This window comes from Entelurus aequoreus, linkage group LG04 (assembly GCF_033978785.1).
Source record: "Entelurus aequoreus isolate RoL-2023_Sb linkage group LG04, RoL_Eaeq_v1.1, whole genome shotgun sequence".
In the NCBI taxonomy this organism is placed as follows: Eukaryota; Metazoa; Chordata; class Actinopteri; order Syngnathiformes; family Syngnathidae; genus Entelurus; species Entelurus aequoreus.
The window spans coordinates 58,390,122-58,462,210 of NC_084734.1; the positions used below are offsets into that span (position 1 = coordinate 58,390,122).

General features: G+C 40.2%; 1 long non-coding RNA gene across 1 annotated transcript; it reads right to left on the minus strand.

Moving 5' to 3' along the window:
- Positions 1–8,336: 8,336 nt before the first annotated feature.
- LOC133647928 (uncharacterized) lies at positions 8,337–36,698 on the minus strand. Its single transcript, XR_009825806.1, has 3 exons — positions 36,560–36,698; positions 9,083–9,302; positions 8,337–8,448 (listed from the first exon to the last, which is right to left on the minus strand). It is a non-coding gene; the product is annotated as an uncharacterized LOC133647928 (long non-coding RNA).
- Between the last annotated feature and the right edge of the window lie 35,391 nt (positions 36,699–72,089).

Consider the following 72,089-nt stretch of genomic DNA (forward strand, 5'->3'; position numbering starts at 1 on the left):
ATCAAACCACTTTTAAAAATATATATATTTAGTTCCGTTCCCACAGTATCCAAAAGCTGCTTTAGAACAGTATATATTGGTGTTGTCAGCAAAAATAATGCATTGTGACTCTTTTAAAATGTCACATAAATCATTTATGTACAAAATAAACAGTTTTGGTCCTAGGATAGAACTCTGTGGAACTCCAAGGGTTTTATTTGCCAAATTTGAATATATATTATTATTGTGTACATTATGTTCTCTGCCACTGAGTTAACTTTTGAGTCAAGCCTGTACAGTGCCTCTGACACCATATCTTTCCATATTCCTTAAAAGCAATGTGTGGTATCAAAGGCCTTGCTTAGGTCAACAAAAACTCTGACGGTGGATTTTTTTCCCCCGATATATGTAGATATCTCTTCCACAAGCTCCATTACTGCCATTGATGTTGGCGTATTAGACCCAAACCAATGTTGATGTTAATTTAAAGGGGAACTGCACTTTTTTTTGGAATTTTGCCCATCATTCACAATCCTTATGTAGGAGAAAAACACACATTTTCTTTTTTTATGCACTCTAAATAGTAAATAAATGCGATCAAAAGTCAGTTTACAATGGAGCCTTTGGGAGTCCCTCTATTCTGCCTATAAAGCCCTTAAAAAACATCCAATCACCTCCATTAAGGTTCTATATACATGATGTAAGTATATATGTCATGTAGTAACAGGCACATTTATAATTACGTTTAATATTTAAGTGGTAGTTTGCTCATTTTAAGCATATGTGCCGCATTAATTTAAAAAACGCATTACGTTGGCTTATTTTTTTCACAACATCACTGATTACTGCTCACTGCAGACTTCATGAGAGCCAATTAACATAATAAAACATCACTTACTGTACACTGTCTGCTGTCATTAGGATGCCGACTGCTAGAATCTTGTTATATTCCCTGGGTGGAACAAAGTGTCTTTTTGTGTTGTTTTCGCCATTACTGAGTCTAAACTGGCTGTAAAAGTGTACCAACTTGTTGGAGTACGTCCTCATCCTTCTACTATCCTGGTGAGAGGCATGATATACTTTCACAAGCAAGGAAGCTAGGAAGCAGCTTACCACTCGATGATATCAATATAGGCACATAAGTTTGTAATCACAGCGCCATTATAGATAGTTCATCTGCATTAGCTCTTAAAATCACAATATTACTAATACTTTGTTAATATTCAAGTCACAAAAAACAAATGGAGTATCGTTGGCGGTTTTGGGATGGTAATGTATTGGGTTTAAAGGGCTTAATAGATGACCTCTCATTGGCTCCGTCGTAAGTGGACTTTTATTTACGTTCATTTACGAGTTAGAATGCATAATTTTTCATTTTTTTAAACATCCGTCATCATGACTTTTATAATGATTGTTAACAATACGCAAAATTCCTAAAGAAAAAAAAAGTGCAGTTCCCCTTTTAGAGCTTATACTTGGAACCATCCAGTCTATTTTTCAATAAATGTTTAATATATTTGAAAATTGTGGGGGAATGTGTATTGGTCTATTGTTTGTTAGCTGATCTTTGGCACCACTTTTGAAAATTGGTAAGACTTTTGCAGTTTTAATTTTTCTCTGAAAAATACCGGCAAGAAAAGACTGATTACAAATGTATACAAGTGGTGTGATGATGTTGTTTAGAATGTCTTTCACCAGGACCATATATATATAATCTGTTGAGCTCTTGTTCTTAAAGGAACTTAAGATTTCAATGATTTCATTTGTATTTACACTTCTCATAAAAATTGAACAGGAATTGTTTTTCTATAAATCAGTAACACCATTTGTTTGGACCATAATTTTTGGCTAAGTCAGACCCCACACTGACAAATAATTTGTTAAATGTATTTGTTATCACATTGGTTTGGCTGATGATTTTGTAAAAAATATTTTGGATATTCATTCTTTTTTCCCCATTCCTCATTACTCTTTTTACTACTTTCCAGGTACCTTGGATGTTACTTTTATTTTGTTTTAATAATTTATGATAATAAGCTCTTATTAAATTTCATTAATTGTGTGAACTTGTTTGCTTGGTCCTATGTTTTAAATATGATCTATAAAGTTGTTGTTTATTTTTACAGGCCTTGGCTAGACTCTTTGTGGTCCATGGCTTGTCCTGATATTTTTTTATCTTTATAATATAATTTTAAGCGGGCAGTGCTCATTATGTAGTTTTGTAAGAGTACCGGTAAGTAGGAAAGCGTTATAGGCTTTATCAGGGTCAGAAGTCGCATACGCTTCCTCCCAGTTCTGGGAAAATAAGTCAGCCTGTAATAGCTTCCGGGGTTCGATGTCTAATACATTTGAAGTTATCTGTTTTGGGTCTGCTGCACTGTAATTGACAAAGGATGCTAAAGATAAGGAAATGGTCACTGATGTCACCAATGAGTAATCCTGCAGTAATTTGACTTTCTAAGTTATTTGTGAACATTTTTATCAATTAATGAAGATGATTCGGTTGAAATTCAAGTTGGTTTAAGAATAAGTGGAAAGAGTATTGCAACATTAAAAAATACATATTTAGAGGATTTTTCAGAGGATTTAGAAGATTAATATTGAAGTCAACACACACAACATAGACTTTGTTCAAGTTACAAAACAGACTATATATTTTTTATTAAATCTCTCCAGGCATGACATTGGTGTTCTGTACAAACAAATTACAATAATATTTTTGGACTTCTCTATTAAAAAAGTCAACTGTTAAGCACTCCAACATTCCAGCAGTGGTGGTTGACATACTATTAATCATATCTCATCTAAATTCAGTATGTACATACAATGCAACACCCCCACCTCTTTTGTTAATCCTGTTAGTAGTGAACAGTTCATATCTATCCGACTCAAAACACCTGCATCAAGCCACCTCTATGACATTGCAATGACACAAAATTTGCTGAATTGACGAAAATATTCTTTAATATTGTTATAATTTTTACAGAGACTCCTCCTATTAAAGTGTATTACACTCAAGGTTCCATTCATATTAATACATTTAAATTGCTCACTAGTACAATATTTAGATTTCTTAATTGTAGAATTGAACGAATGTAGTAAATCAGGCTCTCTATCATAGCCAAACTTATTTTTTTGACATTTATAGAATCAGAAATACTTACAGTAAATGTTTCTGTATTTCTTATTTCATTGTACACTTAATAGTTCCTTCTTTGTCAGACATTATAATGTACACTATTTTTGTCACACACACACACACACACACACACACACACACACACACACACACACACACACACACACACACACACACACACACACACACACACACACACACACACACATTTCCAACAGAACATATATAGAAAGACAAAACACATTTGTCAGCAGGTGCACTACACACAAGCTACAGTCATTATTAGGACGTTTAGGATTGTTTTTAGTCCTAGACCAGTGGTTCTTAACCTGGGTTTGATCGAACCCTGGGGGTTCGGTGAGTCGGCCTCAGGGGTTCGGCAGAGCCTCCGCCGCGGAGGTCAAGACACGCCCGACTCATCGTGTAAATAAAATCTTCTCCCTGTCAGCGTATTATGGATACCTCAAAACAATGTTCCCTCTAATTTTCCATATGTGGGAGCAAACGCAAAAACTCCTTGAGCATTCAGTGGAGCACATGTGAGCGACGTCCGACGTGCACATGCACTGTGGTGACACCTGCAGCACACCTGTCATAAACCTGACTAAATAACAAGTTAAATGTTTAATTATTATAATCAAATGACAGCAGTCATTTCCATGAGATTATTTTCTAATCATCGGCAGTCACTCGAACGAGTACGACGATCCTTCTGGTAGGGGTGTATCCCTTTATGGAGGATGCCTGTGCGTGACTTTGTTTTACGTGGGGAGACTGGTGCACAGACAGTCACCACACGATCCTTGACAGACTCGGGTCAGGGTCCAGTGGCATGGAGTCCAAGACGACTGGGGACCCTTTTCAGCTGCAGCCTTCTTCCGCCATCGCAGCCGTTGTGGTAGTTCTTAAATCTACACCGTATCCCTGGCTAGGGGGCAGTCAGGTACTAGGCCTTTGCCATGGGTCACCTGGGGTAACAGTAGTTAAAGGGGTTAACCTCCTAGTGCCCCAAGACCCCATAGAGGAGCCTCCACTGCCGAATGCACTTTAACGTCATGCCCAGGACACTATCTTCTAATATAAGTGTTTTGGCCCACTTCCAATGATTATAACATATTGTTTTTCATGAGCTGTGTACTAGTATTATATATCTGGGTGGGGGTCCTGCTTTGGAAATAATGTGTACCCCTTTCAGATATCGCATTTAGTTCCCACTAAAACATTAACATGTTGCACAATGAGATATAAACATGTGATCATGTGTACATTCCTGTAACTTTCTGTTTGTAAAATATACCTTTATTAGTATTTCTTTAATATAATAACATCATTTTATGATTACGGTTCGGGTTCGGTGAATGTGCATATGAAACTGGTGGGGTTCGGTACCTCCAACAAGGTTAAGAACCACTGTCCTAGACATAGTCCTGTATGAGTTCCCTAAAGCCCATAGCCCAGAAGTACTGTATCTACTTTATATTCTCTTGTAGATTCCTCTACTGGATATTTTTTACACAACTAACAAAGAAAAGTAGCCTCTGCCATAGTCTTATTTAAATTAAATGTCCCCAAACTTAGTTCCAGCATCCAATATGGGACAGGTTTTTTACTCGTTTCTTTTGCAGAGTTATAAATATCTATGGTCAGTCTTTGATGGATTGATTGAAACTTTTATTAATAGATTGCACAGTACAGTACATATTCCGTACAATTGACCACTAAATGGTAACACCCGAATATGTTTTTCAACTTGTTTAAGTCGGGGTCCAGGTTAATCAATTCATGGTACTATTATATAGTATCAGCATAATAGAGTCATCATACAAGTTACTCATCAGAGTATATACATTGAGTTATTTACAATCCGGGGGTTGGGATGTGGAGGGGGTTGGGGGTGGGTAGGTTATCAGCATATTTCAGTCATCCTACAAGTTTATCATCTGAGAAATAGACATTGCGACAGTGTAAGTCTCACTTCGTAGGATATGTACAGCAAGCAGTGAACATAGTGAGCTCAGAAAGCATAAGAACAAGTATATACATTTGATTATTTACAATCCAGGGAGGTGGGATGTGGTGGGGGGAGTGGGTTAGGCTAGGGTTGTAACTGCCCGGAGGTGTTCTTTTAGTGCGGTTTTGAAGGAGGATAGAGGTGCACTTTCTCGTTCACCTGTTGGGGGAGGAGAATGAGTTAAGACCTTTTTTAGATCGGAATCTGGGTTTGACGTGGTTTGTGGAGTTACCCCTGGTGTTGTGGTTATAGCGGTCATTTACGTCTAACAGAAAGTATTTAATTATTCAATCCTTTAGGTCTCATTAAATTAGTCCTCCATGCCATGTCTAATAGTCAAGTGTAAACTCCCATTTGTCCTAAGTTTCAAGTTGTATCAAGAAAGCTCAGTGGAATGAGCCATGTTATCTAAACTGGTCAAGGTCTTTTATTTACCTCACCAGTATGACTTTGGTTAGTTCACGAGTGTGTCCATTTAGCTGAACAAAATACCTTACAGTTCCGGGTCCATCTTGCTTTGATCTTCCCATTACTCCTCAGGATGCAAGCTTCTCTGGCGATCCCTGCAGTTGCTTTCGTCAGAAAGGTAGAGTGTTCAAGATTTTCAATCCTTTTCTCAAGTTTGTTTATGGATGTATCTCTCTCTCACTTATCATGTCTTCCAGTCGTTTTACTTCTTCAAAGAGCTGCGTTAGCATAGTTAGCTGTTGTTACTTTGGTTAGCTCCCTGCACGTGTAGCTGTGGCACTTAAGGATTTCTTCTAGTTTGTTCTCCATCTTTGCATCAACAGCTGCTTGCTTTAAGGGCATCACAAACTTCCCAGTGTTTTTTTTATGTTTGTTTCTTGAGATGTCAGCAAAAATACTGTTTTTTTGAGACTTAGGACTGCTAGCTCTTTAGTTGTTGCTGTCTTATCAGCATGAGTGTGTATTTTACCTCTGTTTTAAATGTTATATTTTAGTCTGTCCTTTGCCTGTATTTCTTTGTGGTGCACAGCCCTTTGTTTTTCAACTGCGGTTGTTTTTAAAGGGCTTTGTAAATAAAGTTGGTATGGTATTGTATGGTATGGTATGGTATGAACGGTACAAATCCAAGCCAGGCCTCTTTCCTGTGTGGATACAAATCTGATCTGCAGTCTGAACAATCAAGTCTTGTTTTGTCATCAAAAATAGATCATATGTCATAATTATTTGCAAAAAAATATACAGTCATGAAAAGAAGATGTTCCAGAAGTCACACCAAGGTTCAACCACTCCTGGCTCAATCTGAATTCTCCCTCTTCCTCTTCCTCCTTGTCCTAACCCTTAACACTTGCTTTTGCATGTTCACATCAATCAAGGGGTGTCCATTTTTTTTCATCAAGTAATCCGGACGGACTGAATGTTAGGGCCACACAGCCCTTGAAACGAAGTGAGCCCAGAGATCTCCCTTGATATCAAGAGTGAAGAGAAATTTCCAACAATACACTGCGCCTGCTACAAAGAGAAGCCTACAATTGTAAGCAATAAGCTTAATTATTAGGGGTGTAATGATTCGATTCCATTCAGATTTTGTAGTTGCCGATATGATTCAGGGATTTTTTTTTTTTTTTAGAACGATACAATCCGCAACGATTGAGCAGTGTGACTGGGAAATAAATACTGCATACTGGACACTGCAGGTGAAGTTTCCTATATTCTTGTTATTTCTTGTAAGGAAATTAAGTACAAATAAATTATGGATGTTTTTTTGATTGATTGATTGATTGATTGAAACTTTTATTACTAGATTGCACAGTGAAGTACATATTCCGTACAATTGACCACTAAATGGTAACACCCGAATACGTTTTTCAACTTGTTTATGTCGGGGTCCACTTAAATTGATTCATGATACAGATATATACTATTTTCATAATACAGTCATCACACAAGATAATCATCAGAATATATACAATGAATTATTTACATTATTTACAATCCGGGGTGTGGGATATGGAGGGGGGCAGGGGGGGGTTAGGATTGGTTGGTATCAACACTTCAGTCATCAACAATTGCATCATCAGAGAACTGGAAATTGGAACAGTGTAGGACTGACTTGGTAGGATATGTACAGCAGGTAGTGGACGCAGAGAGAGAGATCAGAAAGTATAAGAAAAAGTGTCTACATTTGATTATTTACATTTGATTATTTACAATCCGAAGAGGTATGATGTGGAAGGGAGGGTGTTAGTTTAGAGTTGAAGTTGCCTGGAGGTGTTGTTTTAGTGCGGTTTTGAAGGCGATAGAGATGCCCTTTCTTTTACACCTGTTGGGAACGCATTCCACATTGATGTGGCATAGAAAGAGAATGAGTTAAGACCTTTGTTAGATCGGAATTTGGGTTTAACGTGGTTAGTGGAGCTCCCTCTGGTATTATGGTTATGGCGGTCATTTACGTTAAGGAAGTAGTTTGACATGTACTTCGGTATCAGGGAGGTGTAGCGGATTTTATAGACTAGGCTCAGTGCAACTTGTTTTACTCTGTCCTCCACCCTGAGCCAGCCCACTTTGGAGAAGTGGGTTGGGGTGAGGTGTGATCTGGGGTGGAGGTCTAAAAGTAACCTGACTAGCTTGTTCTGGGATGTTTGGAGTCTAGATTTGAGGGTTTTGAAGGTGCTAGGGTACCAGGAGGTGCATGCGTAATCGAAAAAAGGTTGAACGAGAGTTCCTGCCAGAATCTTCATGGTTCTTTTGTTGACCAGAGAGGAGATTCTATAGAGAAATCTAGTCTGTTGGTTGACCTTTTTGATTACCTTGGTTGCCATTTTATCACAGGAAAGATTAGCCTCTAGAATGGCACCTAGGTAGGTGACCTCATCTTTCCTGGTGATAACAATGTCACCCACTTTTATAGTGAAGTCATTGACTTTCTGAAGGTTGATTTGGGACCCAAATAGGATGGATTCCGTTTTACCCAAGTATATAGATAGCTTGTTATCAGCGAGCCAGGTGCAAATTCTACAGAGTTCAGCACTGAGGATTTTCTCCACCTGTGACTTGTCCTTGCCGGGTACCAGCAGGGCAGAGTCATCCGCAAACAAAAACAATTCACAGTCACATGCTGATGACATGTCGTTTATGTATATTAGGAACAATAAAGGCCCTAATATGTAAACAAGCAAGTAAACAACAATTAATGGCCAATGCATTCACATCTTATTTGTGACAGCTTGGTTTTCGTTTGTTGTCGTGTTGGTTGGCTTGTCGGGTGTCGACCCGGGCCTGCCCTCACCCTCTGCTGCACCATCCTTCACGCCAAGTGGTGTGCCGTCGTCTGGGTGCGGGCTTGCGGCCAGACCTGTGGGAGGGGTGAAGTGATAGGTTGGTTCTCGGTCGATGGTGGGTTCTGGATCGCTGCCCCACCGGTCTGTGTATTGATTTTTTTTTATATATGTGTGTATGTTTGTAATTATTATTGTTAAATATACATATATATGTGTGTGTGGATGTATGTAGGTATGTATATGTGTATGTATGCATGTATGTATATGTGTATGTGTTTATAGAGTATGTGTAAATGTGTGTATATATATATATATATATATATATATATATATATATATATATATATATATATATATATATATATATATATATATATATATATATATATATATATATATATATATATATAGTATGTGTGTGTACGTACAGTACAGGCCAAAAGTTTGGACACACCTCATTCAATGCGTTTTTTTAATGTTTTTTATTTTCATGACTATTTTCATAGTCATGAAATTTTCATTTTAGATTGTCACTGAAGGCATCAAAACTATGAATGAACACATGTGGAGTAATGTACTTAACAAAAAAAGGTGAAATAATTGAAAACATGTTTTATATTGTAGTTTCTTCAAAATAGCCACACTTTGCTCTGATTACTTTTTCGCACACTTTTGGCATTCTCTCGATGAGCTTCAAAAGGTAGTCACCTGGAATGGTTTTCACTTCACATGTGTCCCGTCTTAGTGCACGCGTGGGGTGTGGTCTCTCGCTGGCTTAGGGGTTGGCTGTCACCTGCTTCTCTGGGGTTCTTGCCGCTAGCTGGCCTGACAGCTGGGGCCTGTGGTCCCTTCTTCCCTGGGCACCACAACTGCTTTTTTGGGTTGGGCTCTCTGGATGGCTGGGGCCGTACTTTGGCTCCTGCACACACTGAGAGACAAATATACTGTACATACAATTTCACATACACACAATTATTTGTGCATTATTACACATACCAGTACGTACATTTATTCATTTATACATACATACATGCACACATTGGTACTTACCCACTTACATAGGTACATCTGCTCCCACATACATACACAAATACAGTACCTACATCCACATGCATATTCACTGTACAAACACACATACTGTACACATACAATCGCATATGCATGCATACGCTCTTGCATATAATCACATTTCATCAACCATATATTAACGTTGTTTCCCTAGCGGACACTGGGTAAAACACGGCACACTGAAAGCTTAACCTATTGTTACTATAACAATCTACAAGGTTAACACAGTTTGCTTCTTTTTCTTCCCCTCCATTTATCTGGTTTCTTTTGTAATTTAAGTAATTGTTACATCTATGTATTGTTACATTTGAACAACTGTATTGTTGATAATAAAGGTAATTATTATTCATTATCAATAGTGCTATTTCTATCGGTATTTGTATTGCTCCATTTGTAGTGCAATATTGTTCACTGTCATTTTTGTGTTATTAATATTTATTTCATTAACTGCTTCTTTGCTATCACTTTTCGTATCATATTTGTACATATCGTATTTGCTGATGCTGGTTTGTTGTTGTTGTCTCTCTGTCTTATCCTCCTCTTGTCCCCGCAATTTCCCCCTCTGTCTTCCTTTTTGGTCTCTTTCTATCCCCTCCTGCTCTGGTCCGGTTGTGCCAAATATGAATAAAGATCAGTTTAATAAAGTCAAATACAAATAGGCAACAAGAGAAGTATCCCACATTTCTCTTTGGTAAAGTACATACACTACCGTTCAAAAGTTTGGGGTCACCCAAACAATTTTGTGGAATAGCCTTCATTTCTAAGAACAAGAATAGACTGTCGAGTTTCAGATGAAAGTTCTCTTTTTTTGGCCATTTTGAGTGTTTAATTGACCCCACAAATGTGATGCTCCAGAAACTCAATCTGCTCAAAGGAAGGTCAGTTTTGTAGCTTCTGTAACGAGCTAAACTGTTTTCAGAAGTGTGAACATGATTGCACAAGGGTTTTCTAATCATCAATTAGCCTTCTGAGCCAATGAGCAAACACATTGTACCATTAGAACACTGGAGTGATAGTTGCTGGAAATGGGCCTCTATACACCTATGTAGATATTGCACCAAAAACCAGACATTTGCAGCTAGAATAGTCATTTACCACATTAGCAATGTATAGAGTGTATTTCTTTAAAGTTAAGACTAGTTTAAAGTTATCTTCATTGAAAAGTACAGTGCTTTTCCTTCAAAAATAAGGACATTTCAATGTGACCCCAAACTTTTGAACGGTAGTGTATATTCAGCAAATATGGGCATCTATATCAACAATATGATTTGCCTGAGTGGCTGGACAGGAAAAAAGCACTTAATTACCATGTAAGTCAGGGACACGGGTCTGTAGGGGCTGCATTTAATCCTGTGATAGTAGCTTTCTTTGGGACTGGGATGATGGCGGAGCTTTTGAAGAAAGAGGGCACTTCGCACAGCTCCAGTAAGGAGTTAAAGATCTGCCTGAAGATGTTGGCCAGTTTCTCAGCACTGACTCTCAGGCAGGAGGGGGACACAGCGTCCGGTCCTGGAGCCTTTCTGATCATCTGTTTCTGAAAGAGCTGGCGGACATCCTTTTCTAAAATCGTCTGGGCACAAGGAGGTTTGGGGGTAAGGGAGATGGGACTGTAGGGGGAGCAGATAGGACAGAGTCTGAGTGTTGGGGTGAGGTTTGTGAGTTGGATGATGGTTGTTAAAACCTGCCGTAGAAGCTGTTCAGGTGGGGACAGTGTGGCGCAGTTGGTAGAGTGGCCGTGCCAGCAACCAGAGGGTTCCTGGTTCAATCCCCAGCTTCTACCACCCTAGTCACGTCCGTTGTGTCCTTGAGCAAGACACTTCACCTTTGCTCCTGATGGGTCGTGGTTAGTGCCTTGCATGGCAGCTCCCGCCATCAGTGTGTGAATGTGTGTTTGAATGGGTGAATGTGGAAATAGTGTCAAAGCGCTTTCAGTACTTTGAAGGTAGAAAAGCGCTATACAAGTATAACCCATTTACCATTCAGGTCCTCAGCCAGTCTATTGTCAGCTGCAGGGTGGGATGTGAGTTACCTGCAGTTGATGACCTCTCGCAGGCCTTTCCAAACTGCTGAGGGGTCGTTAGCTGAAAAGCGTTGTTCTAGCTTCTCAATGTGGCTCCTCTAAGCTCCCCTTATCTGCTTCATCAGTTTGTTCCTGGCCTGCTTGAACAAGACCCAGTCCCCACTCCTGTAGGCATCCTTCTTGGCCTTACACAGCTAGACACGTAAACAATGTGATAAAGAACATTCAACATTAATCAATCTAGAGCTCTGGTCAGGACACTCCTCACTCTTTTGCCTTCACCTTCATTGGCCATTCGTTTTTGGTGACTTTATATACTCTGGACCTAGACGTTCAGTCCGCAACGCACATGGCAGACAACAACTGATACAGTCTGCTTTGCCAGTTCAAATGCATTCGCCGTTTTCCTGGACGGTCAGGTAATACAAAGCACACGCTCCCTTTTTTATCACATCCACGGGAGCTCGCTTTCACGCTGTCTCTCCTTCGACAAATGGACAAAGTTTTTCGGTAAGTAAAATCACAGCTGACCTGGACATTCGAAAGTTCTCTTGCCATCTGAAGAGTGTTGTATCTGAAATAGCTGCAATTGCTTTCTCTTAAGGTATTCATGTGTGATTTCCACAAGCGTCTGAACATGTAGAGGAAGGAGAAACACGGCATGTCTGAATGACTCGCCTCCATTTTTCCAGTGTTTACCGCCAAGTGGAAACAGGTTGTTATGAAGCTGGCTGTGGCGCGTTCTTTCTGACGTCACTTCCTGTGTGGGGCGCGGTCTTTCTGGCGTCACTTCCTCTCCGAACTCAGTTTGTAAACGATCGATGAGTCAATACAAAGCTAAGAGCCGGAGATTCAAGAAATACACGGCGCACTTACCCGTGTAAAAAATTATCCAAGGAGGGCGACCTTAAACGATGGTTTAGTGTGGCTGAAACGGGGCTTAGGCTAAACAATTATTCGTTTAAGGAGTGTTGGAAGCATATCCATATTTAAGTGTTACTTCTTTCTAAAAACTCCTATAGTCATATTTACATCACCTAATGTCTCGTGTGGTACAAAGTGCTTGGATTCGAGTGTCCTTGGTTAGAGTCAGAGCGCTGTCTTTGTTGAGACTGCCATTACATTCCTAAGATAAGGAGCACAGCTAGACTGGGGAAACAGCAGGTGGGGGGGACAGGAGAAGGATGAAGTAGACAGGAGTTCCGGGGTTTTGGTAGACCGATCTGGACCGGGCTAGGGAACGCTTGGGTACTGGGTTGGTCTCAGGTTTGTCCTCTAAGCTTTGAGAATAAACTACAAAATACCAACTATTGCCTGGAGATTGAATATAAACATCAGCGTATTGCCATAAAAAGAATCTGGGAGAGACTAGCAATTTGAATTCCCCATTGGAGGAATGCTGGTCAACGCAACAGGAGTTATCCGGCTTAATGTAGACAGGGCCTCAGAATAGTCGACGATTCGATTTGGACAAGTCTGATTCCATTATCAACCTCTCAGTCGAATCGCCAGCCATCTCTCTGTGGTAGGTAGGCGAGATGAGAATGTAGATTCATCACTTGGCCCAAGGAAAAACTGTTTAGCCTGTCTGATGTGGTAAATAACCAACCAATAATCATTGACACATTGATTAGCCGATGCATGGTGACCGTACAACAAACCATTTGGCAGTGTTTACAGTCAAACTATTGGCAATCACAGCACCATTACAGTGGATAAAATAGTCACAACTAAAAAAGGCTGTGGTCTGCGCCAACTCAAGGTCAGCACTAGTCTCTATTCAATATCTTTAATCGCAGAACAAAATATATAGTTAATGAAATACATGAAATATTGTTCAGGCTTGAGAAGGGGAATACCAACATATGGTTCCTATGGGTTTCAGCTCACACGGCAAAAAGGGCAGTGAATTGGCAGATCATTTAGCAAAGCAGACACTAACACTAGAGCAGCACAGAGAGGTACCTCTCAGTAAGGCAGATGCTAAATCATTAATTCAAAGAAATATTTTGAAAGAGTGGATATTACACTGGGACATGAGTACAACAGGAAGACACTACAGAACACAGTTGGAGTGGGAATAACTGTCAGAGGGAGCAATAAAGAGGAAGGAAACATATCACACATTATATCAGGACACACTATACTAGACTGAATAAGACATTACACCTTATAAGTAAACACCCAACAGGGTTATGTGACAGCTGCAATAAGGGAGAGTCTGTGGAACTGGGATTTCATTTAAAGAAATACAGTAGAGAAATGAAAAATATTAAAGGCCTACTGAAATTAGATTTTCTTATTTAAACGAGAATAGCAGGTCCATTCTATGTGTCATACTTGATAATTTCGCGATATTGCCATATTTTTGCTGAAAGGATTTAGTAGAGAACATCAACGATAAAGTTTGCAATTTTTGATCGCTGATAAAAAAGCCTTGCCTGTACTGGAAGTCGCGTGACGTCACAGGTTGTGGAGCTCCTCACATCCGCACATTGTTTACAATCATGGCCACCAGCAGCGAGAGCGATTCAGACCGAGAAAGCGACGATTACCCCATTAATTTGAGCGAGGATGAAAGATTTGTGGATGAGGAAAGTGAGAGTGAAGGATTAGAGGGCAGTGGAAGCGATTCAGATAGAGAAGATGCTGTGAGAGGCGGGTGGGACCTGATATTCAGCTGGGAATGACTAAAACAATAAATAAACACAAGACATATATATATACTCTATTAGCCACAACACATATGCCACAAATTAATCCCGCATAAAAAACACCTCCCCCCTCCCGTCCATATAACCCGCCAATACAAAATCAAACACCCGCACAACACACTCAATCCCACAGCCCAAAGTACCGTTCACCTCCGCAAAGTTCATACAGCACATATATTTCCCCAAAGTTACGTACGTGACATGCACATAGCGGCACGCACGTACGGGCAAGCAATCAAATGTTTGGAAGCCGCAGCTGCGTACTCACGGTAGCACGTATCCAACTCAAAGTCCTCCTGGTAAGAGTCTCTGTTGTCCCAGTTCTCCACAAGCATGCGTATCCAACTCAAAGTCCTCCTGGTAAGAGTCTCTGTTGTCTCAGTTCGCCACAGGCCAATGGTAAAGCTTGACTGTCATATTTCGGGAATGTAAACAATGAAACACCGGCTATGTGTTTGTGTTGCTGCAGCCGGCTGCTAATACACCGCTTCCCACCTACAGCTTTCTTCTTTGCTCTCTTCATTGTTCATTAAACAAATTGCAAAACATTCACCAACACAGATGTCCAGAATACTGTGGAATTTCGTGATGAAAACAGACGACTTAATAGCTGGCCACAATGGTGTCCCAAAATGTCCGCTACAATCCGTGACGTCACGTGCAAACGTCATCATACCAAGACGTTTTCAGCAGGATATTTCGCGGGAAATTTAAAATTGCACTTTACTAATCTATCCCGGCCGTATTGGTATGTGTTGCAATGTTAAGATTTCATCATTGATATATAAACCATCAGACTGCGTGGTCGGTAGTAGTGGATTTCAGTAGGCCTTTAAAGGACATGGACAGATGGAGGTAACTGTCAAAGGGGTACTCGGTAGCAACCAGAAACTTTTAGTGAAGTTTCGAGAAGAGACAGGTTTATGGAATATAATTTAGTGTGGGAAGGTCTATGTGTATGTATGTATGTGAGGGAGGGAGATGAGATGGAACTCTGGTTCACACTCCATTACAGCAAATGGCTGTAATGCACCTTTTATGTTAAGTGCCCCCGCCATAAAACAACTAGAAGAAGAATGACGGAACAACCGATAATCTGTGTGCCAATCGTCAACATTGTCGTATTTTTTTGTCTTTATTTAGCATATAATGAAAATAAAAGTATGTTAAAGACAAGATAGAATGTCAGGAAGTCATGGAGTTTTGTTTGCATGAGTTAGTGAAGACTTTGACCAAGTGTCTCCAAATGAAACGACTTTCATACACCTAGCTTTATAAAAACCTGTCAAAATACTACATTTTTGTCGCAACATTGCCACAGATTTAAAGACTTCTCAACGGCTATAGTGACCCTGAGTTATAGTAGGCCTTTAGTCATCATAAATGTAAAGTTGAATGAATGAATGGTGTATTAAAAATGCTAAGTTCCGCAGGAGACACTTCAGCTTGCTTACAGGAAGTTGCTCTTTGTGTTGCCCAATTCGTTGCGCTGTCATTTTTGTGTTTGCGCGGTTATTGTATTAAGATTCTAGATTTCCATAATATATTTAAATATTGTACACAGGCTGAAATTACACTAAACTATGAAGTTAAGTAGCGGGCCACAAAATATGGGCCGCAAGTTTGGGACCCATTATATAAACCAACCTAATCTTTGTTTCTCAATGTATTTAAAATTCCTATTTTACATTAGTACTTAGACACATTCTGACAACAAATCTGCTTATTATATTTCAAAAGACTCAAAACCACACCTCTACTCCAAATGTTTCAATCACAACTAAACCTTTACTTTGGTAAAGAGGTGCTCAAAACAAATTCCAATCAAATTCAAATGGAAGTTCAACAGGAACCTTTGTAACCTGTCTTTTAGTAGTAAACTCAAACTCAAACCTCGCACCTGATTTGAAGAGGCTTTGTCATCATTGATATACCAAAATAATATATTACAACAATCAGTTTAAATTGAGAACATATTCTGAATCAAATCGTCACCCCAAGAATCGAAGTCGAAATTGATTAACATAACTACTTTATTATGACTTTTGAAGTACATTTAAAGTACCACTGATAGTCACACACACACTAGGTGTGGTAAAATTACCCTCTGCATTTGACCCATCCCCTTGTTCCACCCCCTGGGAGGTGAGGGGAGCAGTGAGCAGCGGTGGCCACGCTCAGGAATCATTTTGGGGATTTAACCCCCAATTCCAACCCTTGATGCTGAGTGCCAAGCAGGGAGGTAATGGTTTCCATTTTTATAGTCTTTGGTATGACTCGGCCGGGGTTTGAACTCACAAACTACCGATCTCAGGGTGGACACTCTAACCACACGTCCACTGAGCAGGCTTTTAAAAAATAAATAAAAATAAAATCCCAGAATTGTAGTGTTTAAATAAAGTGCTTGATCTGTGATACTTGATCTGTGAGAAAGAAAATGTGACAAGTACTTGACTAAGTGTATTCATAAGCTGACACATTTACGATGACAGCATGAGGCCAACTGGTGGTTTGACTGACTAACTTGAGGATTGATCATATTCAGCAACATGCTGGCACACACTAAAGCTAGCAAGCTTGTGAAAATGTGAGGCTTATTATTGAACCCCACTTTTTGCTCACAGGTAAATGGAGTATGTATATTTTAGTGGCTTGGCGGTGAAGCTTTTTGCTCAGCTCGTCAACGTCCTCTCTTTCCACTCTCTCCACTGCCATCTGTGTCGCTCTTGATCTGACATCAGACGATCTCTGCTGGTATCCACTTAAATCGCAGTGCAGTACGGCTTCTCATGAGGTCATGGCAGATGCGGGCTGGCTATTCCTCATGTTCACAGCCCCGAAAGCTATAGAAATATTTCCAATACGGAACAGAAAGGCTTTCAAAGCACCAAGCTGGAACTTGTGTAAACTTCGACCATGCTGCTTACATCACATAAGAATGTTTTTCTTATTTCTATGTGCCTCATTTAACGCTTGTTTAAAGGCCTACTGAAACCCACTACTACCGACCACGCAGTCTGATAGTTTATATATCAATGATGAAATGTTAACATTATAACACATGCCAATACGGCCGGGTTAACTTATAAAGTGACATTTTAAATTTGCCGCTAAACTTCCGGTTCGAAACGCCTCTGAGGATGACGTATGCGCGTGACGTAGACCGGCGAACACGGGTATGCCTTCCACATTGAAGCCAATACGAAAAAGCTCTGTTTTCATTTCATAATTCCACAGTATTCTGGACATCTGTGTTCGTGAATCTGTTTCAATCATGTTCATTGCATTATGGAGAAGGAAGCCGAGCAAGCAAAGAAGAAAGTTGTCAGTGCGAAATGGACGTATTTTTCGAACGTAGTCAGCCACAACAGTACACAGCCGGCGCTTCTTTGTTTACATTCCCGAAAGATGCAGTCAAGATGGAAGAACTCGGATAACAGAGACTCTAACCAGGAGGACTTTTGACTTGGATACACAGACGCCTGTAGAGAACTGGGACAACACAGACTCTTACCAGGATTACTTTGATTTGGATGACAAAGACGCAGACGTGCTACTGTGAGTATGCAGCTTTGGCTTTTTTTTGCGTATGTACGTAACTTTTTTTAAATATATAAGCTTTATGAACCTTGGGTTAGGTGAACGGTCTTTTGGGCTGAGTGATTGTGTGTGTTGATCATGTGTTTGAATTGTATTGGCGTGTTCTATGGAGCTAGGAGCTAGCAGAGGAGCTAGGAGCTAGCATAACACGTACCGTACCGTACGTGCGCGTCACGTACGTAACTTTTTAAAAATATATAAGCTTTATGAACCTTGGGTTAGGTGAACGGTCTTTTGGGCTGAGTGATTGTGTGTGTTGATCAGGTGTTTGAATTGTATTGGCGTGTTCTATGGAGCTAGGAGCTAGCAGAGGAGCTAGCATAACACGTACCGTACGTGCGCGTCACGTACGTAACTTTTTAAAAATATATAAGCTTTATGAACCTTGGGTTAGGTGAACGGTCTTTTGGGCTGAGTGATTGTGTGTGTTGATCAGGTGTTTGAATTGTATTGGCGTGTTCTATGGAGCTAGGAGCTAGCAGAGGAGCTAGGAGCTAGCATAACAAACACGCAGGTGTTATTATGCAGGATTAATTTGTGGCATATTAAATATAAGCCTGGTTGTGTTGTGGCTAATAGAGTATATATATGTCTTGTGTTTATTTACTGTTGTAGTCATTCCCAGCTGAATATCAGGTACCGTGAGTATGCAGCCTTGGCTGCTAAACATTCGATAACTTGACCGTATGTGCGCGTCACGTACGTAACTTTTTAAAAATATATAAGCTTTATGAACCTTGGGTTAGGTAAACGGTCTTTTGGCCTGAGTGATTGTGTGTGTTGATCAGGTGTTTGAATTGTATTGGCGTGTTCTATGGAGCTAGGAGCTAGCAGAGGAGCTAGGAGCTAGCATAACAAACACGCAGGTGTTTTTATGCAGGATTAATTTGTGGCATATTAAATATAAGCCTGGTTGTGTTGTGGCTAATAGAGTATATATATGTCTTGTGTTTATTTACTGTTGTAGTCATTCCCAGCTGAATATCAGGTCACCCCCGGCTCTCACAGCATCTTCCCTATCTGAATAGCTTCAACTCCCCACTAGTCCTTCACTTGCACTTTACTCATCCACAAATATTTCATCCTCGCTCAAATTAATGGGGAAATTGTCGCTTTCTCGGTCCGAATCTCTCTCACTTCATGCGGCCATCATTGTAAACAATAGGGAACTTTGCGTATATGTTCAACTGACTACGTCACGCTACTTCCGGTAGGGGCAAGCCTTTTTTTTATCAGATACCAAAAGTTGCAATCTTTATCGTCGTTGTTCTATACTAAATCCTTTCAGCAAAAATATGGCAATATCGCGAAATGATCAAGTATGACACATAGAATAGATCTGCTATCCCCGTTTAAATAAAAAAAATTCATTTCAGTAGGCCTTTAACGCTTTATTACTTTCAATGTTTAAGTTCCAAATTCACTACATAAAGAATTAATTTAAAGACCTTGGTTGGGCTGTATCGGGAACCCCAGGTACTGAATGTTGTGCCATCTCATGTGTGCTGCAATGAAAATAAAGTTATATAATAGAATAGAATAAAGTTCCTAGTAATGTATGATGTAGTATAGTATAGTTTAGTATTGTATGGTACAGTATATAGTGGAGTGTTGTCCCGATACCAATATTTTGGCACCGGTACCAAAATTATTTTGACACTTTTCATTACTTTTCTAAATAAAGGGTACCACAAAAAATTGCATTATTGGCTTTATTTTAACAAAAAATCTTACGGTACATTAAACATATGTTTCTTATTTCAAGTTTTTCCTTGAATAAAATAGTGAACATACAAAACAACTTGTCTTGTAGTAGTAAGTAAGCCAACAAAGACTCCTCCGGTACTTTTCAGAGGCAGTATTGTGCCGAATATGATTTATTAGTATCACGTTACTATACTGATACAGGTATACTGTACAACCTTAGTATAGTGCAGTATAGTATACAACTCTTGGAAGAAAATTATGGAATAACCAGACCTGGAAGATGTCCATTCAGTTGTTTAATGTTGTAGAAAAAAAGCAGATAACAGACAATGACCCAAAACTACAGTCATTTCAAAAGGCAAATTTCTGCCTATGCGAAACGATAAAATATACAGGATGCAGGACGCTTTATTATTTATTGTCCATTCTTAACATGTACAAGACATATAAGAACTGAAATTACATTTTCGGCACAGTCCCACTAAGAGCAGACATACATTACAGGGAGACAAGAACAGGACCGCCAACGGATCAGCCACTTACAGTGCTCCTTAAAGAAGAAATTAAAAACTATTATATTTTTGGATCAGGTCGAGTGAAAAAAATATAAAATTACCAAATTCTGAGGGAAAAAAACATATGAAATAATGAAAAACAATCAGACAAGAAACACTCCAACACACCACAGGTACTTTTTTGCCCCACCTCTGGCTTTTATAACAGCATGCAGTCTCTGAGGCATTGACTTAAGGCAGGGGTGTCCAAAGTGCGGCCCGCAGCTAATTGTTTACCGGCCCGCCACACATTCTGGAAATGCTATTGCAAAAATAAAAAAAACGTTAAAAAAGTGGAATGAGGTGAAATCTAACTAGAAAAAGTTGCAATGTTGACACAAAGCTGCCATGCAGGCTGTCTATCTTTATTTTCCTTTTTTTGCCATTGCTCAAAGAAAAAAAAAAGGCAAAAAATCAATGTTATAATGAATTACTGACCTATTCAAGGCTCCAATTACTTCAAATATTTCACATTAAAATGTTTTATGTGGAAAAAATCTTGCATATATTGTGTGGTTGCCATATAAAAACATCAACGTTTTCTTTGACAAAAGAGCATAAAACAAACAAAATAATATTTCAAATGTAAAATCGACAGATATATCTGAAATTAATCTCATAATTTAAGTGTTGAAAGTAAAACAAATCATAATAAAAATGTATCACTTTATGAGTGGGGGACCTTTTGGATCCCAAAATATTTAGTGGGATTGTATTTATCTTTTCACTGTGATTTATCAAAAATAATATTGAAAATAAAATCAATGATGTCCTGCATTATTGATCTTTTCAGGGCTCCAATTACTTCACAATTGTCCAAATACTGAATATTTCAGTTTTACTATAAAAAACAAAGTTGTCTTTGACAGAAAAGGTGTAAGGCATTTTTTTTTAACTGTATATCAACCTGAAGTTAATATACAGATTTATTGTAAGCGTTAAATAAAAAATAAAAAAAATAATAATTTGACTTGTTTTTAACATTTTAATGTTATGTTATGTTATGTTATGTTATTTTAATTTATTATGTGCCCCCCAACCAACTGTTACATCCGCGACTGAGACCCTTTATGGGCCCCAGGAGCCCTAAAGGCAAAAAAATAAATCTATATATTTTGTTATGGTTTGAAAATAAAAAATATCAAAATGACCCCCGCATGCTTTAATTTTTCCGTGTGCGGCCCTCAGTGGAAAAAGTTTGGACACCCCTGACTTAAGGAGTGACAAACAGTACTTTTCAGCAATTTTGTGCCAACTTTCTCTGATTGCTGTTGTCAGATCAGCTTTGCAGGTTGGAGTATAGACATGGACCATTTTCTTACATTCCCACCACACATTTTGAATTGGATTGAGATCGTCCGGATGAACGCAGATACGGGCATAACAAGGGAGTGATTAAATAACAAGACGGTGTAATAATCAACAAACAGAAACAGGTGCGTGAGCTTAGACACTCCTAGCAACACAAACATAAACATAATATACTGTATACTAAAACTAAGGAGAACAACAACAAAACCAACAAGGTCCTGACCGATCTTTACTATTTGCAGGCAATGACAATGACCTAAAGTATCTTTCTAAAAGGAAAGATTTTAGAGTTTTTGATCTATAGAAAAATGCATTATCATTTTGAAAACTGGTGTCATCATCCCCAAACATCCTTTCAATTGATGGAAAAAGAAAAGTGTCCAAAATGTCAATGTAAATGTGTGCTTTTATTGAAGATGTAATAACAGCCATCTCCCTATTGCCATTTTTTGACATGCAGCCTCATATCATCAATGAGTGTGGAAATGTGCATATTTTTTTGAGGCAGTCTTCTTCTTAAATATACCGTATTTTCCGCACCATAAGCCGCACCTAAAAACCACATTTTTTCTCAAAAGCTGAAAGCGCGGCTAATAACCCGGTGCGCCTTATATATGGATTAATATTAATATTTATTTTTATAAAGTTTAGGTCTCGCAACTACAGTAAACAGCCGCCATCTTTTTTCCCCGTAGAAGAGGAAGCGCTTCTTCTTCTACGGTAAGCAACCGCCCCCATAGAAGAGGAAGCGCTTCTTCTTCTACTGTAAGCAACCGCCAAGGTGAGCACCCGCCCCCGTAGAAGAAGAAGCGCGCGGATATTACGTTTCATTTCATTTGTGTGTTTCTGTAAAGACCACAAAATGTCTCCTACTAAGAGACACGCGTACAAGGTTCCACTGACTTTTGATATTCATGTGAACCGCACTGTGGATACAACGGGAACACGTACGGTGAATATTCGCACCACAAGGAATGAGAAGTCGTCCTTCACCGTGGTTCTAGCTTGCCATGCTAACGGCCAGAAACTTCCACCCACGGTGATATTCAAAAGGAAGACCTTGCCAAAAGAGAACTTTCCAGCCGGCGTCATCATAAAAGCTAATTCGAAGGGATGGATGGATGAAGAAAAAATGAGCGAAGAGACCGGGTGACTTTTTTCACGCAGCTCCGTTCCTGTTGATCTATGACTGCATGCGCGTCCACATCATAGATGGTGTCAAAAAACAAGTGAAGCACACCGAAGAAGAATAATTCGAGGAATTTGTGGATGAGTAATAACTTCAGAAAGTGAGCTTTAAATGTTTATTTTGTGTGTTGTGTGACACTAACGTATGAGCAACGTTGAGTTATTGATGTTGCTATTGCTCTGCACTATTTTCAGTGTTACTATTTTTGTGATTGCACATTTGCACATTACATTTTGGGAGTGAACAGAGTTGTTAGAACGCTGGTTTGTAATATATTATTAAAGTTTGACTGACCTATCTGACTGTTTTTTTGACATTCCCTTTAGCGTAGCGTAGGTGCGGCTAAAAACACGGGGCGGCTAATAATTAAACAAAGTTTTGAAATATGCCATTCATTGAAGGTGCGGCTTACAACATGGGGCGGCTTATGGTGCGGAAAATACGGTAATTGGAATGGCACCAAACCAAATTTCCAGCATCATCACCTTGCACAATGCAGATTTGCGATTTCCCATTTTTAATGACGTTCACACAGTCATCCATAGTCCACGATGGGTTTTCTTTAGCCCATTGGAACCTTGTTTTTTTTCTTCTGCTTAAATGTTAATGACGGCTTTGGTTTAAGTTTTCTGTATATACTCTCTTTGTATCTCTTCTCTCTTGGCTTTAGGCCAGGGGTCGGCAACCTAAAATATTCAAAGAGCCATATCGGACCAAAAATACAAAAAACAAATCTGTCAGGAGCCTCAAAAAATTAAAAGCCTTATCATCATCTGCATCGCAGTCTCGGAAGACCATTGATTTCCTCTGCCTCGGAGTCAGGTCTTGTCGCAGCGTCTCCTGTGGCTGTGTAGGCCAATTCGTGAGAGACATTCCCGGCCACAGATGTCACACATCCAGACCGGTCCCATAGATGTTGCCGGTGTCGCAGAGCCCTGTTTCTTTCTCTTTTTCCTCTTTGCCTCATGGTGTTGGGCCAGGGTGGTTTCTGACTTGAGCAGTCCGCTGCGGAGTGCCTGCTGCCACTGAAGGCGGTCCTCGGCTGCATCTTCCCAGCTGTTGGGGCTGATGTCAAAAGACTTGAGGTCTTGTTTGCAGACGTCCTTGTAACGCAGCTGGGGACGGCCAATCTGCCTCTTGCCAGTTGTGAGTTCAGCATAGAGGATGTCCTTTGGGATTCGCCCATCGTCCATCCGCCGGACATGGCCCAGCCAGCGGAGACGTCGCTGCCTCAGTAGGGAGCACATGCTGGGAAGCTGTGCTCTTTCCAGGACTGATTGATTTGTGATTCTGTCCCTCCAGGTGATGCCCAGTAGACGCCTAAGGCAGCGAAGATGAAAGATGTTTAGCCGCCGCTCTTGGTGGGAGTATAGGGTCCAGGTTTCACTGCCGTACAGTAGAGTGCTGGTGACACAGGCTCTGTACACCTGCACCTTAGTGCGGATAGTGAGCTTGCTGTTTTCCCATACTCTCGCTGTAAGCTTCCCAAAAGTTGAGGCAGCTTTTCCGATGCGGCCACTGAGTTCGGCATCGAGTGACAGGTTGTCGGTGATGGTGGAACCGAGGTAGGTGAAGGTGTTTACGACTTCCAGGGTGTAGTTGTTGATGGTGATAGAGGTGGGTGGTTCAGTTCCCTGTCCCATCGTCTTGGTTTTGCTCAGACTGATGGTCAGGCTGAAGTCCTGACAGGCTTTGGTGAACTGGTCCATTAGGGTTTGCAGGTGCTCCTGGGAGTGTGCTACCACTGCTGTGTCGTCAGCAAACAGCATGTCCCGGATGACGAGTGGCCTGACCTTTGTTTTGGCTTTCAGACGGGCAAGTTTTAAAAAGTTTACCGTCTGTCCTTGTGTGAAGGTAGACTCTTTCAGTTGCTGTACCAAATGCTTGGCGCAGGAGGAGGGAAAAGAAGATCCCAAATAGGGTGGGCGCCAGCACGCATCTCTGCTTTGACACCACAGCAGATTTTGAAGAGGTCTGATGTGGACCCATCGAACTGGATGGTGCCATGCATGTCGGTGTGGAAGGACTGGAGGATGCAAAGGAGTTTGGGGGGACAGCCTATTCGTTCAACCAGCTGAAAGAGGCCACTCCTGCTCACAAGGTCGAAAGCTTTCGTAAGGTCAATAAATGCCATGTAGAGTGGTTTTCTCTGCTCTCTACACTTCTCCTGCAGCTGTCTCAGAGAGAAAATCATGTCAGTAGTAGACCTACCAGCTCTGAACCCTGCCTGAGATTCTGGGTATATTTTCTCAGCGAGAACCTGGAGTCTATTCAGTGCAACTCTGGCAAAGAGTTTGCCGGTAGTGCTGAGTAGAGAGATACCACGGTAGTTGTTACAATCACTCCTGTCTCCCTTATTCTTGTACAGGGTTATGATGGTAGCATCCCTCATGTCCTGTGGGACAGCACCTTCACTCCAGCACAGACAGAGGAGCTTGTGAAGTTGGTCGAGGAGAGCAGGCTTTCCACACTTGAGGATTTCAGCTGCGATTCCGTCACTGTCAGGTGATTTACCGCATGCTAGGCTGTCAATCGCTTTGCTTAGCTCCTCAGTTGTTGGTTCCATGTCCAGTTCTTCCATTACGGGTTGATACTCAACATGGCAGAGGGCTGCATCGGAGACAGTGTTGTCGCTGGCGTAGAGTTTGGAGTAGTGTTCTACCCAGCGGTCGAGTTGTTTAGAGCGGTCAGTGACGATTTCTCCCAGTGCCGATTTCAGCGGAGCAGTTGTGTGGTCTAATGGTCCAAGCGCCTTTTTGATGCCGTCGTACATGCCTTTGATGTTACCGGAGTCAGCGGCTGATTGGATGTTGCTGCAAAGCTGTAGCCAGTAGCTGTTAGCACAGCAACGGGAGGCATTCTGCAGTTTCTTCCTTGATGCCCTGAGAGCATGTAGGGTATTGTCACTCGACGTGCATTTGTAGTTGGTAAGGGCGATGCGCTTTTCTTCCAGTATCGGTGCCAATACAGATGCGTTGGCTTCGAACCAGTCATTGGACCTTCGCAATCTTTTGCCAAAAACCGTTAGGGCCGTGGTGTGGATGGTGTCTCATAAGCCTTCCCAATACTGCTGGGCAGAGCTGCACTGGGGTAATTGGTGGAGGGATTCCTCTAAGGCACGGTTGAAAGAAGCAGTTTTAGTTGGATCGGCTGCTTTGCTGCAATCCACACGGGGGGGTCCTTTAGGTTTGGCTCTGTAGATAATTTTTGTCTGCAGTTTGACTTTACAGCAGACGAGGGAATGATCGGTGTCACAGTCTGCACTGTGAAAGGTACGGGTTTGGAGGAAACTTCTGAGTTCAGAGCGCCGTGTTATGATCAGGTCCAACTGGTGCCAGTGGCCAGATCTTGGGTGTCTCCAGGAGACTTTGTGGCGGGGTTTGGACTGAAAGTATGAGTTAGTGATGCAGAGATTGTGAAATGTGCAGAACTCAAGGAGACGCTGCCCATTCTCATTCATTCTACCAATGCCATGGAAACCCAAGCAAGATGGCCAGGAGTTATGATCTGAGCCAACTCTTGCGTTAAAGTCACCAAGCAAGTAGAGCTGATCTTGTTTGGGGATGTTTCTCACAGTCGCCTCAAACTCATCATATAATTTGTCCTTTATTTCGTGGGAGGAGCTAAGTGTTGGTGCATACACACTCACCAGGTGGACAGGTCCCATGGTGGTGTTAAGGCAGAGGGTTAAAATTCTCTCTGATCCACCTGTAGGTAGTACTATTGCTCCTAGTAGAGTGTTCTTGACTGCAAAGCCAACTCCGTATTCTCTGGTTTCACCCGGAGGCTTCCCCTGCCAGAAGAAGGTATATTCTCTTTCTCTCAGTGAGCCTGATGAGAGGAGTCGGGTTTCCTGAAGGGTACAGATGTCTATTTGTCGCTTCAGGAGTTCGTTGTTAATGACTGCAGTCTTGCGGGCGTCGCTTATATCGAGCAGGTTGTCAGTTAGTCCGGGGGTCATGGTTCTGACGTTATGCCCCATAGATGGGCAGTGGTTGGTGGACGCCAGGGCGTGTCCACACACCGGTGGGCCTGCACGCCTCGCCTCTGGGGCCCACTGCTGCTCCGAGATCCCCTACAGTTTAGCCTGCGTCCGCAAAGACGCAGTTGCCGTGCGTGGCCACGAGGAGGCACCACAGGGGTCTTGGTGGTGGAGAGGCTTTGTACCAGCAGGAGGAGGCTTACACACTCGGCTCCTCTTTTCACCCACCCAGCTGCTTACAGCTATTGGCGGCAATAGCTGTAAGCAGAGAGTAGCATGCAGCATGCACTAACTACAAGCACTTCTGCCACAAATCTAACGCACTGACGCATCACACGCACCCTGTGCGCGAGCACTCACACATTTATATAAGTCTTATAATGAAGGCAACATATGATGTAAGTGTATATATTAGCTGTAATAGACTGCAAGCTCTTATCTGTGAGGCGGGTGCGGTATTTGGATTTGATGTTGTTCATGTTTGAGAGTATCTGCTTGCACAGGTATTTGTTTTGTTTGCAACAGCCACTTGTCTGGCACCACGTCGTGCTGAAAGAAACGTGTGTTGCAGGCTTACGCAAATCTTTGTTGACAAAAATGTTGAAATTTAATATTTAGTCTACACATTTTTACAGCATTGGAAAACATTAGTAAAACGTAGGCTTCTCAAGAGGCTGAAACTGCGCCTGGAAATTACTGGCTTCAAATAACCAAAGGTATAGATGTGTGTGTCCATGTTAAAGGAAATGTCAGGCTGTATTCTTTTATTAGATTTATTACAATATTTGGCAAGCTGGGTAACCTTTGCTGTGGTCTGGAATGACACACAAACAACTATCAGAAATGCAGCCAATATTTCATGGCCTTGTGGTTAGAGTGTCCGCCCTGAGATCGGTAGGTCGTGAGTTTAAACTCCGGCCGAGTCATACCAAGGACTATAAAAATGGGACCCATTACCTCCCTGCTTGCCACTCAGCATAATAAGTTGGAATTGGGGGTTAAATCATCAAAAAGATTCCCAAGCACAGTCACCAATTAAATACACAGAGGACATGAGTAAAGGAAATTAAATGAGCATAAATATACCTACAAACGAGGCATAAAGATGCCAGCCTAAATAGCATGTTAGCATCAATTAGCTTGTAGTCATGCACTGACCAAATATGCCTGATAAGCACTCCACACAAGTCAATAAGCCAAAAAAGCTTGTCAACACAAGTCAATAACATCAACAAAGTTTACCTTTGTGCATTCACGCACAGCATTAAACATTTGGTGGACAAAATGAGAGAAAGAAGGAGTAGTCTTTCTGTGGCAGTGTTGGAGAAAGTTATACATGTAAACCAGGGGTGACGGCATGCTGATACAATTTCGCTGCGCTTGTTGAGGGTTGACAACTCTGGACGGTATATGATAAACAGTTTTTCTTTTAAGCATAGGTTGCATCTTTTGTTACCACTGTTGTAAGGTGTGCTGGATGCAAGAATTTGCCATGGTAAGGTGTGCTGGATGCAAGAATTTGCCATGTTACATGTTAACATGGCAAATTCTTGCATCCAGCACACCTTACAACAGTGGTAACAAAAGATGCAACCTATGCTTAAAAGAGAAACTGTTTATCATATACCGTCCAGAGTTGTCATCCCTCAACAAGCGCAGCGAAATTGCATCAGCATGCCGTCACAGAAGGAAACACCTCCTAGGTAACACATGAGTCAATCACCACGCCCCCACGCCTGCCTGTACCCACCCGCTCTGTGCCCTATATAAACCATGGTATGTGAATGCTTCCATTAAAATCTCCTGAGGATTGAGGAAACCCCTCATGAAACAGGCCTGTAGAGATGAAATAGTCTTGTGATTTTTTCCCACACATACATATATATATATATATATATATATATATATATATATATATATATATATATATATATATATATATATATATACATTAGGTAGCACATTGGCACGGGGTGAGTGTGTGTGTGTCTCACAATAAGTAGGTCTTGGGTTCGATCCTCGGGCTTTGGGCATTTCTGTGTGAAGTTTGCATAATTGCATAATCTCCCCGTAACTGCGTGGGTTCCCTCCGGGTACTCTGGCTTCCTCCCACCTCCAAAGACATATACCATGGGGATAGGTTGATTGTCAACACTAAATTGGCCCTAGTGTGTGAATGTGAGTGTGAATGTTTTCTGTCCATCTGTGTTGGCCCTGCGATGAGGTGGCGACTTGTCGAGGGTGTACACCGCCTTCCGCCCGAATGCATCTGGCAAAGGCTCCAGCACCCCCCAAGACCTCGAGAGGAACAAGTCGGAGAACATTGTTGAATGGATGGACATTGGAGTTAACTCCGTAGCTCACTAGCTTGTATGCGCTGGTTTTCTGAGGCTTTTATTTCATTAGCACAGGCAAGATGGAGCAGCACTTTTATTGTGAAAACAGGAACTGTGCGGTTGGTCATTACAGTTTTGACAGCTGGTACAGAGAGAGTCTGTTGAAATTAAAAGTGCTTCTCGCGTTCCTGATGGTAGTTTTTTTTTCTTCATACTAAGCTTGCAGCAGCCAGCATCATCGCACAAGATCCTCGGTGCCGTAAATGTCAACTGAGTCACGAAAGTGACGTAAGAATGAAGACTGATGATCAGTCATTTTTAGGTCTACTTTTTTTTTAATGCCACTCTCACCAATCGACCGGTAGCTCACGATCAATCTAATGGGCACTCCTGATGTAAACAAATTGCTGCGTCACAGGCCACACAACTACGGTGCGTTCATGGACCGCCTAAATTAGTAAGACAAAACGGAGCTGGCCAAATACTCTCATCGGTGAAGCATAAACACAAACATATTAAACAGCGGGTTTTCTAACAATTAGGAAGGTTCGTGTCATATTTGTTTTCCTACAGAAACCATATTAAAACAAAAAATATATTTTTCCCCCATTTTTTTCCATTCGATTTATGGAAGTCTAAAGAGCTGCGGGTTGCCTACTCCCGCTCTAAGAAAAGACAGTCAAACTCCCTTCCCTCTCACTGTATCTGCCCTGCATGCCTCTTTGTTTTGTCCTGTCTTTAACTTTCTTGCAGCCTCTTTTTGCACTACTCTCCAAATTCTAAACAATGTAATTGATCAACTGGTCTCTCAACAAAATTGACATGATCCTGGATTTGGGGTAACCTGCCTGTCCTGACGGAACGGTTGTTGCTGGACACACGACAGTATCTTACGAGAAGTGGAATGCTGCGTGCCTGGCGACCTGTCGAGTACGTTGAAGATATCTACCTATTCATAATCATGATATCAGGACATCTGCTGATTGGAACAAGTGTTGCCGTGGTGTATCGACAAATAGGACGATGCTGGCTGCCATTTAAGGTACACCAAAGATGCCACAAATGATTGTAGGATGTGGGCAGAGCATGGACACTCAGACTTTTGTGATTTTGGACTGAATCGCAAACTGGCCAACATCAAAGACGCCGTCTTCTCTGCTTGATGAATTTGAGGACCAGATATAGACAATTAGAGTGAAAAGTTTACATTTGTTTTTGCTCGCTCAAACACAAACATTCTATCTGCAAGCGACCTGGCAAAGTATTTGCTTCCCCTAAAGGACAGTGCAGTGAAGACACAACAAACTTCTCCCCTGTCAACAACACAAAGTTCAACTCTGCTCGCCGTGCCTGCAGAGCAACTCCAGCCCTACAGACATAACACACACACACACAACGGACCATGTATTGCACATATGCACCCATACTACCACCCCAACGCCACACCTTTGCAGCCGCTAATCATCTTAGGGGCGACGAAGGGCTGGAGCAGCGCCAAAAGGGCTGCAGCTTCCGCACTAGAGGCCCCCCCTCTCCTCCTGTCTTGGGGTTTCTGTGTCAGAACATGTGTAAGCATGTGTGCTTATCAAGTTTGTTTTCCCTGTCATGTCTATTTTTCTACAGAAATTTAACAACCAAATGAACATCCTCCAAGTCTGGTGGTTCCTTCATTTTGCCAGTGGTTGTAGTATAGTATAGTATTTTAGTGAGTGACTGGCTGGTTCGCAGTCATCCTGTTTATGGGTCAATGGTGAACATCAGAAAAGCAGTCAGTATTTGGTGTGACTACCAACGCAGTGCAACACATCTCCTTCGCAAAGAGTTGATCAGGTTGTTGATTGTGGCCTGTGGAATGTTGGTCTAGTAGTATAGTTCAATCCCATATACAGATGTACTAAATGCTTTCAATGACGTGTGTAGATACAAGTGTTTTATATACAGTTTATTCCTACATTTTTATTTCTTCTTCCTTGTTGAGAGTAATTGTTGCACATTTTCTGGTAACTAATTGTTATTTGCTTTGTACATGACTATTGTGGTTTGAAAGTGTACACGATAATCTGTAAATCTATAAATTTAAGTATTTTAGATTTAACAAAAAAATTAATTCCCCATTAGATGCATGATTTGAAATATTATGAATACATGGCAAACAATGGTCAAAGAATACATTTTTTGTACAAAATAACAAAATTAATAGAATAATACAACTAATAATATTATTATTTGGTTTTTTAAGATTGCATGAAGAGTTAGTTTAATGTGAAACTTTTGCTTCTTCCTACCAATTTTTGTTTCCCCTTTTAAATGTTTTCTAAATCTTGTTTTTTAATCTCTTAGCAGTGACAGCCAAAATGTTTTGTCAATAACCTCAACTTTTGAGTAGGGCACAGGATTATTCATGTTTACGTTTTTTTGTTTTCTTTTATTTGCTCATGGCTCAATTTTGCAGTTAGAGGCGAACTCATCTCTACACCTATATCCACCTGGCCCATCTGATTGCTGATTGGTCAGCTGCTGCGTGCTGTCTATCATTATCACTGTAGCGAGAATTGGCAGCGCCAGAGAGCTAATAAATGATCTTGTGAGCGGTCGAAAGCAAGGCAATTCAACTGGCAGCCCGAAGCCAAATATGGCCCAAGACTGACACGAGATCTGCTCCTGAGTTTAGCTTAAAACTTGAGCGAGACTTCAACATTTTTGCAAATTGGATATTAGAAAAACACTAAAGCCCTTCTGTTGTATAAAGTACCCTTACATTGACATTTTAACCATTGTGTTAAACATGCATGGCCAATAAATCTGATTCTGATTGCAAAATTCCAGCATCCACAGGAGTGAATGCTTGTATTTTGCATAACAGACTATTTAATTTTTTTTGACAAATTTGACGAAATAAATAGATCAAAAACATATGTCCACTCGAGAAGGTGCTGGTTATCAAAATAAAAATAACAATAAAGAAGAAGTCTGTACCCTCAGTCCTTAGCTCTTTTTTTTTTTTTTAAATGTGGCCACTAGAACAATTTAGTTAATTAGGCTTTGTGGCGATTTTTCTGCTTGGCTTGAGTGTTTGATTTGTCTCACTTTAATAGTGCAACGCTAGTTTTGGATGGTAAAACGGGCAGCAGACGTGCCCCTGGACCAATTTGTCCCCCGTTGGATTGGTTTTAGCCTTTTAAGAAAATCAAATGTTGTTTTTTGGCTCCATGGATAAGGTAAGCGAGTCACTCTCATGATTTGTTTGGCTGTCCATTTCCGCTGAATGTCTTCCTGGTGCAACAGACCATTTTTACGAGCTTTGGACCGGCATTGGAGAAGTCAAACAAGCTGGCCTGGAATCTAACCTACGTTGTCTGCATGAAAAGTAGCACCAACAAATTAAAGTGAACCCTGCAGCCCTTAATTGTTGGTGGTAACTCTCAGTGGAAAAGTGTATGTTTCTACATCCAGTTTACTTGTCCCATTTAATGATGATATATTACTGCAATATGTGACGCCTGTATAGGGATCCTATGTGCATCTATCCATCCATCTTCTTCCGCTTATCCGAGGTCGGGTCGCGGGGGCAGCAGCCTAAGCAGGGAAGCCCAGACTTCCCTCTCCCCAGCCACTTCGTCCAGCTTCACCCGGGGGATCCCGAGGCGTTCCCAGGCCAGCCAGGAGAGATAGTCTTCCCAACGTGTCCTGGGTCTTCCCTGTGGCCTCCTACCAGTCGGACGTGCCCGAAACACCTCCCTAGGGAGACGTTCGGGTGGCATCCTAACCAGATGCCCGAACCACCTCATCTGGCTCCTCTTGATGTGGAGGAGCAGCGGCTTTACTTTGAGCTCCTCCCAGATGACAGAGCTTCTCACCCTATCTCTAAGGGAGAGCCCCGCCACCCGGCGGAGGAAACTCATTTCGGCCGCTTGTACCCGTCATCTTGTCCTTTCGGTCATAACCCAAAGCTCATGACCATAGGTGAGGATGGGAACGTAGATCAACCGGTAAATTGAGAGCTTTGCCTTCCGGCTCAGCTCCTTCTTCACCACAACGGATCGATACAGCGTCCGCATTACTGAAGACGCCGCATCGATCCGCCTGTCGATCTCACGATCCACTCTTCCCTCACTCGTGAACAAGACTCCGAGGTACTTGAACTCCTCCACTTGGGGCAAGATCTCCTCCGCAACCCGGAGATGCCACTCCACCCTTTTCCGGGCGAGAACCATGGACTCGGACTTGGAGGTGCTGATTCCCATCCCAGTCACTTCACATTCGGCTGCGAACCGATCCAGTGAGAGCTGAAGATCTTGGCCAGATGAAGCCATCAGGACCACATCATCTGCAAAAAGCAGAGACTTAATCCTGCAGCCACCAAACTAGATACCCTCAACGCCTTGACTGCGCCTAGAAATTCTGTCCATAAAAGTTATGAACAGAATCGGTGACAAAGGGCAGCCTTGGCGGAGTCCAACCCTCACTAGAAACGGGTCCGACTTACTGCTGGCAATGCGGACCAAGCTCTGGCACTGATCATACAGGGAGCGGACCGCCACAATCAGACAGTCCGTTACCCCATACTCTCTGAGCACTCCCAACAGGACTTCCCGAGGTACACGGTCGAATGCCTTCTCCAAGTCCACAAAGCACATGTAGACTGATTGGGCAAACTGCCATGCACCCTCAAAGACCCTGCCGAGAGTATAGAGTTGGTCCACAGTTCCACGACCAGGACGAAAACCACACTGTTCCTCCTGAATCCGAGGTTCGACTATCCGGCGTAGCCTCCTCTCCAGTACACCTGAATAGACCTTACCCGATCCTATGTATTAGCTGTAAATGTATAAATGGTGAGTGCTACTGATAGTTTAACAATATCAACAAAATATTTAAACTAGTTCTTTATTCTCTTTTATTACATATAAATGATAGATAAAAACAAAGTCAATAGCACACAATAACTGAACCGAAGTAAAATCTAATACCAATAAATTATTTAAAATTCGGACACAACCCTGATATCGACACTACCAATTTATGGGTCGATTCGCCCTCCTCTTACATGTCAAAGCCTACTACAATGCTGACACACCAACAGTTTTTGTTATATTAAAGTTAAAAGTTAAAGTACTACTGATAGTCACACACACTAGGTGTGGTAAAATTACTCTCTGCATTTGACCCATCCCCTTTTTCCACCCCCTGGGAGGTCAGGGGAGAAGTGAGTAGCAACGGTGGCCACGCTCGGGAAGCATTTTTGGTGTTTTACTCCCCAATTCCGACCCTTGATGCTGAGTGCCAAGCAGGGTGGTAATGGGTCCCAATTTTATAGTCTTTGTTAAGACTCGCCTGGGGTTTGAACTCACGACCTACCGATCTCAGGGTGGACACTCTAACCATAAGGCCACTGAGCAGGCATATTATCCCCTCTCTAGACTTGTATTTATCTACTCGTTAATTTCATGTTAATAACTGCTTACTCTCTGCTGTAACATGCTTCCATCTCCACTTCTTAAACTTTACCAAGCACCTATTTCTTCTGTTGTTTCTAGCTAGCTTTGCGGTTGGCTCATGCCCTTGGCTTGCTCTTGCTGTGTAACCTATTTGGCCTCGTCCTCCAGTTATACTCTATGGGTGCTCTGTAATATTACTCAAGATATTAAGAAATACAGTTTTTTTTGCCGTAATGGAGGTGATTATTATTAACTTAGTGGTGTGGCTCCACAATGTGTACAGAGACACATAATTAGCTGCAACAAATAGGAAAGGGATTCATATGGCCCCATTCCTGGATGATCTCTGAGTGGAAAAGGGTGGGGGTTATCATTTTGCAATGCAGTCTGCTGCAATCAATGGAAAGTACCACTCTAAATAGCAACTGATGCTGTGGTGAAAGTTAACATTTCCACAATTTTTTTAAAGATATTCACACTCTTCTGCCATCTGGCAGCTACGTGGACAGTGCACCTCCCAATTCGTCACATTTCATGTGTCAGGTAAATCACAATGAATGGGGCTATATGGATTCCCGTCCCACTGTAGATTCTCAACCGGGGGTTAAAAATAAATGTAGTGTCAGCCCGATGTTATTAATGTTTGTGGTCAGCATTAAAAGATATTAAATACTTTTTCACGAAAATCGTCGAATACTGATCGGTGACCGATCAATTGGCGTATCTCTTAACGCTTGTATCAATAGACACAAGCTGTACATCTATCAAACCAGAAGAACATCAGCTAAAAGCTCAAACTAAACAATTTAATAAAAACACACACCAATTCAAAGCATAAACCTTAGCAATGTGTCATGATTAATTTCAGAAATAAATGGTTTATACAGCGCTTTACTATACCTGCATGACACCCAAGGTGCTTTCCATGATACATCACATTACCCATTCACACACACATTCATAGAATGAATAAATACAAGTAAAACAATAGAGTCACAAACCTAGCAGTGTTTGAAAGCTGACATTTATTTACTTATCATTCCTTTTCTACTAAAACTGTTACTCGTATCCACTTGTAAGTACAGTGGAACCTCGATTTAGCAACCCCTCTTTTTGCAAACTTTTTAATTCACAAACTATTTGATCAAGCCAAATATGCCTCTGTGTGCAAACCATGTCTGTGTACGAATGCTTCATTCATTCATTTTGTGTCCCGTTGGCAGCCATGTTGTGCTTCCTTGTATTGAAGAAGCGGGCTTCGTACCGCAGCAATTAATTGTGACGAGAATGGACTTTTCTGAGAAAAAAAAGTCAAAGCAGATTTATTTCACAGCGGAGGAGAGGACACTACCTCTTGTTCCTCCTCTCCCTCCCCTCTCTTCTCTCCCTCTGGCTGCTCCTTCCTGTCCTCTCGCCAGCTGCTCATTTGCCGATGACAATGCAAAGTGTATTTTACTTTTTTAAATGTTTATTACTGTAGCGATATAGTTGTTGAACTTAAAATTTTTAGTGATTCCTGATTGTTTGTGAGGGCACCAAAGTGACTTCTGTATGCACATGGTGACAGAGCAGCGCATACAGGACACTTGAGATTGTTGTTGTTGTTGTTTTGGCTTATTAATAATTACATAATTGATCCATCATTCCCTTGTTATGTTAGTTTGATTTACAGTACTGTATGGCACTTTACATTGTGTTCAAAGTGTACAAAATGTCACTAAAATGTGGACTTTTGTGGAGGCTGCAATCCATTATTCGTACTTACACTCTTTCTTTTGGAGAAATTTGCTTCACTATACACACTTTTATATTTATAAACCCCAGTTTGGGAACCAATTAAGTTCGTACATCGAGTACTTTTTCATATCTACACTAACCATCAAAGTAATTACTTTCATACCAACATCATCATGTACACATCGTACAATAAATCATCTTTTTTTTTCTTCCAACAAGCCTGTCAAGTTTAGGGGGTATGATGTTCATTGAAAACTTTGAACAGTCCTTAGATGGGACTGGTTGATTGTCTCCAGCTCACCTGTGACTGTGAACAGGATGTGATAAAGTAGAAAGATTTAAAAACATCCTTCTTAAACATATGAAAATATGCTCACACACACATTGATTTAATCCAGCATCCATGGGGCCAATCTGCTGTTGCCCCAGGGACAAAAAAAGATTAGTAAACATTTGTTTCACTTATTTCTTTCATCCGTCTTTTATTCAGCCATCTGTCAGCAAACATATCAATTAAATATCAACTGACCTCAGTTTATGAGCGGAGTTTGTTCCGTGACTGGGCTCGTAACTCAGTCCCTGTCTACACTAAGCCGGATAACCCCTTAATCAAATAACTATTTAGCCTAAGCCCAGTTTCAGCCACACTAAACCATCGTTTAAGATTCCCCTCCTTGGAAACACAGGTAAGTGTGTCGTGTATTTCTTGAATCTCCAGCTCTTACCCTTGTATGGACCCATTGATCGTTTACAAACTGAGTTCAGAGAGGAAGTGACGTCAGAAAGACCGCGCCCCATACAGAAAGTGATGTCAGAAAGAACGCACCACAGCCAGATTCATTACAACCGGAGCTAACCACTGGAAATATGGAGGCGAGTCTTCCAGACATGTCGAGTTTCTCATTCTTCTACATGTATAGACGCTTGTGGAAATCACACATGAATACATTAAGAGAAGAAAACGCGCGATTGCAGCTATTTCGGATACAACACTCCTCAGACGGCAAGAGAACTTTCGAATGTCCAGGTCAGCTGTGATTCTACTTATCAAAAAACTTTGTCCATTTGTCGAAGGAGAGACAACGAGAATGCGGGCTCCCGTGGATGTAATTAAAAAAAAGTAGCCTGTGCTTTGTATTACCTGGCCGTCGAGGAAAGACTACGGAAAACATTGAATGCATTTGGACTGGCAAAGCAGACTGTATCAGTTATGTCGCGGACTCAACGTCTAGGTCCAGAGTATATAAAGTCACCAAAAATGAATGGACAATGAAGGTGAAGGCAAAAGAGTGAGGAGTGTCCTGACCAGATATCTAGATCCCTAGTTTGCTTGTTGTAAAATGTTCTTTATCACATTGTTTACTTTCACGTGTCCAATGAAGATTTGATTAATTTATGATGGCTCAAGTGTGATACACTACAATAGGGCCCCACAGAACACCGGATTCCAGTTAATTGAAATACCGCAACACTGGATATTCAGATCATTTAGATTTAATTTAAGAACTTGCACACAAAGCAACACTGGAGGTGACTATGACGTGCGCACTTTCCGCGCATGCGTACGAGGTTGCATTGCGCCGGCAGACGGAGGGGTCGAGGGGGTCTTGAAAGACCATTGTGTGTGTGTGGATAAGGTTAGGTGGGATTTACCCTGGATAACCTTAGCCGGTGAGTAATCTTAGTGTAGAAGGGCCCTCAAAACACTTGTATCTTAAATCAGTTGGGATTCGTAGTACTTTTTTTAAATGTACAGGACTCGTTTGTGTGTTTCATAAACAAACACACACATTCCGATGCTTGCTGCTTGGAATAATTATTCACCTTAATAAAATACTGAATCATTAATTTCTATATTTTTTCTGTCGGATCCGTAAAAGCCATAAAAACTGATGTAATGTTCATATATTTGTAAGGTATACCTACTGTACGTGAAACACAATGTTTTCTTTGCCTCATCCCCCATTCAAGAGGCATGTTCTTTGTTTGATAGAATACATTTTAAACAACATAATTCTTATTTGTTGATATTTCCCAAGACATTGTGTGACAATTGTGAGCAGCAGGACAATAAACGAAGCGGTGTAGAAAGACCCAATTCCTGCTGGCGTAGTTGTCACACCGCTGCTCTTTATTGGACCAGCATTCATTGTGAGGGTTTGAATGACATGCCGGCTTTCCGCTAGCGTGTGAGGAAGTGGAGCATCTCTGTCACACACACGCACTCACAGTGCTGCAAAAAGTGCATTAGCAGAGCTATCTAATTTGCATATAAATGTGCTGGACTGTGGGAACACTCATTGTGTCTGTAAAAAATGTGGGCAGACTTAATATGCATGTCAGACAAATTGCAGGATGATAATATTCACTTTGCCAACTGCAGATCAATAAGTGCCACCATGCCAGCTTCCTCTAAGTGTCAAGCTGGCATGACCCCGCCTTCTCTCTTTCTTGGCATTGGATAAATGTAAACTACACGCCATCTGCCATCTCTTGGGGCAATGCACTTGCTGACCCCAATATTTGACACGCCGTGGGACACATTAACATCCACACAGCCATGTTTGTTCCTTCCATGTTGGAATTTAGTACATCAAGGGCCTGATCTACCAAAGGTTTGTTTGTACTAAAACAATGTGCAAACTTGATAGCCCTCGCAAAGCTGATCTACTCAACTTATGCGCAGTGGATTGCGTCAGTTAAGTATACTTTGCTAAAACGAATTATTACTCCATACTCATCTGCCTCTATAAAAACGATCCTAAATATTTGTTGAATAAAGTAGCATCGCTAAACCAACAAGGGACTCCCCCCCAGTAGCTCCACCCACTCGGCTGATGACTTTATGCAATTATTTACTAAGAAAACTGAGCTAATTAGAAAGGGGATAAAAGATAACACGTCCCAGTTCCAACTTGGTTTTATAAACGCAGATATGAATATACTGCGGAAAATGCTCTTCAAAATAATCTCTCTTATTTTGAAGAAATACGTTTCGAGGAACTCTTGCAACTCGTTAATGGGATAAAACATGTTTACATGTTTACTTTGACCCTTTTCCTTGAAAAATTATCAAGGAGCTGTTTGCAATATTAAGACCATTAGTGCTAAATATCATTAACTTATTACTTTCCTATGGTACTGTTCCCCTAGCATTCAAAACAGCGGTTATTTACTCTTTGCTTAAAAGACCTAACCTCGATTCTGACTTCCTGCTAAACTACCGGCCTGTGTCGCACCTAGGGATGATGTTTGATAAGAAATTATCAAGTTCGAACCTATTATCGAATCCTCTTATCGAACCGATTCCTTATCGATTCTTTTATCGAGTCAACATAGGTTGTTGTATATGGAAAAAAACACAATATTTGGTTTAACAAAAGCTCACTTTTATTATGTAAGAAACAAATAAAATCTCATAAATAAATAAATATTGACTGTTACCCCCCTAAAAAAAATAAAATAAAATAAATAAATATTGACTGTTGTTACCCAAAGTATATTAAGTGTGATTTTTCAGAAAAACAAATATATACAGTAACACAAAAACAATATGTGTCTGTGATCACTATAGGTGTATAAATAATACTATAGTATTAAATAAAATCAGTCCCTTGGGCACAAAACTGAAAATAATACAGCTCTCCAAAAAGTGCACTTCTGCTGCTATTTGACATATCTGTTTGTTATGATGTTTTGACATTATTGCACTTTATTTCTTTTTTGAAGAAAAATTCTATGAAGAGAAAAGTTGTTTGCAAATGTGGTTACAATGTACCTGTTACAATGTACCGGTTCTCAAAAAGGGATTCGAGTCCAAGGACTTGGTTCTTTCCTTATCGAACAACCGGTAAAACCGGTTTCGAGTATCATCCCGAGTCGCACGTACCCTTTATCCATGAAACGAAAACTTAGCGTCTAACAATCTCTGTGAACCCTTTCAGTCCGGTTTCAGGGCAAATCACTCTACTGAGACCGCCCTCACAAAAACGATTAATGATCTATTGCTAACAATGGATGCTGCTGTGTCATCCGTGTTGCTGCTTCTTTATTTTAGCGCTGCTTTCAATACCGTCATAACATTTTATTAGAACGTATCAAAACACGTATCGGTATGTCAGACATATCCTTTTTTTCCATTTAACTCATATTTTACTGAAAGGATGCAGTGTGTCTTCCATAATAACGTGACCTTGGAGTAGGTTAAGGTAACATGCGGAGTTCCACATGGTTTGGTTCTTGGTCCTGCACTTCTCATCAACTACATGCTGCCGCTAAGTGACATCATACGCAAATACGGTGTTAGCTTTCACTGTTAAAGGCCTACTGAAACCCACTACTACCGACTACGCAGTCTGATAGTTTATATATCAATGATGAAATCTTAACATTGCAACACATGCCAATACGGCCGGGTTAACTTATAAAGTGCAATTTTAAATTCCCCGCTAAACTTCCGGTTGAAAAACTCCTTTGGATATGGCGTATGCGCGTGACGTAGCCAGTAGAACAGAGGTATGGGTCCCCCATTGAGGCCAATACAAAAAGCTCTGTTTTCATTTCATAATTCCACAGTATTCTGGACATCTGTGTTGGTGAATCTTTTGCAATTTGTATAATGAACAATGGAGATTGCAAAGAAGAAAGTTGTAGGTGGGATCGGTGTATTAGCGGCTGGCTGTAGCAACACAACAAGAGGACTTACTTGGATAGCAGACGCTCTCGCCGATGCTAGCCACCAACCGATGCTAGCCGCCAACCGCATCTGTGATCGGGTGAAGTCCTTCGTGGCGCCGTTGATCGCTGGAACGCAGGTGAGCACGGGTGTTGATGAGCAGATGAGGGCTGGCTGGCGTAGGTGGAGCGTTAATGTTTTTATCATAGCTCTGTGAGGTCCGGTTGCTAAGTTGCTAAGTTATCTTCAGCGTCGTTAGCAACAGCATTGTTAAGCTTTGCCAGGCTGAGAAGTATTAACTGTGTAGTTACATGTCCATGGTTTAATAGTATTGTTGATCTTCTGTCTATCCTTCCAGTCAGGGATTTATTTATTTTGTTTCTATCTGCATTTGAGCCAGATGCTATCACGTTAGCTCAGTAGCTAAAGAGCTTCGCCGATGTATTGTCGTGGAGATAAAAGTCACTGTGAAAGTCCATTTCGCATTCTCGACTCTCATTTTCAAGAGGATATAGTATTCGAGGTGGTTTAAAATACAAATCCTTGATCCACAATAGAAAAAGGAGAGAGTGTGGAATCCAATGAGCCAGCTGGTACCTAAGTTACGATCAGAGCGAAAAAAGATATGTCTTTCACTGCATTCTAGTCCGTCACTCTAACATTCCTCATCCACAAATCTTTCATCCTCGCTCAAATTAATGGGGTAATCGTCGCTTTCTCGGTCCGAATCGCTCTAGCTGCATTGAAAACAATAGGAAAATATGAGGAGGTGAACAACTGACTACGTCACGCTACTTCCGGTAGGGGCAAGGCTTTTTTTTATCAGAGACCAAAAGTTGCAAACTTTATCGTCGTTGTTCCATACTAAATCCTTTCAGCAAAAATATGGCAATATCGCGAAATGATCAAGTATGACACATAGAATGGATCTGCTATCCCCGTTTAAATAAAACAATTTCATTTCAGTAGGCCTTTAAGTTGATGACACCCTACCAGTCGTGTGTCCAGACTTTTTTTTCAAGGATGGCACAGGAGTGGGACCTAGTTCTGCAGTGGTGGCACCCATATAACAGTCAGTCTACCCCAGAAGCAGCTGTAACTACCATATAGTTCACCATGATCATGGAGTGAATCTTCTTGTACAAAACCCGTTTCCATATGAGTTGGGAAATTGTGTTAGATGTAAATATAAATGGAATACAATGATTTGCAAATCATTTTCAACCCATATTCAGTTGAATATGCTACATACAAAGACAACATATTTGATGATTAAACCGATAAACTTTTTTTTTTTTGCAAATAATCATTAACTTTAGAATTTGATGCCAGCAACACGTGACAAAGAAGTTGGGAAAGGTGGCAATAAATACTGATAAAGTTGAGGAATGCTCATCAAACACTTATTTGGAACATCCCACAGGTGAACAGGCAAATTGGGAACAGGTGACTGCCATGATTGGGTATAAAAGTAGATTCCATGAAATGCTCAGTCATTCAAGTGAGGGTCACCACTTTGTCAACAAATGTGTGAGCAAATTGTTGAACAGTTTAAGAAAAACCTTTCTCAACCAGCTATTGCAAGGAATTTAGGGATTTCACCATCTACGGTCCGTAATATCTTCAAAGGGTTCAGAGAATCTGGAGAAATCACTGCACGTAAGCAGCTAAGCCCGTGACCTTCGATCCCTCAGGCTGTACTGCATCAACAAGCGACATCAGTGTGTAAAGGATATATAAGTATATATTTTCAAGTATTTCTTATATATATATATATATATATATATATATATATATATATATATATATATATATATATATATATATATATATATATATAATCAGTTTATGAATGAGTATATCCGTTCGGCCACCATGTTCAATGGAGAAGTCTGATCTACAAAATTTGCAGGCAGCATACCTCTTCCCCTTCGAGCTGTCCTGGATGAACTGAAATTATTTTTTCCAATCATTTTGGAACTTGCAAGCGTACTTCTTCTTCTTACTCGTCGTCGCAATGTCTCTTCTTCGTTCTTCTGCTTCGTCTCTGTTATGTTTTTGGACATTACTACTTGCCGTAGTTTTGAAGCAATGCATGATGGGAATTTGGCTGTTGTGTGTCAGTGTATTAACGTGCCGGCTGGAATAAACACACACTGAGAAATAGCTCCGTGCCTGCCTACTTTATGGGTTATAGATAAACCTATGGATAACGGAGACATATATAATAGTCTCCTTTTCAGGTGAGAGACGACGTTAAAGGCAGTGTGTGACGGACTCAAGCCGTCTTGTGGGTTCCCTGGACCATCAAATGGAGACATCTTGAGCAGTTGACGTTTGTTTTATTTTTTCAAACAAAACCTCACAGTCTCAGTCGCTTTTCAGCTCCTCTTCTTCGCTCGTCGTCGTTTGGCTCTGGCTCTCCTCTTCTCTCTCTGCTGCGCCCCTTTTCTTCAGCGAGAGGAGATTGGATGATCGTGCCCAGGTGCGCGGATCGCACACCTGGGCACGATTGCGGCGTCGCTCCCGGCGCGCCCCGCCTCGCCGCTCGATCGCCGTCCACGCCTCCTCGCCGCCATCTTGGGCCGGGCTCTGCGTGCCCTGCCTTGCTGCTCGCTCGCCGGCCACGCCTCCTCGCCGCCATCTTGGGCCAGGCTCCGGCGTTCCCTGCCTCGCTGCTCGCTCGCCGGCCCCGCCTCTCCACACAGTGCCTTTAAGGCACGCCCCCAATATTGTTTTTCGGGAGAAATTCGGGAGAATGGTTGCCCCGGGAGATTTTCGGGAGGGGCACTGAAATTCGGGAGTCTCCCAGGAAAATCGGGAGGGTTGGCAAGTATGTGATAAACATAGGTAGACATGAACGTCGCCGCTATAAATAGTATGTCTGCGTTAGGACTTATAATAACAATATCACTAATAGTTGGTTGATATTTAAGTCACAATGGAGTATTGTCGCCGCTTTTTGAATGGTTATCAGATTTTATGGGCGGAATAGTGGAGCTCCCCTTAGCTGTTAAAGTGGACATTATAAACATGTATTTAATATTTAGAATGCATTAAAAAGAAAATTAATCTGTCATCATGTATTTCATGATGATTGTAAACAATTTTTTTTTTAAAGTGCAGTTCCCTTTAGGGGCTGAATAAAACAAATTCAATGTATTATTTTTTTGGTGTCATGTAGTGTTTTTTTTTATTGACATTTGTTTTCTCACATAAAACATTATGTTATTCATATATCTCCTATATGATAACAACTTCTTGAAGTATGCATTTTTTTGCATCTTAAGCGCAATAAGTGCAGCCCATCCCATATTCGCATTTGCAGCGCACAAAAATAAAAAGTAGCTTTCATTGTGGATGCAACCAATCAATCAGTCAATATCCTTTATTTAACCAGGTACAAAGTAATTAAGATTAAAATCTATTTTTCAAGAGTGACCTGGCCAGGAGGGCAGCAAATAAATGTTACAGAAATACATATAGCATCAACAAAAACAGCAGCAGTCACACACCACAGTTAAAAAGATAAATAAACATAAAAAGACGCAACATGTGATAGGTAAAAAAAATATAAGAATGTTTAAGTAAAAACAAATACAATGTTAAATATAATGTTTCTCAATCCTTTAAAATGGCCTGAAATCCCCCCCCCCCCCCCCCCCCAAAACAGCTCGGGCAACCTCAGATCCTTTTGTAAGTAATTCCATTTACAAGGAGCAGCATATCTGAATGTTTTTTTTCCCCAAGATTTGTTTTGGCTCTAGGAACAAATATGTTAAGGATCTGCTGCGACCTTAAGCTGTAGCGGATGGAATCTCTACTCATAAAAGAACAGAAATAACGGAAAAACAGCCCAAAAAGTGATTTATAAATTAAAACCATCCATCAAGAAACTCTCCGAATAGACAAAGATGGACAGTTTGTCCTTGCATACAAAGTGCAATGGTGGACAAGGTTGCCACAACCAGTAGTTAAAATGTAAGGCACAGAGATATACAGTATTTATTTTTTTCAGATAAGAGTCGGGTGCATTCATAAAAAGCAAGTCACCATAATTTAGCAAACGCATAAAAGTGGACAGGATCAAACCTCACCCAACTTGTCAGGAAACGCGATGCACCGCAGGACTTGTCATGACCCGTCCTCCTGGTCATGGCCTGTGTTGGTTTTGTTGTTATTCTTCTTAGTTTAGTGCAGGGGTGTCAAACACATTTAAGCTCAGAGGCCGCATGGAGGAAAATCTATTCCCACGTGGCCCAGACGGGTAAAATCATGGCATTATAACCTAAAAATAAAACTGCGACAACTTCACATTCTGAAAATGCTCATATCACAAAAATAATCCTTTTGACAAAACATTTGAAAATAGTTGAAAATTCTGAGAAAAAAATGGTGCTGTTACAAAAACACCATGAACTTAGACTTTGTCTCAGTGAATCTACGAAGCCATTAAACTTTAGGTCACAGCCTATCTGGATTGATAAAAATACAAAATAAATAATAATAAAAACCTTTCTTCTTATTTGTCATTTCCACATAATAATTCTGTGCTAATTCAACAAACCATACAAACTGAGGTAGAAACTATTCACAAGGGTTGAGTTACTCACTGCCTTGTAGTCATCACTGACCACGTTTACACTGAGGGCCAAAGTGACCCAAATCGGACATTTTCGAAATCTGATGTTGCCTTGACCTTGATCAATATGGCCTTGATCAGCACCTTAAAATGGACAAAAGTTTAATAGTTATTATTTTTGTAACAGCCTATGAGCAGAACAGTTACAATATAAATACATATTTATGAATGAATTAGTCATCTTTGTTAGTTAGCAAACGACTAAAAATATCTCAAGCTAAATTTAAAATACGAGGACCAAAGTAGAATTACTGAACACGTGTACACGTCATAAATCAATTAGTCGACTAATCATTCGATAGTTGATGACTAGTCGCCTATCAAAATAGTGATTAGTTGCAGCCAGAGTTGTTCACTTGTTTGCATCAATTTAAAACACAAAGCAGTGTGGCAAATGAAGATAAAGTCGAGTAAACAAGCTTCCTTGTTTGGCCAACAAAACAGTTGGGAGTGATACCTCTCACGTCTTATACACAAGCTTAGTGCCTCACTGACCCCTCAGCGTGTTGTCACTTTACAGCCCGCATTCAATAATTTGATGGAATTAGGCTCAACATGAGGTGACAAAACATTTTAGCGAGTGTTGCCATTATTTGGGATCACTAACGAAATTAGCAGGTAAATAATGGACGTGTGACAATCCCAGTAAAAAAAAACGGCAATACGTTCTAAACAAGTCATATTCGTGGCAACGTTCCCCTCGCACCGTTTTGCAGCTCGCCTTCTGCTTGTTTTCTCCTGCCCACAACCAACATTCCTAATTATATATTTTCACAATATCATTAATAATTCATTCATTTTCTTTTACCATATGCAGAGGGCCTATAAAAAACTAATAACAATGTCATTTTATTTGCAACAATGTTGTGCACTGGAAAAACCACAATAGCACCAGTATATATTTCTATTTTTTAGACAAACTTAATACAAGTCACAATCCCTAAATAGTAATTTTTCAGTGAGACATAAGAACTTGTTTTTAGGCTATAGGTCTTCTGAGGTAAAAAAATACAAATTGTGAGCATCCCATGTTTGTTATTAGACACAAGACATGACAGTACTAGTAAGTATAGGTAATTGCTAATTCAAGATTACATTTAGTTGTACTGCAATGTCTTAGTTCAAGAACTCTTAACAAGACAATATTGATTTGTCCCATTGCAGATTTTTTTCTTTGCTCATTACAAGCAAAATAATGTCTATACATTTTTTAAACCCTTTTTAAGAGGGGTATTCAAGTGTGAATATGCTGATTAACATGTATTTGTATAGTTTATGCATTAAAACACGTCTTAATATGAGGGGCCGTTAGGGACATTATTCAGAATTACCTCTTACTACACTACTGAAATGCTCTCACATAAACAACTGAAATGTTTTTCTCTCACACACGCTACTGAAACACTCTTGTACACACTACTGAAATGCTCTCACATAAACAACTGAAATATTTTTCTCACACACACACTACTGAAACACTCTTATACACAGTACTGAAACACTCTGAGAGAAAAACATTTCAGTTGTTTATGTGAGAGCATTCAGTAGTGTATGTAAGAGGGTAATTCTGAATAATGTCCCTAAAGGCCCCTCATATCTTAAACATAATATTGAGCTCTATAGGAATATTATTTACATGGAAACTAACACAAGAGAGAGATTATGTAGCTCCAAAAAAGAGGGGTCAGGGGGGACTACAACCAAGATGGCGGACAGCTTTAAAAAACTACAAAATTAAAAAGGCCGCCGGATATGATGAATACTTTCTGTTTCCTGTTTAGGTCATGCCTACTTCCTGGGGTCATAATTTAATCCCCCGCTGACCCCCCTATTTTAGAGGTATGTGGAAGCCACGCCACTTCCTGGGGGGTCATAAACCCCCTCTCACTTCCTGTCATAAAACAATCCCCCGCACCCCCCCCCCCCCCCCCCCCCCATGCCCCCCTTTTTTGGAGCTACATAATCTCTCTCTAACACATACTGTAAATCTCTAATGTACAAAATGACCTGTACAGAATATTAAGAATATCAAAGTTGAAATTATGAATAATTCGACTTTGCAAAATAAACATTTCAGGAATCTGATTAGTTTTAATGACATAACGTTGGAAAAAAAGTCCCCATCTTGCGCTCGTCGATGTTCTTCTGCTTGTGTGTGACAGCCTGAGATGAATGAAACAGAATCAGACACTGTTTGTATCCTGGTGAAATGAAAGGCTCACCCAACAAGGGTACTCTACTTTATTATTCCTACAATGGCGAGACAGAGTGTCTTCATCTCATGGCGGAACAATGAAGTCTTTTATGTGACGGAGAATGTTCTTGCTTTTCCGTGTAATGAGGCTGCGTTTACCTTGCAAATAGGTTACTACAGCTTTCTTGTCCCTGAGGCTTCTCTTCTCCATCCCACTGTGTGCGTGTGCGAGCGCGTGCATGAACTCCACGGGGTGAATGTCTTTCTGTGTTTATGTAGACGCTGCTTGGCGTTGCCAGATCACTTGGCCTGGTTCTTAAAGACACCATATGTTGGTTGGACTTGAGGAGGCCGAGAGCGAAAGATCGTCTGTTCCTTCATTTCTTTTTCAATAACAATATTTTGACACGGCTAAAACCTGCACGGGTCATTTTCTTCAAAAATGACCTTTGCGTCTGCCAGGGAGATACTGGACATGTTATTTGTTTCCCACAGAGAAAGTAGGTAGTAGGTTTTAGGGATAATTCACATTCAGAAATACTCTTGTGTGTACAAGTCAGTATGTTGTGTATTTTTAAGTATGTACTGTATGAACATAAAGTAATGAGATGAATGCAAGAATCCACCAGTTTGTTCTTTGCAGAACCAATTTATGATTACAAATGCATTGCCTTTATGTTTCATGCTATTAAAACATGTAAATATTACTTACACTATACATCAGATAGATCTCAAGTGTACCTGCAAAATACTTTTGTTCGAGTAATTCAAGATACAAACTGTATCTCTGCTTTTTGTTACGCTTTAAAGGCCTACTGAAACCCTCTACTACCGACCACGCAGTCTGATAGTTTATATATCAATGATGAAATCTTAACATTGCAACACATGCCAATACGGCCTGGTTAGATTAGTAAAGTGCAATTTTAAATTTCCCGCGAAATATCCTGCTGAAAACGTCTCGGTATGATGACGTTTGCGTGTGACGTCACGGATTGTAGCGGACATTTTGGGACACCATTGTGGCCAGCTATTAAGTTGTCTGTTTTCATCGCAAAATTCCACAGTATTCTGGACATCTGTGTTGGTGAGTCTTTTGCAATTTGTTTAATGAACAATGGAGATAGCAAAGAAGAAAGCTGTAGGTGGGAAGCGGTGTATTAGCGGCCGGCTGCAGCAACACAAACAAGTAGCGGCTACGTCGCAGCCGGTGTTTCATTGTTTACATTCCCGAACGATGACAGTCAAGCTTTACCATTGGCCTGTGGAGAACTGGGACAACATGGACTCTTACCAGGAGAACTTTGAGTTGGATACGCATGCTTGTGGAGATGGGACAACAGAGATTCTTACCAGGAGGACTTTGAGTTAGATCCGCGCTACCGTGAGTACGCAACTGCGGCTTCCAAACATTTGATCGCTTGCCCGTACGTGCGTGCCGCTATGTGCATGTCACGTACGTAACTTTGGGGAAATATATGTGCTGTATGAACTTTGGGGAGGTGAACGGTACTTTGGGCTGTGGGATTGAGTGTGTTGTGCGGGTGTTTGATTTGTATTGGTGGGTTATATGGACGGGAGGGGGGAGGTGTTTGTTATGCGGGATTAATTTGTGGCATATTAAATATAAGCCTGGTTGTGTTGTGGCTAATAGAGTATATACAGTATATGTCTTGTGTTTATTTACTGTTTTAGTTATTCCCAGCTGTATATCAGGTCCCACCCGCATCTTCCCTATCTGAATCGCTTCCACTGCCTTCACTCTCATTTTCCTCATCCACGAATCTTTCATCCTCGCTCAAATTAATGGGGAAATTGTCGCTTTCTTGGTCCGAATCGCTCTCGCTGCTTGTGGCCATGATTGTAAACAATGTGCAGATGTGAGGAGCTCCACAACCTCTGACGTCATGCTACTTCCGGTACAGGCAAGGCTTTTTTATCAGCGACCAAAAGTTGCTAACTTTATGGTCGATGTTCTCTACTAAATCCTTTCAGCAAAAATATGGCAATATCGCGAAATGATCAAGTATGACACATAGAATAGATCATCTATCCCCGTTTAAATAAGAAAATCTCATTTCAGTAGGCCTTTAAGTTGCAAGCACGTTGTAAATTATTTGCAACTTGCCAAAATTGTAAATTGTATTAGAAATGTCCCTAGTTTTAAGAGCTATTTACTTATTTTCAGTCATTGACTCATCCTAATTTTAGCATTATATTTTTTCTAATCTAATTTAAAAATGTAAAAAAATAAGAAAATAACTATTCAAATACGATATTTATTTTTTTCCTCCACGTAGAAAATTGTGTTTAAAAATTATGCAACATCTCGAGGATGCTTGATTTAAGAACTGCAAGTTGGAATAATACTTGTTTTGTAACGTCGTGGGTCACATGGTGATGTGCGGATTGTTAAACCAAGATTGCAGCAGGAACTCGGGAGGCAAAGGTGAAGGTAAGACAGTGATTTATCCTTATAAATCAGGCAGGAACAAACAAACAAAACAAGCGTGCCTATAGCACGGGAAGCTAACGGAATAGCTGACAAGAAAAATGCATAAAGCAAAGCTTAGTTCAGGGATACCGAGGTTAGACGACGTAACTTGTTGCGTGTAAGCAAATAAAAGCACCAGACTGAGTGAGGCGAAAGGCAGAACTAAATAGCTCTCTGATTAGTGCCCAGGATCAGGTGAGCATCCCGACCACTAATCAGAGGCAGGTGAAACTAATCAGCACCCATGACAACCGAGAAACACAAAACAGGGGTGCTGAAACAGAACTTAAACCACACGTGAATCAAAACCTAAATAAACTATGATCCGGGCAACGGATCATAACATGTTTTCAGAATAAAACACTTATTTTTGTCTTAAAAGAGTTGCTAGCTTATAGCTATACAAATCTTAATTTAGGGTATTTTATCAAGTAAAATGATTTGTCCAATTATACAAGTTTTTAGTATTTTCCCCCCAAAATCTAGTCTTTTTATTCTATATTTTGACAGCTCTTTTTGCAGTGCATAATATGAGTGACAAGCATTTTCGCTGCCAGTTGAAGTTATATTTGTACCAGGATTGTGTCGTTTGAGTGCCGCTCACAGGTGGACACAATCCTACTTTCTATCAGAGCTAAGAAAGTTCATGCGAACAAGAAGATACAAACAACTAAATCAGAGAAACAAAACATTGAAAACATGTCTTACCTGTTTTCAGCCCCAACATAACATTGTCAGTCTGCATCACACAAGCTGCAGCCAGACATCGTGGCATGAAACATTTATTCATAAAATTATTGAGAGGCTGCAGACGCTGTTTGACTTGTTTCAATTTGTTCCGCTCAGTACTGACTCCACAAACTGGACGGTCAAAGATTAGCTTTGTTACACAAACATTCGTATCACTTGTTGTAAACTCTGACCTCCCTGGTCAGCCCAAAGGAGAAACCACATCCTTAAAAATGTTGTACATTATTATTACATTAAACTGCAGTAGTTGTTTATACCACATTTTATTGGGTAGTTTTTCAAACAATATTTCGTATCCAAAAGTTACATTTACTTTTTAAAAGACACGTGTCCTGTCAAAATTGTGCTGTTTCGGGGGGCCACGCACCGATGAAATTGGTTTCTTTTAATGGTCTGTTTTGAAATACAAGCTCGGCCGTGGAACGCATCGTGCTTGTAAGTTGAGGTACCACTGTAGTCTTTTCCCAGTAAAATGGTTAATATTTTTAGGAGGTTCAAATGTGGTTTGGTATTTGAAAGAAATCCCATGAGTCAATTCAGGTTGGATATAATGGATACTAACAGATTCTGTTTTGATATGTACATGATGTCTAATAGTGACAGAACAACCTCTTACAAGGCAGCAGGAAAATATTTTTCAAAAATATTCAGCAACGTTTCCTTTGCAAAGAAGCTGCTTTCACACACAGACGTGAGTGTGTGCTGAAGCTGTCTACTACGAAACAAGTACATGAGCAAGATTCAAAGAGAAATGAATGTGTCAAACGTGTACCGTGCATGCTGGGTTGTGATACGTACATATACAAATGACCGACGTTTCCCATTCTTTAATGTAGGATTCTGAGCCCAAAAGCTCACGGTGTACACAATCATTTGTCATGTGCTGTCTGCCATCCCGCCTGCTCCGGATTAAAAACCCAATTTGCTGAGTTGAGTCGATAGAGCAAAAAACTTCTCAATCGTGGAATCTGGAGGAGATTGATCTAATGTGGCACTGATCCAGCCCTCAGACAATGTCTATACAGTGGCAACTCAGTTTGCATACGCCTCGGTTTTAGTATAATTCCAACGCTTACCGAAAATATGTGTCTTTTTTTTAGGATAAAACACACGGTGGTGACTCAGCGTCTGTTCTTTTTTCTTAAATAAAAACAATCGTCCATGGGATTAAAGTGTCATGGTGTGGAGGTGACGAACCCCAAGATGCAGAGATGACAGGCGGTGTACAAGAAAACATGGTTTTAAAGTTTAAAAAAAAGGTGAAAACCAAAAGGCGCACAATGCGAAGGCACAACTTAACGCAGGAAACAAAAGCTAACACTTAGCCTGAACTATGGACATGAAACAAAAAGTCGCTAACTGTGGCATAAATAAACAAAACTTACTTGGCAAGGCACGAGCAGCATGAACTTAGCATGAAATCATCAGCATGAACTATGGTATCTCCAGAAAAAACGCATGAACAGAGCATTGCATGAAACAGGGAGTCCACAGCATACAACAAACAATACTCCAGCACTGACTGGAGGGCAAGGCAGGTTTAAATAATGCCTCTGATTAATGCTCGGGCAGCAGGTGAGCGGGCAAACACTAATCAGAGGCAGGTGGAAATAATAAGTAACCATGGTACCTAAAACAAACAAGGGTGCACAAAAAACAAATACTATGAAGTCCAAAACTAACAGAATATAAAACATGATCCGGGACATGGATCATGACATAAAGAAAGTTGTAGCATTCAGTAATAGTTCAATGAAAGGAAACTTGAGTTTTAAATAATATTTTAGACTACTACTAAAACAAATTCTTACGATCATGTTTTGATCATCAAAGATGTTTGATAAAGTACATTGCTACATATAAACATTGGTACCTCGTGATACAAGTTTAATTGGTTATGTGACGCTTTTACCTTGAAAAACTTGAAACAGCGTCGCACATTAAATTAATTAATATCAGTTTATTTGGTGCTTGGCTCCCTAAATATCACCATTATAAAATAAAGCATGCCTTTTAAAATACATTTTTAGATAATACTAGGGCTGTCAAACGTTTCAAATATTTTTAATCGTGATTAATCAGTTTGTTCCTCGTTGACACAAAATTAATCGCAGATAATTATAATTTTTTGTCTTTCACAAGTGAACTATAGAAGCACTTGCATTCAGAGATGAGGAGCTACACCATGTTTTAATACAAGTTGTATGCATTAATAACACAAAATGTGGATTGTTACGATAATGGTTTGATTGTCAAAAATGTTTGGTAATGTAAAGTGTGATATTTCTACCTGAAATTTCTCCCAGTCACCAGTCTGTAAAGCTAATCAAGTTTGCGGATGACACCACCCTCATCGGGCTCATCTCGGATGGCGATGACTCCGCCTACAGGAGAGAGGTGGACCGGCTGGCGTCCTGGTGCAGCCACAACAACCTGGAGCTGAACGCCCAGAAAACAGTGGAGATGATCATGGACTTCAGGACTCCTTCCGTTTCCTGGGCACCACCATCAGCTCCCTCATCAAGTAGGCCCAGCAGAGGATGTACTTCCTGCGGCAGCTGAGGAAACTTAAGGTGCCGACCGAGATGCTGGTGCAGTTCTACACGGCATACTTGCCAACCCTCCCGAATTTTTCGGGAGACTCCCGAATTTCAGTGCCTCTCCCGAAAATCTCCCGGGACAACCATTCTCCCGAATTTCTCCCGATTTCCAGCTGGACTTAAGGCACGCCCACTCCAGGTCCGTGCGGACCTGAGTGAGGACAGCCATTCGTCACGTCCGCTTGGCCGACCAAAAAGTAACCACAGAACACTATACCGTATAGTGTTCTGTGGTTACTGAAGACTCTGTTAAGTGTGGGAGTCTTTTTTTTTTTTTCAAAACCTTTATTTATAACATTTAACATTTACATACAATCAAAAAATAATAATAATCAAAACAAGTACAGAAACAGTAAAAAAAAACAGTACAAAAAAGCGCCAGGGGGTTTGTGAACTCAATAAAGCAACTAAAGAAGAATGCAAAATATATATATATAAACAAAATGTAACACAAGTCCCGTAAATAATCCAAATTTGGAGCACAGCATCATCATTTTCACAGCTTTTTGGTTTTTAGAGGTAGAGAGTGTTTTAATGAAGAGTTCTAAATCTTTTTTAAAGGCACAAAAAACAGGTCGGGTATTGAGAAACTTATATGTATGAATATAAAACTTAGCCAATAGTATATTGAGGTTGCAAGCGTAAAATTCCTTTTCAATTTTTTTTTCATATAGTGTAAATGCAAATATTACATATTTTAAACAAAGCACAAATTTGTCGGTTCTAAAGTATGAAGTAAGGAGACGTAACTTCATCACCTCGCCTGGTTATTGACTCCAACCTAAAATTTTACACTGCCCATACCTACGCTCCTTCAAAGGCTGTGCTACTGGCTGCAAAGCATTGCACTTTCAAATACAACAATGAGTAGAGAGGAGTGTCATGTGTGTAGTATATGTGTAAATAAATGAACACTGAAATTCAAGTATTTATTTTATTTATATATATATATATATATATATATATATATATATATATATATATATATATATATATATATATATATATATATATATATATATATATATATATATATATATATATATAGCTAGAATTCACTGAAAGTCAAGTATTTCTTTTATATATATATATATATATATATATATATATATATATATATATATATATATATATATATATATATATATATATATATATATATATATATATATATATATCATTGGTACTTTAATCTTTAATCTTAATATAAGAAATACTTGAATTCCAGTGAATTCTAGCTATAAATATACTCCTCCCCCCTTAAACCCACCCCGCCCACCCCGGACCCCGCCCACCTAAAAAAAAACAGGAGGCTTGTGGGTCGGATCACAGCTGACTCTGCTCAGCCTGGACACAAACTATTCTCCCCTCTCCCCTCAGGCAGGAGACTACGGTCCATCCAGACCCACACCTTCCGCCACCTGAACAGTTTTTTCCCCTTGGCCATCAGGCTCATGAACAATAACAAGATCTGATAGCTCAGTTACATTTCATTGTATTCCTACTCTGTGTTATATGTGTTTTATGTTGCACAATTGCACCAAGAAAAATTCCTAGATTGTGAACCCGTTCTCAAACAATGGCAATAAAAAACTATTCTGATTCTGAATAAATGCTTCTGATATTCTGTACAGTACACGTTGTAAAGTTAATGGTATTCATATCTCTGCATGACAATGTTTAAACCTTCTCTATTTATTAATAATGTGTAATATGCAGCCTGCTAAACATTCTTTAATTGCCAACTGTCAATCAGAAAAGGTAGAATGTTACACGTTATTCAAATCTGCCATGAAGCATTTATTTAGGTAGAAATATCACACATTACATTACAAAACATATTTGACAAAGTATGATCGTATTGTAAGACAACTTTTCGTTGTTTTGTCGGTTAGACCGGATGTGAAGCGTAGCGCTATTATTGCGAAGTGTGTGATTGGTATGAGAAGTGTCTTGACATGTTTCGACGAAAGATAAAAGTGACTTTAGACTTCTTCTATACCGTCTTTTTTTCTGCTGAGTTTTTATTCCATCTTCCTAAAGCAGTTTGAGTAACAATCTGCATTTTATGTTATTAATGCACTCAACTGTAATGTAAACATGGATGTGAAGCCCAGATATTTGACATTAGATAGATAGATAGATAGATAGTACTTTATTGATTCCTTCAAGAATCAATAAAGTACTATCTATCTATCTATTACTAATAAATATATGTAAAATGTACTGTTTGTGTGTGTCTGTAAATGAGTGTTTGTGTCCATTTTGTGTTTAAAAAAGCTTAATGTTTAAAAAACATACATATGCATTCAGCAAACCAATTGTTCAGTCCCATGTTGTGGGTTTACATTTTAATGTGGTGCACTTATCAGAGATGAAAAACTTCAATTTGCGATTTTTCGTGATTATTTATGAGTTAACTATGGACAAATACACTTTCAGCTATTTAAAATTAGTTCCTGACTTTTGCTGTAGCCTGGAGTTTCCTGTTGTAATTTTTTATTACATTCACGACTCTCTTTTTTCCTTTCGGTCTAAAATCCTCACTGACCTGTCACATTATGTGCAATACTTGGCATTTGCACACTTTCTTTGCCAATTTAATGTGTGACCAATTTGTGAATAAGATGATGCTTATTATTCATAGTCGACACCATGATGATATTTCAGCTACTGTCCTGCTTTGTTCAATGAGTTCCCCCGCATGAATTTTATTAATTAGTGTAATTAACTCATGAGATGAATTTGAGTCTGAGGTCTTTTTATATATATATATATATTTTTTTTTTAAGCCACCACTCGGTGGTTATGCCACGCAAAATTAATAATCCTAATTAGGCACTTTGACAGTTAATTTAAGAAAATTAATATGCATACTAATTAGATGCACACACTCACTGTAGCAGGGAGACTTCACACACACACCCACACACAAAAAGAACCCACATCATACTTTTTCATCTTCATCATTAACTAATTGCCTTTTCTCCATATAGAAATGCAGAAGCCCTTTAGAAAAAGATGAAGTCGTTGATGGAGAGAATAACAGGCCGTCCAGATGGTGGGAAGACGTCTTGGGCTCAGAAGACAAGAGGAATATTTCACTGTCCATGTCTCAATACCATACATCACATTACACTAAGGGTGTCCAAAGTGCGGCCTGGGGGACATTTGTAGTCCACAGCTTGTTATTTATTGGTCATTTGTGTCAAAACAAAACATGTTTCTAAAGTCACGCAGCGTTTTCTCTCACCATTGTTTTATACGTGAACTTGCAAGTTCGGCAGATATCAAAGGATTTATTGTTTTTCTTTGGCTTTTGTTGTTGTTCTAGTAATCAAGGCCAACCTCATCAAGAGGACAATTTCAAAGTTAAGTTTGATTTTGTTATATTTGCTGTGTACAATAAATCAGGATAGCAAAATGTGGTATGTTTTGATTTTTTGAATGCATTTTGAAAGGTGATTTATTTGCTATAATAATAACGGTGGTAAATATAAATTGTGTTGTTCAAGGAAAGGAACTGAGTTAATGTTTTACATCCGGCACCGTAATGGGCAGGTGAGGGGTCCGAGGGAGGACGTGTTGAATGTTAAGCAGCAGTTGTTGTAACTACACGATCACTACCTGAGGACACGATTAATCCATGTTTTTTTCTTTTTAATAATCTCTATTCTAATAAGGAAAAATAGATTATTACATACAAAACAAAGTTTATAGAGTGGTACCTCAACTTACAATTGCACTTGTATCCCAAATCTGTCACGGCGGGGTCGACTGTTAATGTGCGGATCATTTCCCAGGATGCAGACATAACTCCGGAGGCAGTGTGCAGGTAAGACAATGATTTATTTACCATAAATCAGTCAGTCAGGAATACAAAAATATGGGAAGTGTGCCGATAGCACGGGAAGCTATCGTAAGCTAAAGGAAAAGCTTAGCTAGGTGAACAAGCAAACAAATGGCAAAGCTTAGCTCAGGTATCAAAAGGTAAACACACGTAACTTGTTGCATTGAGCAAACAAGACAGCCAGCCTGAGTGTGGCGAAAAGCAGGAATAAATAGCTCTGTAATTAGTGCCGGGAGCAGGTGAGCGTCCCAAACGCTAATCAGAGGAAAGTGATAATAATCAGCACCCATGGCAACTAAGAGCCTTAAACCCAGGGGTGCTGAAAACAGAATTAAGGGAGTCAAACTAAAATAAAACATGATCCGGGCAACGGATCATGACAAAATCAGCCCCGCCCATTGAAATCAATCTTGGCACTCCCAAAACAGCACAATTTTAACATGTAACATGCCTTTTAAAAATTAAAAATATATTTCTAGAAAATAAATATTGTTTCAAAAACATCACAAAAGCATGTACTACAACAACTACAATAGTTTTAGGAAATAATGTAATAATATTGTTGAGCATTTACTTTAGGGAGTGGACTAATGCGTTGTCTCCTTCAGGCTGATTCGCCGTCCAGTGTTGCCAAGTCCGCCTATTATAAGCAACATGTTTTCATAGAGCTGAGGCGTGTTTCTCTTGAGGCATCTGGCAACATTATATCTTACGTCCTTGAATGACGGACCGGAGAAGGCAGTTAACATCAAGTGCACAATGTGTGTCTGTGTACCAAAGCTAATAAGCTTCTTCTTCACACTAACGTTCTTAGTTCTGATGGTTGAAGGGCAGGATGCCGATCTCTAAATGGTGCTCAAACGCACACGTCAACTAACTAACCCATACTTATGTTGGTTCCGTGTGTAGAAGAAGCAGGAACAACCAAGTGTAACCCGATTTCCACTGGATGCGAAACGGCGCCACCACAGCAGAGGATTGTTTCCGTTTTTGTGCAACAGAAGCCAGTCAACTTCCAGAATAGTGCTGGCGACCTGGGATATTTCCTGTGCTTTTAGCAGTAGGAAAGAAAACAACGCAGACGAGAGGGAGAGAGCGTACACAATTACTACACCAAGTTGAGCTGTCTTGATTGGGTAGAGGCCTCTTGGCTTCAGCCTAGGAATGCCTGATGTGCACTAGGGCGGCCCTGGGTGTGGGTATTGATGGACGGCAAAGCTCGAGATGTTCCGTGGTGTATCCGTTCAGCGGCTGTTATGTATCTCAAATAGCAGGACCAAGTTTATTTACTACCGCTTCTCTGGAAGGACAGAGAAACACTTTGTGGTTCGCTTTACTACAACTCCCCTTATCACATGATTACGTGTGGAAAAGACAGCGCTCTTTTGCTGCACGGCGCAGGCGCAACAGTGCGCATCAAACAGCAGAGACGTTCTGTGGCATTAGGTGGAAATCCATGGTAAGAATTTTTTCTGTACCTCTGAGAAATATTACTTCAACTGAGAGCAAAAATGCTTGTATGTTTGTGAGTTAAAGCATAACAAAAAGCTGAGAGACAGCACGTATCTCAAATTATTCGTAAGTTGAGGTACCACTATATGTTTATATGACACAGTCTTTCAAAACGGTCACTGTCACCATGGTAACAATCGACTGTCACTACCTACTAATCCAGCCTGGATTGATAGGTTGGATTTTAAATTTTAACAAATGACAAAGTGATCAATCTTTTAACTACTTCTTTGACATCAATTTACAATTTTGCATATTGCAAACAGTACTTTGTGTCAGCCTGCAGATATACTGTAGATTTAAACGAAGTGCCCTGTTTGAAAAATATACATTTGATAAAAGATGACTAGTTGGAATTTAGTTGGCATTTTTTCTTTAAAATCTACGCCTTCTTCATTTTCATCTTATTGTTGTCTTTTTCTCCACACTTTAGAGACACAGACGATCACAGCGGATCTCGTTAAAGTTCTGCCTCACTGCACATGACCTCCCCGATGGGTATTGAGCTCATGTTTAGAAATAGTCTTATTTATGTCCTCCTCAACTACTCCCTAGGCAAGACTCTTAATTGAATGAGTGTGTGCGCGTGTGTATCGATGTGGAGGAGTGAGTGTGTGTGTGACAGCAGGTAAGTGGAGTTCATTATTGTCGTCACTGTGGCGTTCCATTAACCACAAGCTCTGGCTTCTCAACCCTCTGGCACTATCACTCGTGAAGACTCCTGCCAGTCAAAGATTGTGTTTGTTTACCGAGTTAACGTCATAAACACTTCCTGACCATCACTTTTAACATTTACCGCGTGGAAAATGTGTACACTTTGTACCAAATGTTCCTTCCGAAAAAAAAACTGAGTCAGATAAATGTCAAGAAGCTGTGTTTGACGTTCGAGGACGTTGGTCCTTGGTGCCTTGAGGTGTTTGTTTGCGTGTGTGTGTGTGTGTGTGTGTGTGTGTGTGTGTGTGTGTGTGTGTGTGTGTGTGTGTGTGTGTGTGTGTGTGTGTGTGTGTGTGTGTGTGTGTGTGTGTGCGTGTGTGTCTGTGTGTGTGTGCAAGGTGTGGGTACAGTTTGTTGACGACATATCTGACACAAGCTGTGCTGTGATGTTCTCGTTCCAGAGAAGACTTTCGTCAACTTAGAAATGATCTTCGCAGCGATCTCGCACCAACTCTTATTATATATTTATAGATTTGAAGCATTGCTACATTCATTAGCCGTGCTGCTGAAAAGCAATCAACACGTTTATTAGCATTCAGCTGACAAGCAATTTTGTTGTGATGACGAATGGAATGATGGATGTTTTTTCAGGGCTGTGGTCTGAGACTGTAATCACTGCAAAAGGTTTTGAAGCAGGCCTCACTGACAATATTTCAGTGTTTAGGAAAGATGGGGAAGGATTAGCAGCAAGTGAAGCTTCTGTTCTTTAAGAACGATGGTGTGGAGAAGTCAACAAGTCTAAAAAGTCTTCATCAGCAGCGAGAGCAAATTTCACTGAATAGAAGTAAATGACCGACCCCCACAGACTGATAGACCCTCAAAGACTGCCTCCAAATCCTCCTGCGGTGTTATCATGGAGGACAGCCGTGACAGAAGCAGAAGTGACAGAAGCCCATGAAGGAGGACACAGCAGTAGTGAGACGGTGGTTGAAAAAAAAAATAACGAAAGCCCAACAGCAAAGTCCATCGACTTCCTGTCCGGGTATTTTGGAAATGTCCATGCAAAGCCAGAGAGAGACCCCCCCACGGCAAAGTCAGCCTTTAAAGTTAAGTGGTTTATGTTTTGGTCCCCTTCACACGTCTGACATCAGATGTGTTTTTGAACAACAAACACAGGCAGTTGCTGGGGGCCCCAAGATTTCCTTACATCTCAATACAAATGATTAATAAAGTTTTCTCCATTGAAAACACTTATACATTTTTTCTCTTAAGTCTTGCGCTTCAAAATACATTAACATATTTAATCAATCATGATTGATTTTGACAGCTTCCCTCTTCTCACGCAATGGACTATTATTTCATGTTACTGCACATGTTTTTGATTGATTGATTGAGACTTTTATTAGTAGGTTGCACAGTGAAGTACATATTCCGTACAATTGACCACTAAATGGTAACACCCGAATAAGTTTTTCAACTTGTTTAAGTCGGGGTCCACTTAAATTGATTCATGATACAGATATATACTATCATATATACTATCATCATAATACAGTCATCACACAAGATAATCACATTGAATTATTTACATTATTTACAATCAGGGGTGTGGAGGGGGGGGGGGTAGGATATGGACAGCAAGTAGTGGACACAGAGAGAGAGAGAGAGAGAGAGAGAGAGAGAGAGAGAGAGAGAGAGAGAGAGAGAGAGAGAGAGAGAGAGAGATCAGGAGGCATAAGAAAAAGTATCTGCATTTGATTGTTTACATTTGATTATTAGCATTTGATTATTAGCAATCCAGGGAGGGTGTTAGTTTAGGGTTGTAGCTGCCTGGAGGTGAACTTTTATTGCGGTTTTGAAGGAGGATAGAGATGCCCTTTCTTTTATACCTGTTGGGAGCGCATTCCACATTGATGTGGCACAGAAAGAGAAATGTGCACACTTTGTTTTGAAAGACAGACCGAAACAAACTTTATGAGATTTTTTTATAAAGATGAAGTGGAGTTAGCCAAGTGGAGAGGAGAAGAAGAGAAGGCCATAAAACAGCAGACTGTTTTTATTAGAGATGTCCTGATCAACATTTTTGGCCTCCGATTGCGCTTATTTATACCTTCATCAACGTTTTATATACACGGTGTAAGTATATATGCAGTTTTGTAACAGGCACTTTCATGACATGAAATATTGACGTATTGTGGTCATTTTAGGCTTAGAGTGCTGTATTAATTTAACAGACACATCACAACGTTGGTTTTTCCTTCAACAACTACACTGACTACTACTCACGGCAGACTTCATGAAAGACAACAAACATAATAAAACATCACTTCCTGTACAATCTCACTGGGATGAGACTAATGGGGTGTTCATATCTTCCTGTTTAGATGTTGTTGTTGTTTTTTTTAAAACTCGGTGCAAAAAGATCATCTTTCCGTGTCTTTCTCGGCTTCTCTGTGTCTTCTATCATTGACTTTCACCAACTCTCAGGCGATGCATCAGCTCCCCAGCTCAGTATGTCAATATAGCAGCATAAGCTAGTTAGCTAGCTCTGTGATCAATGCGCTGCTAAAAGTAGGTTCTTAACGTTAGGACAGGATAGGATAGACTTTTACTCATCTCACAATGGGTAAATTGGTTCTTATAATAACAATATTGCTAATACTTGGTTAAAATTCAGGTCTAGAAATATAAATAAAGTATTGTTGGCACTTTTTGGATGTTTTTTAGTGGGTTTTATGGGCGCCATAGACACAATGACATTGTGGCTCTCATTAGCTTCATTGTTAGCTGACTTTTATTAACATTTATTCATTTAGGAGTTAGATTGCATTAACAAGTCATGTGTGTTCTTGTCTCTCCTAAGGATCGTGAATGATAAGCAAAATTCCAAAAAAGTGCAGTTCCCCTTTTCAATATTTTTTTTTTATTACAACATTTTATTATTTGATCATGTTGTACTGCATTGTAATCTTATGTTTTGTGATTGTGTGATGTTTTTTGCCTGGACCCCAGGAAGAATAGTCTCCACTGCGGTGTAGACTAATGGGGATCCTTAAGAAATTAAACTAAACTAAACTAAACTAAATATTCACCTCATTCAAAACAACGTATACAGTATGAAATAAATATTTGTACTTTGCTGGTCTACAATCAAAAAGATCATGAAGAAAAAAATATAAATATTGCCATGCAGCTACACCAGAAACATATTAGCAGTCCAGAAAGATTGCTGTTATAAAGACATGGGCAAACTACATCCCACAAGTCTTTGAGGCTCGTTAGGCTTTTTATTCTGGACCGACCTATTTATCCAAAATAATTTTTTAAAGTACCAGTAGAGTGGTAAAACAAATTGCCTCTGATTGAAATTATTATGATATACTGTATATCTGAACACCAAAAGACTTCCAAAGTGTGAGAATAAACAGATATGATCAAAAAAGTATCAATCTCATGGAGATTCCCCAGCCATTTTCAGAATTAATTTTAGCAGGAGTAACCAAAGATCCCTTCCCCATCAACAACAATGCTAACCAAGCAAACTTTGTGAGATCCAAAAATGATTACTTTGGGAAAAATGATGATCCAGGACCTTATATTTCTGAGTCCGAACACAAACAGGATGAGCATTAGGTTGTATATGCCGACTGCTACCCAGCGGATGCAGCTTTATTGTGACACTAGCATCCGCAGCATTGCTAGGTTCTAAACATACAAACCATTTTAAACCATAATAAAAAAAACACTTAATGGAATATTTCCACTCTCGCTGGGATGTTGACCAAGGGGGCGTTTGCATAATTCCGTTTCTATAAAGATTCAATCACAATTCTCATGAAGGGTTAAAACAAGTTTGCAGGAAGCGTTCTTTGGGGTCTTTTTTGCCACCTCGGGACGTGAAAGTCTACCAGCCTGTCCGTCCATGGCCACATTTGTCTACGACCAGGTAATCGATCATTTACTTTTAGCAAGTTTGAGACGAAGCGGAAGCAGCCACTGTCAACAAAAGCAGCATAAGCTGGCATTTGCTCATTGCTATCAATCCACAACACAAAAATGGTCCGTCTGCGTTGGCGCTAATAATAACAATCACTCATATTTAGTTAATTTTCAGGTCACGAAATGACAATGGAGTATTGTTAGCGCTTTTTAGATGTTTTTAGAGAGGGTATAATGGGGGCAACAGAGGACCCTCGATCTGTTGACTCAATTGTTAGCTATTTATTTACGACTTTGAATGCATAAAAAAGCCAAGCATATGTGTTTTTCACGGTTTCAAGGTTTGGATTGGATTCCTGCGTTATGGTCAAAGTGCAGAAGTGTTACTACACTGACGTAGAATCTACGGACATAACCGAAGGTGTTTGGAGCGGAATATTCAAAATGGCTGACTGAATTTGTGGCATTTTGTGACATTTTAGACAATATTTTCACATACTTTGCAGATTGTAAATACAATTCGATATGGTTTAATGCAGTGGTTCTCAACCTTTTTTCAGTGATGTACCCCCTGTGAAAACGTTTTTAATTCAACTACCCCCTAATCAGAGCAAAGCATTTTTGGTTGAAAAAAAGAGATAAATAAGTAAAATACAGCACTATGTCATCAGTTTCTGATTTATTAAATTGTATAACAGTGCAAAATATTGCTCATTTGTAGTGGTCTTTCTTGAACTATTTGGAAAAAAAGATATAAAAATAACTAAAAACTAAACAAGTGATTCAATTATAAATAAATATTTCTACACATAGAAGTAATCATCAACTTAAAGTGCCGTCTTTGGGGATTGTAATAGAGACCCATCTGGATTCATGAACTTAATTCTAAACATTTCTTCACAAAAAAATAAATATTTAACATCAATACCTATGGAACATGTCCAAAAAAAATCTAGCTGTCAACATTGAATATTGCATTGTTGCATTTCTTTTCACAGTTCTTTTTGACAGACATTTTAGTGAGGGTCAAACCATCATGGCATGGGGGAAACTCTGGGTTTATGGTAATGAATGGAATAGCCTACTTGATTTGATGTTCAGTTTATGAACTTACATTCATATTTTGTTAAAGTATTATTCAATAAATATATTTATAAAGGATTTTTGAATTGTTGCTATTTTTAAAATATTTAAAAAAAAATCTCACGTACCCCTTGGCATACCTTCAAGTACCCCCAGGGGTACGCGTACCCCCATTTGAGAACCACTGGTTTAATGGATGCAATGAAAAACAAGTAAGTATATAAAGTCAACTTGTTTTTCCACGCCACTGGTACTTTAAGAGCCTCAAAACCATAGCTTTCGTCAACTATTGAAATAAACAAAATGGTTTATAAACATACAGATTCTGTGTTTTCCAGTGATAAACATGTTATTATAGGGACAAGCGGTAGAAAATGAATGGATGGGTAATGCATTACAGCAGCCCAAAGAATTTTGATACAAAGCAGAGTGGGGATTTATTCACAAATAAATGTGATTTCGTGATCATGATGGAGTTTGCATGCTCCCTCCGTGACTGCGTGGGTTTCCTGCGGGTACTCTGGCTTCCTCCCACGTCCAAAGACATGCACCTGGGGATAGGTTGATTGGCAACACTAAATTGGCGCTAGTGTGTAAACGTGAGTGTGAATGTTGTCTGTCTCTGTGTTGGCCCTGTGACGAGATTGCGACTTGTCCCCGCCCGAATGCAGCTGAGATAGGCTACAGCACCCTCCGCGACCCCAAAAGGGACAAGCGGTAGAAAATGCATGGATGGACGGATGAATAGAAAAACAACATTTATATGAGAAGGTTATGTAGAAAAATCATATATCTTATCGGACAATCTGTGGTTTGTTTAAATGTTGAAATAAGTGATTCACCTCATAGGTGTGATATACCAACATGGTGATTATTGTATATGTGTGGCTGCGCACTATAAAATGTGCAGTTTTATTACAGTAGGATTGTATTATTTTAAAATGCTAACTACATATATTGCTAGCTTAAATTTACACTTGATCAAATTAATACTTAGATTTTCCCATATTTCTGCTTGCTAACTATGATATAATTACCATAGTACGCCATTCGAATACATGTGTAAGTGGGGAGTTTTAGTCACACTCAATACACTCCACGACACTAAGAGGTGAGGTATTTGCGAGCGGCAACCCCCCAAAATCTCCTCAAGAACAGCCAGCACATTACCTGTTGCCATGGAAATCCAAGTGAAACCGGAGATAAAGGTCAAACCCCTTCTTGAGGAAAGTATATCTGTTAAAAAAAAACAAGCAGGCAGGGAGAAGGACTTTTTTTCCCCAGGTGGCCAGTCAGGAATTGTATTAATTTGCTGCTATCACTGAAACTGTAAAATACATCTAAGCCGGTGAATCTGAAATTGGTGAGTTTTTAATAGACAGAACTATCACCTGGAAAAGGACAACCACCTAGCACGATGTCACAGATGTTGAAGTGTTGAGTGTGTAATAAACATGATGACTGCAGGAATGTCCAACAGATATGTTATTAAATGTTCATTTTTCTAACATAAGTCGCTTCCAAAGACTTTTCAGAGAATTTGTCAATACATCAAACCTACCAAACACAAACCACGTGTAACCACACCAGCCTTGGACCTCCGCATTCAGTAAGTTCACCTACAAGATGAAACCACCAAGACAGCTGCTGCAACAAACACTTTGCATAACAAAAGAATATAATATCAAAGTCAATGAATCCAAAGTTTATTTATTCAGCCCTTAATCACAAATGCCTCGAAGGGCTTCACAAATCTCAACGGCATCCCAATGTGAACAATGAGAAATGCATGACCGGTGCAATGGATGCCAAGTGGATACAGTTAATAGTGTGCGAGTCCAGTCCATAGGGAGGTCAGCAGGGGATCCTCTTGCATGGAGACAAGTCAGAGCGCAGACACGTCACCGACTGATGCACAGAGGAGTGGTCCACCCCTGGTCCCGACTTGGAACAGCTAGCGCCTCCCCCTGTGGAAACTGATCCGTGACCACTTGCTCATCTCTCCATGCAGGAGAGGGGGCCAGAGCAGAAAAGAGAGGCAGTCCCCTCCAAGGTTTCTCATTGTATCCCATTGGGTTGAGTTTTTTCTTGCCCTGAGCTATATAAAAAAAACTTTGACTGATTGATTGATATGCCATGTTGCATCATGATAATACTCAATGACGTGTTGCAGCATAATAATACACGGATCTCTACACAATTCCTGGAACTGAAACCACACATCACACATGTCTGGGATACGTGGCCAGCCTACGGCAGACCTGTGCATTGTTTATCCTGTCTAATCAACATTTTGATACACTCAGCTGTGAGGCGGATGAATTATCTCGGCAAAGGGAAAGTGCATTTGTCAACTATATTTAGAATAGAAATATAGGGGACGGCATGGCGCGGTTTGGAGAGTGGCCGTGCCAGCTACCTGAGGGTTCCTGGTTCGATCCCCACCTTCTACCAACCTCGTCACGTCCATTGTGTCCTTGAGCAAGACACTTCACCCTTGCTCTTGATGGGTCGTGGTTAGGGCCATGCATGGCAGCTCCCGCCATCAGTGTGTGAATGGGTGAATGTGGAAATAGTGTCAAAGCGCTTTGAGTACCTTGAAGGTAGAAAAGCACTATACAAGTATAACCCAAATAGCTTTTTTAGGCAAATAAAAAGTTTTGTATCTCTGAGTTCAGCTCACAAAGAATGGGAGTGTTACCCTTATATTTTTGTTGTGTGTATTTATACATGTCTTATTCAATTAACTACACATTAATTTACAACTTTTGTTTGATGTCAATTTGCAATTCTGTCTGTTAGAATGAAGCTGCCATGAACATTTATTTTGTTAGGTTCTCAATGTATAAAATCAGCAGGGGATCAAACACTTCCAGTATATGACTGTCTTTAATAATGCACGATTTCAATCCATAGTTCATCCCACAGAGGTGCTAATGGCTGAAGTGTCATCTCTTTGCAAGCTCTTAAAAGTGTGAAGAGATTGTCAGAGGGCTGTGAGTACAGGAACAGAGTGTTCTCTCTCACAGCATTCGGTGATGTAAGTGAGTGCAACAGATGTCCCACTCACTGCCAGGTGTGTCATGCAAAATCTGCCAGTGAGAAGCAGATAATCAATGGAGTCTAACAGCGTATCCTTCAGAACACACTCATGTTTGCATCACCTTGCAGCATGTACTCGTGAGCGTGCACCTGCTTTGCGTGTGCGGGGGCGTGAGGCGTGCTCAGGGCACTTTGTTCCACGAGTTACTTTAATGCGTGTCAGGATTTTGACTCATCGCTTTGCCAGCCGTCCTCTCGCTGCACCGCGTTTGCTGTCATTGAGTTAATTAGTTTGACTGGGCTCCTCAGAAGAGTGCTTACTGTCGTCCTGCAAACGCTTTCATCTACCTAAACTGCACAAGGAGGAGATTGTTTAGTGTGCGCTCCAGCGATTAAACGTAATTACGTGCTGCTGATGATGGATTTGCAGGCACGGATGACGTGGAATCTCTGATACCGCCGTGAAAAATCAAAGTAAGTACGGTATATGTTTGAAACGCCAACAAACACTGGACATGTTGATGCCCATTCTGTCTTTCAGCATAGTTCCAGTGACTAATTTTACACGGTAAAACCTATTATTACAGTTTCATCACATAGTCATAGCTGCAGATCTGGGGCCGTACTTATCAAGCTTCTTAGAGTGCCATTTTACACTTAAGTCCTGAGAATTTGCGAAATTTAGTCCTACTCTCAAACTTAAGAATAAAAGCTTTTTACCAACGTTCTTAAGTCTAAGAATCACTCCTACTCTCCACGATATTTAAAAGACCTTCAGAGGTGTCTTAAGTGGTTAGGAGTTGCCAGCAGGGGATGGCACTGAGGCGAGAGAGACGTGCGCGAACGTTCAGGGAACGGAACAATGTTTTTTTTTTTTTTTATGACGAGCAGCTGATCAAACGGTATCGTTTAGACAGAGCGGATATTATTTTTGTCACAGATTTAATACTTTTCGATTCCTTGTTGATTTCTGCATGTGTCTGCAGTGGGCTAGTATACAGGGCCGGCCCGTGGCATAGGCCGTATAGGCAAATGCTAAGGGCGCCGTCCATCAGGGGGCGCCACGCCAGTGCCACAAATGTTGGAGAAAAAAAAAAAAAAAAAAATAAAAGTTGGTACTATGCAAAGTAAAGCCTATTTAATAGAAATATTATTTGTTACAACATTACGCCCCCCCTTTATATATTAGGTATAGTTGTAAGCCTAGTTGTTAAAGTGCACATCATTAATGTTAATTAAGCAATATCACATGAGAGGGAATGCTGATTTTTTAATTTGAGCACTGCTGTGATTCGGTTAAAGATAATCATAACATAACATTCTCATATAATATGTTAATTTGCTTTCTTTAAGTAAAAAAAAAGGTAAAAGACAAAGCTATTTGGTTTCTTGTGAGTATATACACTTCACTGCCGATGTGGGGGGGCACCACCTAAAATCTTGCCTAGGGCGCCAGATTGGTTAGGGCCAGGCCTGCTAGTATATATAGAGCCACCCACACCAGTTTCAAATTAGTTGCCTAATTAATGAATTGGAAAGAAAATGTTATGACAGTAGCGTATGTGTGTGGCCGTGAGGTGAGTGACGCCAGTGAGTGTGTGGGCGAGAGAAGAGAGGGAGCGGTAGCGTGAGTGCCGGCGGGGACTAGTTTGTTTTGTATTATTTTGTAGTTTATTGTCAAAATATACACTCCCATTGTCCACTTAAATATTTCCAAGATATTTCTTTATTCTTAGACAACGGATTACCTTCCGTGATTGGTCATTTCTATGGACACAGAAATTATGTCACCTAAAATTCCGTTTACGGCACATAGTAATGTCGTAATTCAGCTCTGAGTGTGACACTTAAGATTCTGTCCTACACTTCGCTGAAAGTGTGAATAAGACGCTTGATAACTAACTTTTAAGTGCAGCTTTCAGCGAATAATTTATTTACTCTTAAGTCAACTCTTAGCAGACTTCTTAGGAGTAATTCTAAGAAGCTTGATAAGTACGGCCCCTGGTAAACACTCATGTGAGAAAAGTCACAAAGGTAAACATGAACACAGACTAGTGTTGTCCCGATACCAGAATTTTGGTAATGGTACCAAAATTATGTCAATTCTTTTCGGTACTTTTCTAAATAAAGAGGACCACAAAAAATGGCATTATTGTCTTTATTTTAACAAAAAATAGCGTACATTAAACATATGCTTCTTATTGCATGTTTGTCCTTGAATAAAATAGTGAACAGACTTGACAACTTGTCTTTTATTAGTAAGTAAACAAACAAAGGCTCCTAATGTAGTCTGCTGACATATGCAGTAACATATTGTGTCATTTTCCATCCTATTATTTTGTCAAAATTATTCAGGACAAGTGGTAGAAAATTAATTATAAATCTACTTATTCATTTACTGTTAATATCTACTTACTTTCTCCTTTAACATGTTCTATCTACACTTCTGTTAAAATGTAATAATCCAGATCATTATACATGATCAAGCTAATGCTAAAGCTAATGGCACTGCCGATATCAAAGCTATTGCTAAATGCAGGATTCTAAATGTACTGTTATGGGAAATGTGAGTAGTTAATCCATGTATATATTTTTTGCTGAAATGTGTGTTTACTATGGTTTCTCTGTGTCTGTTTAAGCAGTATACTGTATCTGTGAATCGCTGCATTTACTTATTCAGACATATCTTGCATTACTGGTACACTAAGTTAAACTCTACTGGTGTGAAGAAAAGGAATATTTTTTCAATTGTTATTTGGATACACATTTGCATAATGTCATTGCAGTGCAGTTAATGAATATTTGTTGCAATATTATGAATATATACAGTATATGTTGCCCAGTACTTTTACATGTTTTGTATGTAATTTGATGCTTTTCTCAATCATCATAGACGTGAGCAGAACAAAGTTATGTCCATGTATCTGTATACTCAAACATCTCCCTTTTCAGGGTGATTACACAAGGGAAGTATTTTTCATTTATGACAGAGTTGCAAGTGGGACAATAGAGTTTATTGTTAATGTTGTCACTGTCCGATATTCATAGAAGTCGTATACCAGCAAAGAAACAAGTACAGTTGATTATAAACCTCTGATACAAGCTGTCCTGCAGCATGTTTACTTGTGCAAAGCTGGAAACCGAGTCAACATCTAAATGTGTTTTAGTCAAGTCGTTTACAAAAAAGTAAACATGGTGTCAGGCCTGCTATTGACAGTTTGGTCATGTTTGTGTTTTCCTGTATTCTGTGCTTTTTTTTTCTTCTGACCAGCACTCTTAATTGTGGTGTCTGTTTCCTGTCACTGCCCCTCTGTCCTGAACACTGCCTCACTCACCTGTCTCTGATGGGCATTCTAGACACACCTGTTACCTGTTGCCAATCAGACTTCTTTATGAGCCAACCTGCCCTGCACACGGGGCTGGATCATTGTACTTGATAGTCTACTTTGTGTGCCAGCGTTTGTTCCCTGCTTCCTGTTAAGTTTAGTTTACCTGCATTCCGCTTGCCTTTCTCTGCGACCCTGGGGGTCACGCTGTAAGCAACGCTCACTAGATCATGACACAGGGTAGGCTATAGGATACTAGGAGCAAGCAGCTACACAACAGCTCAGAACACAAACTAAACACATGTTGTATAAAACAACACATTTGTCCATGTAAACAAGTGTCAAATAATTATAGTTGCATATTACATACAACGTCTACAAGGTAGAAGTGTATTTAAAAGTATCCAGTAACAAACGTGTCCGCATTTTTCTAATTATTACTAGAGATGTCCGATAATGGCTTTTTTGCCGATATCCGATATTCCGATATTGTCCAACTCTTAATTGCCGATTCCGATATCAACCGATACCGATATATACAGTCATGGAATTAACACATTAATATGCCTAATTTTGTTGTGATGCCCCGCTGGATGCAGTAAACAATGTAACAAGGTTATCCAAAATAAATCAACTCAAGTTATGGAAAAAAATGCCAACATGGCACTGCCATATTTATTATTGAAGTCACAAAGTGCATTATTTTTTTTAACACGCCTCAAAACAGCAGCATGGAATGTGGGACATGCTCTCCCTGAGAGAGCACGAGGAGGTTGAGATGGGCAGGGTTGGGAGGGGCGGGGTTGTGGTGGGGGGGTAGGGGGTAACGGGGGGTGTATATTATAGCGTCCCGGAAGAGTTAGTGCTGCAAGGGGTTCTGGGTATTTGTTTTGTTGTGTTTATGTTGTGTTACGGTGCGGATGTTCTCCCGAAATGTGTTTGTCATTCTTGTTTGGTGTGGGTTCTCAGTGTGGCGCATATTTGTAACAGTGTTAAAGTTGTTTATACGGTCACCCTCAGTGTGACCTGTATGGCTGTTGACCAAGTATGCCTTGCATTCACGCCGTAGATATTATGTGCCTGGGCCGGCACGCAAAGGCAGTGCCTTTAAGGTTTATTGGCGCTCTCTAATTCTCCCTACGTCCGGGGTTTTAAAAAGTCATACATTTTACTTTTTAAACCAATACCAATAATTTTGAAACCGATACCGATAATTTCCGATATTACATTTTAAAGCATTTATCGGCCGATAATATCGGCAGTCCGATATCGGACATCTCTACTTATTACATCAAGGA